Source organism: Antennarius striatus, chromosome 7, assembly GCF_040054535.1.
Source record: "Antennarius striatus isolate MH-2024 chromosome 7, ASM4005453v1, whole genome shotgun sequence".
Taxonomy (NCBI): Eukaryota; Metazoa; Chordata; class Actinopteri; order Lophiiformes; family Antennariidae; genus Antennarius; species Antennarius striatus.
Window position 1 is genome coordinate 8889841 of NC_090782.1, and position 72089 is coordinate 8961929.

The following is a 72089-nucleotide window of genomic DNA, read 5'->3' on the forward strand; positions in this document are numbered from 1 at the left end:
TCTCACAATATTCGTTTTTAATGTATTTTAGTCCATGTATTTAGTCTCAGGTTGGTTGAGAGTGCGATCAAATAAGTAATTATAATTCCTTATAATACCTTATAATACCTTAAACGAGACCAGATTCAGGATATTTCCCCATTCTGATCATTTGAATCATACTGCTGAAGAATAGATAGATAGATAGATAGATAGATAGATAGATAGATAGATAGATAGATAGATAGATAGATAGATAGATAGATAGATAGATAGATAGATAGATAGATAGATAGATAGATAGATAGATAGATAGATAGATAGATAGATTATATTAACAGCGTTTAACGCTGAAGCGAGTCGTATTTAAACTGCAGGAGAACTTCTGTATATGTATTTGCTTTTTAAATGTATATGTTTGGCTTTGTTGATGCAAGTGCATTTAATTTTCTTATAGCTGTGTAATTTGAAGAAGCATGAAATTACTTCAGCTTTTCGTTCTGCTTTAAAATTGTAATTTCTGTTTTTTACATTTCCCAACAGGTGGCGGTATTTTTCTTCGTTTGAAGGAAGTGTATCATAATGCACGTTGTAGTGCTATGTATTCGCTTATATTTAAATATATATTTTAAAATGTTCATAAGGTAAACAACATACAATTTAAAGGGCTATAGTAGCGTAAAAACGCTTATCTTTGATAGTGATTGTGATAAGTAATACCAGTGAAAGTAATTACTGCAGTAAAAGTAGCATGGCATACAGTACATTATGTTCTCTGGATACTTTAGGAAAGAGACAGGTTTTTTTTATATACACTGCTAATTCTTATCACACTCCAGCCTATGTTCATATGTCTGGCCTATGTTAAAATCATTGAATCCATTGATATTTGATAGCTACACTCTACACTGAATTTTGTTACATTTTATATCATCAAAAGAAATAAGTGTTATCCCCTATAAAAGCGGGTTCAGTACACAGCTTAAGAAGAGGATCATTATCCGTTTTACTGAGGCTTCAATCTGACAGAAAAATATTCAAAATTATGGTTGACATAGTTCTGAAATGATGACACATTTGAATTTTGAAACCTAGTTTATTGCAGTACAGTACTTGCGTAAACAAGACTACTATACTTCTTATTTCCAGTACCTTGTGCAGTACTGCGTACCGGATGTAACACACCTGACCGGTAATAACCTTTCCAAACTCTCGCGATACTTCCGGGCGGAAGACAGTCGCCGAATCTTCCGTGGTAGTCAACAGCAGCGGCTAATGTAGTCCAGCTAAAACGAGTTTGGGACGATAAGGGGAGTCGATCCACGACCAGAAGCTTTTTCTTCTTAATTTTCAAACAAACGGTCATTTATACAGGTCGCATGGAGGAATAAGTGATTTAATGTTCCGCTGTTGATATTGTTTGAGTGAAGACTACAAAACTGGTGAATCTCATCAGTTTGTCCAGGGGGTCATCGTCAGCGACGACACCCTCTGCTCCGTGAGCGGCAACTGCTCAGAAAATGACCGGAGAGAAGATCCGCTCCTTGCGCAAGAATCAAAGGCCAAGCAAGGACGAGGATTTACTCGAACCGGACGAAGAGGCGGCAACCGGGACTTTTACCGTCCTTAAGACGAACAAGAGCAGAGCGAGTAAAATTTTTAGCAATCATAAGTTAATCAAGTCTCCATCCACACAGCAGCAGAACCAGCAGTCTCACATCAATGCTAACACCAACACGCTGTCAACGTCGGATGTCATTGATGACAATAACAAAAATCCCATTATCCGAACGGGACAGGACTTTCCGATGCATGAATGTGTGTTTCAAGGGGATGTCAGACGCCTGTCATCGCTCATACGGACGCAAAACATCGCCCAGAAAGACATCCATGGTAAGTTTAACAGCTGCTATCTCCTAGTCCTGAGGGCAAAAGCTCAAAAATCCATCATCATCAGTTCTAAAGTCCAGCACAGCTCTTTTTTAAATCAGCCTACAGGCCACCAGTGTCCCGCTGCACTGGAAGTAGGCGAGGGTGAAGTGGTGGCTTTTAGTGTGGAATCAGGTACTACTGTAGGTGGGGCAAAGGTTGAAACCGCTGAATGGGGACTGTGGGCAGGAGCCTTTTTACACACCCTGTTAAATGTGAGACTACTGTGCCTTTACAGTCCCTGCTATTGAAAAGGTTATGAATGTGTAAAGTTTTGGGGGTCATTGTTGTTCAGCAGCAAATGCAGTAACAGTGGACTCAATGCCTGTATAGAATGGAGTTGCAGAGAGAGAACAATAGGTTCAGCCTACAATACACCACACTTAATGTAATTTGACCAGGCTAAACCAATGTCTCTCCTGCCTACCCTTCACTACCAAACCTGTAGGACGCTGATGCCGGAGCACAACCTTCCTAGATGAGGCCATCATTTCTAAAAAACAGCAAAAGACAGTTTTATTTGCTCCTACTGTCGTGTAGCGATGGGTAAAAGTGTTTGAGGTGGTTGTTGGTGCTTAGACGTGGTTTGACTTTAAGTAGAGCCTCTGAAATGGTGGAATGGAACAGGATGCCTGACGAGCTACTTTTAAGAACTTGAGTCTGTATTTTACAAAGGTTGTTTTCTTGCGTCTCTTGCTAAAGGTTGTCAATATGTGTGTGTTTACTAAAATAGTAGTTTAGCTTCAGTTTAGCTGAAGAAGGCAAATAAAATTCATTTGGCCCACGATTAACTACATGTATCTAATGTAGTTAGATTGCTATGTTAGTAGCTGCGTGGAACTATTTATTTTTGGCTGTTTTTGCTTGATTCTCTTCATAATATAATCAAGTGAAAGATTAAAAGATGACTCAAAGTACGCCATTACCCTTCCTGCATCGATTATTGCAACATCCAGCTTGTAATTCATCTCTGTCCAGAGGACAAGGTGGGCCCACTTTACTCTGGATGTGTGTGCACCTTTCTTTTCCCTGAATGGGAAGCCTGAAGGAACTGAGTGGACAGTTTGCCTTCCTCTTGAGGGATTTTTCAATGCTTATGAGGCACATTTCTGCACAACTGACCCAAATGCAGTTTTACCAGTCAGTGCTTATGTGTGTTGACAAGGTGGGGTCCAGTAGGTCACTAGACTATAATATTTCTTGTCATAATATATGAACACACAGTGTCATGCACTGCCTGTATCATTTAGGATTTAATGTATTCTGCTTCCCAGTTTGAGTGTGACAGGCCTTGCGCTCAAAGCTTGCGACACTCACATCTCTTACTGTGCTTAGTAAAGGCCATTGACAGATTGTTTTTTATTTGTCCTATAGGAAACACACCGCTGCATCTTGCTGTCATGATGGGGCACAAAGGTGAGTCATATTAAGAGACATATGTGTGTTTTTCCCATTTATATGTATGTTTTTCTGCTTACTCTTTCTGCAGTTTTGCACTTACTGTATTTGTGAATACAAGTCTCAGACAGGACGGTGCTATTCCATGAATAAAGAGGCTGACTGTGCATTTTTACATGGTAGAAAGCAGGACTGGGCAAGAAAACAGTGAAAATAATCTCCCTCGCTTGCAGGCATGTCTCCTCATTCATTTAATAGACAAAGGGAATGTTTGAACAATCCGTGGGGATTAAATAATGCTGATACTGCTAGAAATAGAATCTAAAAGTAATTCTTAAAATTTTTTCGGTGATATTTATTGCTGGTTGAATCTAAATTGCCCATAGTGAAATATTGCTAAGTAATGACATTTTCATGTTCCATATTCCTTTTTTTCCCCCATTTTTAAGTGCTATTTTTAGTTTTCTCTGGGTGTCTATTGTGCTTTTGATTAATTTATTATTATGTTTCCATTTTATTTAGAATCAGTAAGTAAAAGCAGTGTGGGAATACAGCTTACCATAAATATGTCAAGAATCCAGGCTTCATGCATATATTTACATGAGGCTGTTAGCGGAATGTCATGTCTCAACAGAAAGCATGTGTGTAAATATTAAAATACATTGTGAGTCCATGAGACTTCAGAATAAGGCTATTGAAAAATATCATCAACTGGAAGTATATATTCTACAGTTGGTTTTATGACTGTCTTTTAAAATTTGGTTTCAATTAAGTTTGAAAAATTCAATTTCCTGTCACTGTTTTGAAGGCCCTGCCACTCCCTATTGGTAGTTTAGATATTAGGGTGTGGAATTGTTGGGGCAAATGAGATGCTATGATTGATGCTGTGGGGTTGATTGTGTTAACAAGGTTGCATACATCTTGTCTGAGCTCCTTGCATGTCCTCCAGGGATCCTCAGGCCAGACAGGCATGAGATCATAGTTTGGGTGTGGCTGGTCTGTGAGGATGGAGAGGAAAGGCTTTGTGTATGACCAAATATTTATTCATTATTTTCCAGGCTAGTAAGTGATGCTTGTCTTTGGTCCTTTAGATGTGGGTGTAGAATATCTCAGAGAACAAGAAAGACCAAATAAGTTTGTATAATTTATGGTATAGGTATAGTGTGTGTGTGTGTGTGTGTGTGTGCGTGCGTGCGTGTGTGCGTGCGTGCGTGTGTGCAATGTAGAGCATACATTGCTCTATGCTGTTTATTTTTCCCTCTGTATTTCCTAAAGCTTTCATGGTGTTATGATTATCCGCATTGCAACCACAAACATGTTGTCGATCAGTTGTTAATCAATTACATTATTCTATATTATATATATTTTTCAAATAAAGCTATACAATGTTGATAAACACTACCCATTAGCTCCATCTGTGCACCATATATTTATTTCATGGTAAAAAATCAATTTGATATTTTTTCAATGAAGTGCTGAAGGGAAGCATTTTGCGATTTCTGAAATTTTTTTTGGGAAGGGGAAAATCTTTTTAAATTTTCTCTCTCCCCGTGTTTGCAGTGTAGACTCATGGTGTATCGTCATGATTAATATTGATTTTTGGCATATTCTGTCAGTGTCCTGGGACATTGTGCTTGCTAGTTCAACAATGAAAATCAAATAAAAGAGTTCACAAACATCTGCTGCCTACCTTGGCAGGATAGAGTCTAAACATGTAATTTGCATGACCATGAAACCAACAGAGAGCCGACTGCATGTAAATTATGTATTTGTTGTGGTGTCTTGTTTGCAACAGTACGTCAGTTTTGTAAATGTGGCCCAAAGCCCATTCATGTAAACTAGCTGTTAAAAGAAAGTTGCCTGGACCATTGGATCTCAGAATATCCAGGTTTCATTGTTGTTTGCACTGGGGATTCAGGATGTTCTTGTGCTCATGTCGGAAAAGGGTCAAAGTGTTTGATTTGGTGAACAGTGGTGATGGAGTGAGTGAAACATTGTATAGATGCACTCAGACAGAATTTGGATAAATCTGTGTGTGGTAATTGTTGTGGTTTTAACAACCCATAGAGCCTCTTAACAAGTGTCTCATTTGTAGCCAGTGCACATACTGAAGCATTAGAGTACCACTTTTCTCCATCCCACCCTGCCAATCTCATTCCACTGTTAGATTTGTGACCTGAGCAGGACCTGTGCAGCTGCTGTGCATGCATGCAGTCAAGTCACAAATCCACTCGGAGACTTCTTTGTGTCATCGCTTTTTTGCTGCATTGGGGATTAAGTTGGAGTCAGATGGCACCCCAGATGACCCCTTTTAAATTCAAATTGACCTGTAGTTGTAGGATTATAGTAATTCATATTTTCCTATGAGGAAAAAAGACCAACTAAAAAGAAGAATATTGGATTATGTCACAATTATCCTCTGCTGTAGGCAGGTTAGATAGATGACTAGATAGACGACATCCTACAAAACAGACAAAAACTACGACCTAAAGTAAGATACCTTGATGCCACTTCAGACTTAAATTACTGGTATTCTCCACTCTTGACACCACTTCTGCAAAATTAAGCCATGAAAACAGGCCTCTGGTCTAGTTGTATTCTTTGTGTCAGTTGGACAAAGCGTCAAGCAAATTAAGTGACATGTTCAAGAATAGGTTAGTGACAGGCTCTTCAAGTTATTTTGATATATTTTGGCAGTCATCAGACAACACTGAAAGCCATATGTGAAGGTGATTGAAGTGATTAACTACATTTGTCAGTATTGGTCATTCATCACAGACATTAAGTTCGCTCAATGTACCTGAAGTTAGTCCAGAAGCTAGCAGATTTATTGTTGATATCACATGGCTGGGTTATTTTTTTTCCACGGTTATGTAATGTATAGCCTCTAAATGGTGTCATTATTATTACACAATCATTGGATTTGGATATATAGGTCAGACCCCATTGGGGATGGGAGGCTTACATCAGAATGCAAGCACTCCAGCACTCTGCTTCATGTGCTTTCTCAACATCATCCTCCACTATCAGCTGTTCCATCCAGAGTCCAGGTGCTGATTGGTGTTGTGTTTTTCTCCTTATGCAAGACTCGGTGTGAGGCACACTGCAGTTACATCTGCCCATTCTAGTGCTAACGCAGCTGTATTTATTTTAATTTACTTTATTTTACTGTACCAAATAAATGAAACATGTGTTATTTGCAAGGGCAATTTATCCACCTGAAAGGAATTTCATCAAAATTGATTATTAATTGGATTAGGGTTTAATATTTGACAGTAGGGCCATGTTGGCGATACACTTTTTACCAAGTGCCCTTTTAAGCTTTTTTAAAAAAATAAGAATAATGCTTCAGGGCTGGCACCGCTGGCTCTAACCCTGCTGCATCTTTTTAGTTGGTTATGGATTATATCTTTATGAGAAGGAGTTTCACATTTGATTCTTCTATATTTTTTAGAAATGAAAATGAGATGACTTTGACCTTGAGAAAACCAATTTGGTACCCTGACCTACCCTGGAAGTAGGTCAGGGTACATTGCGGGTTGTTGCAGTCTCTGACTGCCTTGTTGTTATTGTTTTTGGAATATAGTCAGAGGTCAAAACAGTTTAAACATTTTTTTCTGAGAATCCTGTCTTGTTTTGTTGCCTAATAAACTCTTAAGTAAGGTCTTGTGAAACTCCAGAGCTCATATGTTTCCTTGGATGCCATCTTCCCAATCTTGCACAATCTGTCATATATTCAGAATGATAACTTTGTTTCAGGAAGTATTTTTCCTGTAACAAAGTAAGCAAGCTTTCCTGAGTCATGTCCACATTTATGCAAGTCTGTCTCTATTTCCTCAACAGTCATGTTTGTGTTCTTGCTTTTTTCTTTCTTTCTGTAATTACCAGTTGAATAAAGTTGTAATTTGATTACATTACCATCCTCACTCTCCCTGTCTTCCTGTTTATCTTGAAGAGTGTGCCCACCTGTTGCTGGCCCACAATGCACCAGTCAAGGTGAAGAATGCTCAGGGATGGAGTCCCCTTGCTGAGGCTATTAGCTATGGAGACCGGCAAATGAGTAAGTATGACTGCGTGTAACTGCTACTAGTGTTAGCAATCTGCAGGTGTTCATTCATTCATTCTTTCAATTTCATTTTATAACAATTCGGTCAAGTAAAATTTAGTTGTTTTGCCTCTAAATTAGCTTCATAAAGTTTTCATTTACATGGTAGCGATGAGGTGCTGGCGACTGAGACAGGTAGGGAAGCCTCAATCAAAACCACTAAAAAAGGGTACAACTGGTCGTGCTTAAGGTTGGTTGAAGATGTTTCACTTCTCATCCAAAAGGATTCAGTAGGTTTTCAGTTTGACAAAAAACTGTCTTCTTTAACTTCTTCTTTAACTACTCTCTCAACCAATGGTTTTTGATAGAGTAGTTCCATCACCACCATACCTGAGTGCAGCTCACCATAACAAGTCAAAACTTACTGTGTTGATTGTTTCAGTTGTTTGTTTTTCTACTTCAACAGTAGTATAAGTTTCTGGACTCTACCAGTCAATCAAAACCCAAGAAGCTTCTGGGATGAGAAGTGAAAACATCTTCACTCAACCTAATACGAGTCCCATTGATTCTTTTTGGGGTTTTTTGCTCTTCCTCAATTACCTTGACCTGGATGATTGAGAACTTACACAAACACAGACTGCCCATACACTCTGCGATTTGCATACTGTGTAGCTAAAGGTGCTTATTAATTTTGGTTGTGCAAATATCCAAATACAAAACTGAGTGTTAAAACTCTTGCAAATAACCATGAACTTTTTCTTAAATGTGCTATGGACCTCAGTTATGCTGTTATTTTGATGTTTCACAGACTTTTGTCACACAATAGAGTCACATTATCTAGTGCCCATTATCTATTTAAAGCTCTCAATACGCTGGTCATGACAACAGAGGACGGCGAGTTTTGTTCTGTGTGGGTCTGCATTAGCACTTGGAAGAATTTTACATAAAGGTAGGTGGGGATGGAATGTTGCTTTAAGATGGCATGTAAACAGAAATCAAGAAAAGACGAAACAGTACAGACACAAACAATGGCAAGTGTCAGTCTATCAGAATGAAAAATTGAAACTATCTATTTGGCACAAACACTGAGCAAGATACAAGGAAGCAGCTTCAAATGTTTTTTGTTTTTTATTCATTGTATCCTGAATACTGCTTACGGTACTGGTAGTCTTCATTGACTAAAGCATCTATTGAACTTTAAACTGTTGAAGGGTCCTTCGCAAGTCAAGCTTGTGCAAACCACCGTGTCATGTTGTGTTATGTGTAAGGAACTACATGCCTTTGCTCCCATACATAAGGTCTAGCCAGTTTTATACTCAGTGTGCAATTATTGTTAAAATATGTTCTGGAAATCAGTAACTAACATTATGTTCAGGGGAAAGCCATTGGCTTGTCCTGCTGGCAGATGGGTGGATTAGGTCAGTAGCAAAAGAGGAGACTGCCGCTCCTTTTAATATAAAAACTGTAGCTGTTGTTGTTTGACAGTACATTTTTTTAATGTAGTTTTTAATGTAAGTGCAGGATACAGCCTCTGACACAACTTTTTCTTACACACCTGGCTTTCCAACGTACATATTTTCTAGGCTGACACAAAAGCTTGAAAAGACAATGCTAATGAAGGAAACTGACTGTTTACCCATTGCAATTCAATAAACGCTGACTCAGCTGTAGCCCTGTCTAACCTGTCCAGCAGTTAGTCACAAAGAAGTGCGTCAGTGTGTCTAACAGCAGTCTGGGGCAGAAACAGACAATTGGCTCCAAGTTCTGTTTGTTTTAATTTACAGTTGCATAAATGTTATAGTCTGCTAAAGGCTGGCTCCGTATTATCACATGAACCTGTCTGTTCTCAACAAATGTTTTCCACCAGTGAAAAATGGCCAACTCAAACACTTTAAATATTATTTTTAGATGATGTTTGTGATTAATTTCCATTCCTGTTAGCTCACAGTCCTTCTGGCTTTGATGGACTTGTCACATGAATTCTGTTTGAACAATGATGAAAATTGTAGCTCAGAAATAGATTCTGTCATGTGTTTTGTTCAGTAGAGCTATTTCTGTACAGTTCCTTTCGAATCCCATAACTGTACAGCTTCAGGAGCTTGTTGAAAGTTTGACGCATTCACCTTGGTGTTCAGATGATGGGATTAGGGTTTCTCTTCCATTTCCTTTTTACTTATTTTCATTTTAAGAAATATGAGACATCCTGAGAACATCAAACTTTACCATACTATTTTATTACCTGTTATTTTATTATTGTTATTGTTGTTATTTTATGTGTAGTTCTTTTTATATGTCATGAAATAAACTGACAGCGGCTCAGTAATGTCTGAAAGTACAGTAGTTTCAGATCGGCTGCTCTGTCACACATTTGCTCCATTTTTGAGCTTTGTCAATATTGATTGTTCTCTGGTTTTTGGAGCAACATCTGTCCAGTTAGACCTGAAGGCTAATTTTAATGATGTCAAGGCAAAGTTTTCCTGACTTTGCAATTAATGCAAAGAGATGTCACTTAATTTCAAAGTACACTTTTAAAGTACAAAATACACTGGCCTGTGTTGGCTGATTTGGTAGATATATAAGACTGTAGTGTTCTCCTCGTCCAGCTGAGAGACGACGACGATCATCCAAAGTTTGTCCCCTATTATTCAGCAGTAAGGGCAGAAAAAAGCTCTCAGTCAGTATTAGTGTTTGTGTCAGTAGGCATATGTATTTGAGGCGGCAGTTGCAAAGTCAAGACTAGGTCATGGCTAGGGGTCTGGAGGGTCGCCGGTGCAAGACCAGCGTGGACCAAAAGTATTGAGTTTGAACTGGTGCCGCTTGAGCATGTTTCCTTGAGGAAGGCACTGAACCCCACAAGCTGCTCACAGTGACCACCTCCATGTCACCAATTTGCATGCTTACAGGCCCCGTGGGGTGTGTGTGTGTGTGTGTGTGTGTGTGTGTGTGTGTGTGTGTGTGTGTGTGTGTGTGTGTGTGTGTGTGTGTGTGTGTGTGTGTGTGTGTGTGTGTGTGTGTGTGTGTGTGTGTGTGTGTGTGTGTGTGTGTGTGTGTTCTGGCCTGTCTATGAGTGGAATATACTGTATGTAAAAGAGTAATTATTTACCTTTGTCTTAAAACCAAACCCGTTTTACTTTCTCTAGTACTGCTTTGGTTTGTTAAGGGACAGCTTGTTTCCATTTAATCCCCTTCTTGCTTCAGTTAAGCATTTGAATTGTCATGGAGCAACTGATGCTGCTACTCATGTAATGGACGTCATTGGGTGTGGGACCTATGTTTTATTGTTTTGCCTGTTCCTTTACAAAAATAACCCTCTTGCAGCCAGTGAAGTAAAGGGCTGGATAGCAGATAATCTGACTCGACATGGTTGTTAATCCCATGTGAGTATGTGGCTTGCTCAGGTCATTAAGGAGCTTAAATGCACATCTCATTAGCAGACAGCTTCGTATGTGCCAGATCATTCCCTTTGAACTTCCTGGAGACTTTTGATTGCTGTAGGCTACACATAGAGATCATCAGTGTTTTCCCCCCCGGATATGTCCTATGCAGCCCCAGGAAATAGCATATCTTACCTAATGTTAAATGAAATATGATCTTCGGCATGCCTCATTGTAGACATGATTTGCATGGTGACTGTGTGCCTAAGGCAGTGGTGGTGACTTGCAGGGATGAGGAATCAGTCACTTCCTTGTGCATTTCTATTAAAGATGCTTTATGTTTGAAGTGGGCCGCAGCCTAATTCGTACCCCAGACAAGTAGGGGGCAAGCATATCACCGGAGAACCCAACAACTGTACCTGTTGCGAGCAAGACTTCAGAGGTAGCTATGCCAGAATTTACACCAGGCCTGGAACTGGGTGAACAGCGTTAGTAGTGAAGTGAACCCAAATGCTGCCTCAGAGACTGGCAGGGATTAGTTTGAAGACAGTAAATACAGATACCCAGGAGTCTTCAGGTAAATAGAGATGCAGAATGGTTCATGTTAAGCATTATTCAGTATCTACCTCAGGAGTCCTACGTTGGGTGTAAAGCCAGACCAGACTCTGGGTGCTAAGAGCCAAATCTGTTAAGAGACCAACAACGTTGTTAGGCTGAGTGCAAACTGGATTCTACAGTTAACTGCTATGTCTTCTTCAGACACAAAGTGTATTATGGGACAGGATGTTCTGGATCAGAGTGGATATCATGTTAACCAATACATATGCAGCATAGCCAAAATTACATCATAACTTGTCAGCAAGTTTTTTACTGGGTGATTGATAATACAGCCGCGTTACATGTCAAATCTGTTACTTTTTTTTACATTTAAAAAAGTGTTACTCAGAGGTCTCACCTCAGAGGCTCTTTATAGAAGAGAGTAGTTCTTTAAAAGTGAGAAAGGTACACTATACCGCAAAAGCAGTCTTTCTATTTTAAGTCACAGATGCCTAGAACAGGAAGCTGGAGGCCGCGTTCCAGCAGAACAAGGTGAGGGACTTGTGTACTGTCATGAAACAAATCACAGGTCTTAAGTTGAGAGACAGCCAACCAGCAGGCAGTCTCAAGAGAACCAGTTAGCTAAACTGTGTCTTTAACAGGTTTAGTGCTCAAGCCAATGCCCTTACCTATCCCCATACCACTCACCACCATTACCTACTGCCAAAGCGTTCACCCCCCCCCAGCCCATAGTCCAAATGGTGATTCTCAATCTACCCACGTTCTGCCTCCCCCACAACTAGCACCCTCCCCCTTTTGACTGCTGGCAAAGTGGAGAAACAGCTGGAGGGACTGCAGTGTAAGGCCCCATCCACACAATGATGGATTTTTTTGAAAACGCAACTTTTTAAAAACGCATCGAAAACGATTCGCGTCCACACAACAGCGTTTTCAAAAAAATCTCCATCCACATGTAAACGCACCAGTGCGTTTTCGAAGACTGCTATAAGCATGCCAAACCATGTGGTGGCAGTATTGAGTCAAATTTTATCCAATAGGAATCCTCCGTGTTTTGTTGTCACAACACACGGGCCCATAAATATGACGTCACAGAGGTTTTTGTCGCAGGCAAGACGTCAGCTTTTTTAAAAAGTTGCACATACACCGTCCACACGACAACGCAGACCCAGCATTTTAAAAAAAATCCACCTAGGTCAGCATTTTCAAAAAGTTGCATTTTCGTTCCGGATATCTGCATTGTCGTGTGGACAGAAGGCGTAAACGCAACAAAAAGTTTTCAAAAAGTTCCGGCATCGTGTGGATGCTGGCCCTAATGGAATAAGACCCAGTCTTATGGACTTATGTCAGCCAACTGTCTGTGATCCTGGAACACTTCCTCAACCTGACCTTGAGCCTTGGGAAGATGCTGGCACTCATCCTGCATGGCTTTTATGCCGAAGAGGAAGTTACCATCTGTCCTTAAAGACTTACCAACCTGTCTCACTCACAACTCATGTGATAAAGGCAGTGGAGAGGCTGGTGCTGACATGCCTCAATCCACAAGTGAAAACGTCACTGAATCGTCTGCAGTTTGCCTACCTAGCTCATCCGGGTGTAGACGACACACTCACCTACCTCCTGCAGTGGTATCTCTTTCACCTGGATGGAAGGGGCTGCACTGTGAGGACATCTCCATTCCACAGAACACCAATTGGCTGGGTATGAAACTGATGTGTGATGGTGGCCGACATCTACCACCTACTGGATTACTGACTACCTGACCTACAGACCACATTTTTTTTAGACACAACAGTCACTGCAGTGGACTGTTGTGTCACATGTCATCTTCAATGTTTACACCTGTAATTTCCGGTACAACAGAACACGGGCAGGTACAGGAAATCATTTCTACTCAACTTAACAACAATTCACTGTATTGCAATAAATAACCATGACATCAATGCTTGAGCCTATCCCAGCTGACTATGGGCAAGAGGCAGGGAACAAGTTGCCAGTTCATTGCTGGGTTAAACAGAAAGACAGACAGATTCACTCACGCTCACACATAGAGATAATTTTCGAGTGACCAAATCAACTAAGCTGCTAGTGGGAGGAGTCCGGAGAACCTAGGGAGAACCCGTGCAGACACTAGGAGATCATGTAAACAGTGCAAAGAAAGGCCGCAGGTGGAATGAAACCAAAGACCTTCTTGCTTTGAGGTAACAACGCTGTGCTGTTCTATTATCCCATATCAATCAGTCATTTAGATTAATCTGGCTTTAATGCCAAACAAAGATTTGCCAAAATAAAGAAATTTTAGGTACAGTGAATAAATCTGAATGTGACTGGTTGGATTCAGCCATATTTATGCGCAGAGCATGTGATGCTATTGATGTTTTTGGCCTCACTCATTCATCTCTTTCTTGCTCTCTTTCTGTGTATTTCAGTCACAGCGCTGCTGAGGAAACTGAAGCAACAGTCCAGGGAGAGTGTAGAGGACAAGAGACCCAAGTTATTAAAAGCTCTAAAAGAAGTAAGTGTTTAGCCACGTAAGCTCCCTCACTACTCATGGGTTCCTTGGTGATCACAACATCTGTTGGCAGTAAAGCGAGCTGAAACATAAGCTTTTCAGCTTTGTCATTCTAGTCTCAGGCCAACAGACTCCTGTTCAGATTCAACACACTGCAACAAGAGAAAGATTTCAACAAAAACACCTCCCCCGATCCCTGTTTCCCTGGCCCCTATCCTCAAACTGCCCCACTTTCTGTTTCCTCGCTGAGCTCTAACCAAACCCCTACTACCCCGCCCCCTTATACTTGTTTCCCTTCATTCCTCTTCATCGTGTGAAGCAAGGCACGTAAACACAGTTTTAGACATGCAAAACCCACACTCTCAAAGTTTAGACGTCAGCTGACTTTGTCACCAAAACAACACCAGGATGGACACACACACATTTGAGACACCGTGTCTAAGACTAGATGATGTCTGGTTGTGTGCTCGTGGCTGCTTGGTGTGACATTATATTTATTTAAACATACTTTAAATATCTAAGTGGAGCAGAATATGCTGAGAAATACAACTTCGCTTCAAGGTTTGTTCTAGCTGTTTCACGTGATGTCTCTTACACATACACCATTCAGTCAAACAAAGAATTATTAAATGCTTTTTAGAGCAACACAGGCAACAGTTACACCTGGTGAAAATGTAATAAAAATACTTTAATAAAGTACTGAAACATTGTCCGGAAAGAAAAATAGCATATTGATACAGGGTGTACATGCACTGTCATCAGAAAGTGAACCCATCATCTGATGGGCTCAGGTTCAGACCTTAGGTGCATGTGCATTTTTATTCTCTGCTGTGAAATGCATTATTGAACAGAACTGTGTGGATCTTGAAAGGAATACAGGTGTGAAATCAATAGCATGCAGTCAGAAATAAGTGTATGTGATGGTGTGTGCCGTGCTCCACCGCTCTGCTGTTAATAAGGCTGATACCGTAAAGCACCAGAGAAAAGTAGTGCAAACGAAGGAAAAAGTTTGTGTGTTGGAAAAACACATGGAAAAAGTTCCCACTGAATTTATTGCATGAAGCTAATAGTTAACATTTTTGTGTCTGTAGAGATTCCCCTAACTCAACATCTCAAAAACTCATCAAAGAATGGATTTGTTGAGCCTGAACTGATTTGCCACCACTATGTAACTCATTCATGTTCTACTCTGGAAGGCAGAGATTCAGGCCCAATGAGGACAAGCAGAAATGATTTAATTACCAGGTTTAAATGCAGAAACAAGGCTGGATTGTTTAGTATTAGTAATTGCGACTTTTTTTATTTATTTTAATCTGCAGCTTGGAGACTTTTATTTGGAGCTTCACTGGGACTTCCAAAGTTGGGGTGAGTCAACTACCATCCTTTACTGTCTAGTGGTAGTATGTTAGAGTGAAAGAACTCCCATCATTTTGCAGCTTACACTCTACCCATGTGTCCTCAGCAAGCGAACAGGAAAATAAAATGGTCTGTCTCAGTGTGTGGGACTGATCATTGAAAGTTTATGTACAGATTGAAAATGGCTCCTTATGCTGGACATGAACCAACTCCATTCTGCCATGTTAGTGTCCCTCCCTATGTGATGTCACGGATTCTGATTTTGTTTCTAATTTTACACATTATTCCACCCTGTAAGCTGCTGTAGAATACAGACGAAATGCGCTCTACCTGAATATGCTATACTTAGTCTGGCTCCAGGGTGTGAGCGAGAAGTACCTTCTGTGTTCTCGCTGTGTTATTAACCCTTTGGCTGCCAGGGAGGGTAAGATTATCACGTGAAATCATAGTATTTTATGCTTCAAACAGTCTCATAAATCTGAGACTATTTGAGGGATTTCAAAATCTGTGCCCTTCAGACTTATTTGGTCTGAATGTGCTTTGAATTCAAGGAGCTTCTTCAGTTCTTAATTTTTTTTAAATGTAGTCTTCCTCTCAACCATTGTTGATTACTGTAAAACAATTCTGGTTCTGGTATTTTGTGCAAAGAAACAGGGAAGAAAGTCTCTTGCATTGAGTTACTTAACCGTGTGAGGACTGAGTTATTAAATATTTAGCTTCTGAACTACGCATTATGCAGTCCTCTACTTTACAATGCTATATGTTATTTAAGAAGGTTTTAGTCTTCATCATTGAGCGAGCCTTTCTAAATTTAGACATGACTTCACATGTTGTTGCTGTATCTCTTCATGTTGCAGTGCCTTTGCTATCCAGAATCCTGCCTTCAGATGCCTGTAAGATCTACAAGCAGGGCCTCAACATCAGGTGGGTCCCGTAAACAAATGGAATACATTTCAATCAAATATGTTGTGTGAAATGTGGAACTAATAACATACATTGTACATTGTCATACTAATTTGCAGAGCATCACAAAAAAAAACTTTTAAAGCTCATTCATTTGTCTGTCATCCCTTTCTGAGCATGACTTCTTGTCTTTTTCTCCCCTATCAATACCTTCCATCGTCTCCTGTCAACCTCTTTCAGGTAACTAGAGCATGAAATCATTGCCTGATGGGGAAGCAGAACAGTTGTGCTTCTGTGTGCATATTGTTCACTTCTGTTTGAGGTTCAATTGAAGCTTCAGAGAAATAGTTACAGTGCAGTGGAACATCCTGCCTTCAGCCCACTTGCAGAGGGTGTCAGCAGAAATTGTCTCACTCTGAAGCGTGCTGATGCATTCACACTGACAAATGCACAGCGAGAATCAATATCACATCGTCTCAAGGACCTGTGGACTAAAAGCTGCGTAGCCTCTGCCTCTCGCTGCAAAGACACATGCCAAGGCATGGCTCCATACCCAGTTGTGGCACTGGGTCTCATGTTAAACCCACTAGGACAACCGTTTAGCATCAAACAGTTGCTCCTGCATCTGGCTGTCATATGTTATGATAGATCCATCTGAAGAATGTTGGTGTGTTTGTCTCTGTATGCTGTTCCTGCGTGATAGATCCTTGATGTGGAGCTTATCATTATTCAGTGAAACTGCTCCTAGCTGTCTCATTTGGTATTCAAAAGGCTCTCTTGGTATCCAAGAGTTGCAGCTAGAAAAGAGAGAGAGAGAAGAAAAAAAACTATCCCAGCAGGTTGATTTACATTCTATCGCTGCAGTGTGTTCGGCCTGTCACAGCTATGTATTGTACCTAACAGCTTGTGTATGGTCTTTACAGATGTGTCAGCGGTTCAGTCGTTCTCAAGCCTTATTTCACGTTTACCCACTCTCAGACAGTTACAGAAAAGATTCTTGAAATGAGATGCTGGTCACCATGGCAATGATTACCATGAAGACGTGCCCTCTATCAGTTTTCTTCTTGCTTACAGTCTGAACACTTTTTGCTCACAACTAAACTTTCAGCCTTCACTGTCATCTTCTGCTTTCATTTCTTCGTTCTAGCTGTCTCCTGCTTATCTCTGTTCCCACATAAAACCAACTCTCTACTTGCAGACTGGACACCACTCTGATAGACTTCACCGACATGAAGTGTCAGCGCGGCGACCTCAGTTTCGTTTTCAATGGAAATGCCATCCCCTCTGAGTCTTTTGTTGTACTGGACAATGAGCAGAAAGTCTACCAGCGAATACACCATGAGGTCTGTGAAACGCCCGCTGAGTAAAGACTAAGGAGACTAAACCCACATTGTTTTAGGTGGAAAATTAATTTTAAAATTGAAAATTTTCACTTTCACCTTTGTCTACCAACTGTTTCCATTTTTCAAACATTGAGTGAACTGTCACCAATCATAAAAAAAAGAGCGAACTATCACATCTGAGTTTTTATTTTTGCTTGAAAACAATACATAAGTGATCAAAATACAGTAGTTTACAAATATATAAACCAACTACAGTAATTCCACCATATTACTGAATATTTGGTTGAAAAGAACATTTCAGTTATTTTGCTGTTCCCACGTTTGGCACAGCGACCAAAAATAAGTTGTTGTTGTTTCTTAAGCACAAGTGAAGAATTTGACCTTGAGGTGAAACTAGACAAATGATCTGTCCCACAGTTTTTGAGTCATCTTACATGTGAACAGACTATTCGGGGAACAGATTTTAAGTGGTACTAACAGATGGTTGCTTCTCATCTTGATGGAAAAAAAAATCATCACACAAGTGCTTGTTTTTTGACTGACCTATGGATACTCAGTTTTCAACATGTACTCAACTAGAAAATAATAAGATGAACTGAACAATTGCGTTTTTCTCTGATCTACTTCCATAGTGTATGAGATGTTGGAACATCTTGGTGTCATTGTTAGCATTGTTGTTTCCATGTTTCTGTTGAAGATTCTGGTTTCCTGACCCTGTCCTGTATGTGCAGGAGACAGAGATGGAGACAGAGGAGGAAGTAGACATTCTGATGAGCAGTGACGTTTACTCGGCCACCCTCTCCACCAAGTCCATCACCTTCTCCAGGACCCAGACGGGTTGGCTGTTCAGAGAAGACAAGACAGTCAGTGCTGCAGCAGCAGATTTAATGTTGTTTGTTTGTTAAAAGTTGTAGGGGATCCAGATAAGAAGTTGGGACTTTGATGAATTTTTGAGGTAGACAGGAAATGGAAAGTACACGTAGACTAGGCTCAGCTCATGGATACACACATGGACTAAATTGTTGGTATCCCTCTGGTAGTGAAAGAAATCCCAGATTGGTCACTGAAATTACTTGAAACTGTACAAAAGTTTTACGACACTGAACATGTGTAAAGGAGAGCATTGTCTCAGGAGATTGGAAGGAAAACTGGGCAATTTTGTCCACGTGTGTATATCTGAATATACTTTAGATATAATATGGTATCTTACACACTTTATAGAGTTTTGGATATATGCTGAATCTCAATTTGACAAGAAAACATGACTCGGAAACAACACAGAGACAGATATCGATCGTTGTGTTTGTACTAAAGGTGTTGTAGATAAATCACTGACAACACGACATGTTTGTTTTTTCATTTCATTAATTTTCTTTCCATTTTTTGGACAAATCGATTTTTTTTTCTCCATTCTGGCTCTTTTTTTTGTCCACCTTGTAAGTAAACAGTACTTACTTCTCATTGGTGCAGACTATGTGTGAAAACCTAGGAATGAACCACAAGTGAAAAGGTCAAAGTAAAAAAACAAACATTTGTAGATAGGGGCCACGGAGAGGTGAAAGACTAACCTTAGTGTCAAGGTGTGTGAAAATGAGAGAAACTGGTGACCCACAAGCGAACTCCTATCTGTTTGTCCTCCCTCCAGGAGCGCGTGGGAAATTTCCTGGCAGATTTCTACTCTGTGAACGGCCTGGTGCTGGAGTCCAGGAAGAGACGAGAGCATCTGAGTGAGGAGGACATCCTGAGGAACAAAGCCATCATGGAGAGCTTGAGCAAAGGAGGAAACCTCATAGAACAGAACTTTGAGGTGAGCCTGACACTGAATACAACTGATTCCAGCTTCAACCGTCCTCTCCCAGGATGTATTTTTGGGGTCTTGGGGCCTCACTGAGGATCACATAGCAAACATGTCATAGATAGATTGGTGTTGATTGCAGCTCTCCCTCCTATCTCCACCTTTTTACTTTCTCGCAAAGAGATTTTTAGTGTAATTAATTTACAGAAGGAGTCAACAAGACCTCAAGCTGTACGATTTAAGTTGGCACCCCTCAGATAACATGTATCTTTGACCTTTCTCTTCAAATAAACATATTTTCTCAGACTACACGTAAAAATAAAGGCTAATTAATGGAGCCCAAGCGTACGCGGCAAAGATATACATTCAAAGGCACTTGGTGAACTTCTCTGTTGGAACAAGAACAAGATGAAACGAAGCTCAGTCCTTAAATATTACATTGACTTATAACTGCAGCATCACCACCATTCCAGTCCTGAAGCTCTCCTGTCTTTCCGGAAACTTGGGGACTTGACGCAAAGAAGAAGAAAAAAAAGCACCCTTTTCATCCTGACAAGAATAAATCCTGCGGAGGCTTCATATACTTCCTGCCAGATGGCTTTTTTGAAAAGTTCCCGTGTGACGAGTCACTTCTCTTATGTTTCTTTTGTTTTGGACATGCAAACAATATAAGCATCTGAGTCCCAGCATTGCCACTTAGTGGTGAAAACAGGAAAGCTGCTACGTATTCACAGGAACGGCTCCATTACCTCTTCACTGCAGTATGTTCTAGAGTTTGCTCAGTAAGCCTTTGTCTAGGTACGGAACATAAAGCCAGTCACACAGAGAAGACAAAGCTGCTCAATGCTCGATGGATGTCTTTTGACTGCCCAGTTGTGTTTCTGTCAGCCCCTTGTTGTGTGTGGGCTTTGTTCCTATTCTGTTCCTCTGTTGTGTATCAGGATATGTAAACTCATTTGAACCGGTGCCCACTCATCTTCAAAGTGAAAAGCTGGGTTTTATTGGAAGTAGTTACACCTTTCGCCCCCAGTGGAACACGATTCGTGAAAATATGCAGCCGCTGTGACGTAGCTGTGTTTACCCCATCGAGGGAGAGCTGGGTCAGTCTGTGCATGCGGGGAAGTGTGGACGGATTTCAAACAGGGCTCGATGCTATTGATCACATGGATGAAAGCTAAAACCCCTGGTGCCATGGAATGATGGCGGGGCGGAACCGACATACCAGCGGAAGGCCCTCTGTGTACTCTGTCATCATCACAACAACACAGAGCTGATACACCCAGTCTGAGAGGACAGGCCTTTAGCCCGTGCCAAGAGTTTTGTTTGTGATGTTGCTTACGCTGCTGATGGGTTGCGTATCATTGGTTAGTAGAAATGGTCAGAAAAGTCTTATTCGGCAGCACTTTAAGGGAGTCAAAGGTTTCCGCATCAGTTACTGTAAAGAGCAATTTATTACAGAGTACAGTCTTTTCTCACTGGGAGCTTCTCCCACATTAAGTTCAGTGAAACTGGTCGTGTTTTTATTTTTGATGATCCAGCAGTATTATACTGCCCATATCCCTGCAATTGTTTTGTTCCCTTCAACTCCTGCCTTCATTTTTAAGTATTGACTGTTTTTCTTTCATGTGGTCTGTTGTTGTATTTTTACTTCATAAGCTGCTGTTGTATAGGTAAAGACATTATTTACTATAATAGTCAAATTTATATTTGACTATTTCAGGTATTTTGTCTCTTTAGAACGTTTTTGCTGTATTACAGTAAATTATACTGTAGTAGTTCAGTTAGTTTGGGGATTATTGGCGCAGTAGTACCCTCTAGCGGCCAGAATTATACATTGGAGTCACTAGAACTGGAGTGGAAAACAAGTGTTTCTATCTCTTTCAACGGGTGTATTAATGGTTGTCTGCTGCCCTTTTTACGGTTTGCTGAAAATTAAGACAAAATTTTTTGTCAGCTTCAAACAAATTACGACGTGATTGTTGAAATACTTTGTTTTATCTGCCATCAGTTTCATGTTTCACTTTTCGGTGGTGTAACTAAGCGTGTAATTCTGCGGTGGTTTCGTCTGGGAACTGACAATAACCAGTTTGTTTGTTTTTCTTTCTCTGTTTTGCAGCCAGCGAGGAGGCAATCACTAACTCCACCTTCACCAAACACCATATCCTGGGAAGAATACATCACTGCTGACAATGGAAAGTAGGTGTCTCTAAAGCATGTATGTCAAGGCCCGCGGGCCAAATCTGGCCTACTTTTTTGCTGTTTGCCTGTTAAAAATGTTCCCCCTTGAAGTTACTGACAGAGCCGTAACAAAATATTGCTTTATTTATTTAATAACTGTGTTAGCTCTTGGTTCAATAGGCTATGTTCATTTCAATATGTTTTAATAAACATTGAATCAGTCCAGCTCTCGGCTTGTAGTACATTTTTTTTTGGCCTTTCATGTGTTTGACTTTGACACCCCTGCTCTAAGAGATGCTTTCAGACCTTTGAGGCGAAGTATGGACACTTCATTGATATGAAGTTGATTTTTGAAAGAACCAATATTTTAGTTTCCCTCTCAAAAAAGTGAAAATAAATATCGCATCAAAGCGAATGTCAGAATTCTCTGCAAAACCGGTTGGACCAACTGACTCATGAGGGTCAGACTCGGTTTGTGCACAGAAGAGAGGTCGTGAATGACAAATACAGTGAACATAATGGCACTGTAATAAGCTGTCAACATTCATCCAACATGCTGTCACTCCTTTCAGAGCACCTCATCTAGGACGAGAGCTCGTCTGCAAAGAGAGCAAGAAGAACTTCAAAGCCACGATAGCCATGAGTCAAGACTTCCCTCTGGGCATTGAATCGTGAGTTTTTATCCCGACAATGAGCTTCTGCTTCCTGCTCGTCCTCCTCGTCCTGTTAATCGGACAGTACTGATGAAAAGGAAGTCAATAGGTAGTGCAATGGCAGGAATATTTTCATTTCATCTTGTATTTTTTGAATTTAATTTCCTCATCCCTCTCTGGTTGTGTTTTCATGGGTTGCTTCTCTCTCTCTTGTAGGGGTAAAAATGGTTGATTTAACTGATTAAAAGAAAACTTGTGTTGCTTCTGCCTCTTTGGAGCAAACTGCTCATTCAATTTGTTTCCATTCCGTTCTCTATCAGCTGACAAAAAGCCGATGCTTTGTTAGGTTGGGGGTGGGGGTTACCTTGCTAATAATAACATTTATAATAAACGTTAAGATGCCGGCTGATATTATAGCACTAGTTTATAAAGCACGGACAGATTGATCACTGTCAGGCTGAACTGAAAGTCATTATTTTATTGAAGTTCTTTAAAACTTTTAAGAAATTGATTCATTTACTGTAATCTCTGGAGTAATGAGCCGTTCAAGGAAAAGGAGCTCTTTGTTTTATCATTCATTTAAGGACATTAAAGTAAACAGGAAATATCAACTACCTAAGAACAACACTAGATAAATGTTTTATTACTTTTAACACCTGCAGTTGTGGGGTGTGGGGCTTCCTGTGAGCAGCTACAGTGTGTTTAGTGACTTCCTTTCTTACTCACTGTCCCACATCAGTACTCCTGCTGCTTCTCCACTGTTGATGGTGTCACATGCTTGTGTTCTCCTTCAGGTTATTGAATGTTTTGGAGGTGATCGCCCCATTCAAGCACTTTAATAAACTCAGGGAGTTTGTTCAGATGAAGCTCCCCCCTGGCTTTCCTGTTAAGCTTGGTAAGCAAATCCGATTTACCCTGTTTAGCTGTTTTAAAGTGTGTAAATCAGTAGCTGTGGGCTCAGCTAAATGAATGATGCCTGTGTGTCAAAAGAGATTTTTCTCCTTCAACATTAAAGATCAGGAAAGAAATCTATAGCAGACATTGGAGCATGCTTTGACCAGAGACAATTTATAACTGTTCAAATCTCCCTGCAGACATCCCCGTCTTTCCTACAATCACAGCCACCGTGACGTTTCAGGAGTTTCGCTATGATGAGTTTGATGAGTCCATTTTCAGCGTTCCCAACGGCTATAAAGAAGACCCTAGCCGCTTCCCGGACCTTTAACCGCTGAAGATGGAGTCAAAAACAAGTGTGCAACAGGGCAACATAACACTTCAAAACAGATGTTTTTTATGAATACAAAAAGCAAATGTAGAGGGATAAAACCACCATGATGACTTCTTAACAGTTTGGGGATTCTGTCACTCATCCCAACCCCTGATGGCAACAAAGACAGAAATGTCTGTTTGAAAGTGTAGTGTTGAAGGTTCCTACACTCACCTTCAAGTTTATTCCAGCAGCAAATGCAAGTAATTTGGAGCTATCATCAGGTGGAGTCACAGCAGAGCTGATGAGTCCTAATATAAAGGACAATGATCATGAGGAGACGAGCCGTTCAGTTGATGCTATGAAATAATGTTTCTAAAAGGAAGTGTCTGAAAGGTTGTTCACTGAATTGAAGTAAAGCAATGATTACTGTCTGCAGGTTTCGGAGGAATTCCACCAAAACAAGACTTTTAGGTTGATTTTCCTGCTTTTGGAAGTGAATAAAACAAAAACTGTTCTTATTTAGGGATGGGTGCTCATAACTTCTAATAGATTGACATAACTCAAGTATCTTCAAGCTTCTGGTCCAACGGCAGAAGCTTGCAGATAATTATTTAATGGTAATTTATGCTAACAGCTACCATCTTGGTGCTATATTGAATTTGCGGGATTAATTGGTGCGGTCTGTGCTGTTCGAAGAAATTACACATTTCAAAAACTTCGTATCAATCCGTCCTCCATTCCAGTCATAATGGTAGATAGAACAAGTCACAACCGGACCAAAAGTTATACAAATGTAATACTGTACATGTAAAAAAAACTTGTGAGCAAAGAGTGGAACACCAGCAATACTGTGAGCAACTACAGTGTTTGATAAATCTAGATCTCATCAAAACTAAGTCAAGGTAACACACACAAGCTGAACATACACTCTAAATAAAACTGTGGTATTTAAATCTGCAAAATAACTCAGGATATAACATCAGTTTGTTAACCAGACGCTCTGCTAACCAAATAACGTGGCATAAGTCACTACATGCAAGGTGTCTTCCTCAGAGCCTTAACCACAGAAGGCTTAGCAAGCTATGCAAGTCAAGGTGAAGGGCTTGTTCACCCCATTGACCAGATCGTGTATTTTATAGTGCATGTGTTCCACGAGAGTACAGGATCCAGATACAGAGATACCTGTGAGTTCTCCTGAACAACTGAGGGAAGAGTCTAGGAGTGTGTTGAGTTATGGGAAATTATCTTAAAAAAACTAAAAGTCAGTTTTGGCAGAATTCCACTTCAACCTTTGTATGTGTGTGCGTGTGCGTGCACATGCGTGTGATTTCCATGGGCACGGAGTAGCATCACTGAACTCTCAGGCACCAGACAGCTCTGCTGCAGTCTTTCTACAATCAACTGATTTTATGCACCGAATTACAATAAGGTTCACTCTTGATCCTGCAGCTGAAATAAATGAAATTTTAATTTAGGCAACTATAGAAATGCTGCAGTTTTTATGGTACAACAGAGTCCGAATCAAAGTAAATGAAAGTTATGGTGTCTGAACGTGTTTCTTACTAAACCTTTGCTAAATATGTAACAAACTGTACAACCCTCCTAAACGGAGAAGACCGGGGATTGTCTATGGAAATTAGTGAATGCCGTTTTTAAATATGAAAAACAAGTTTGTCCCCTCCACAGTGTGTAAATACAGGTTTGTCTTTTATGTTTTATTTTTTTTGTGCTGATGAGTTTAAAATTTCCTCCACGAGAGGAAGATCTTTTTTTTTAATGTAACATGAGTTCATTTGGGAGATTTCCGGTTTGTAATATGGTGGCAGTTGTTTGTACATAATTGTAATGTTTTAAGAAGACAATAATCCCTTATTTCTCCTGTCAATATTTCTCTTTCCACTATTTGATAAACCTTCTGAACCTCCTCGTGATGTGTGGAACAATCAAACACTTCACTGTGTGAAAAGCACAAAGCACCAAGCTCCACTGGAAGTTTGAATTTCCAGATGTGTGTGGAGGCTGGAAAAGGTTTAATGCTAATGGATTTTAATCATGTCAGGATGAATAGGCGTTGCTTATTCCCGAAGTTTAAAATGGAAGTACGACAAGAAGTGGTGGTTCAAAGTGCATTTTCCTTTTTTACATCCCAGTTTAGTGTCGCTACAACCAAATACAGCACATTTCATTTTTACTTCCTTCTGTCTAGGTTCAGCTAACGGGTGCTAATGTGCCTCTGCAGCTACAAGCTTCACCTCGTATTGTTTAGCTAGGAAACTCATTATTCATCTGTATGTTTATTGTACAGCAAAAATATTCTATACATCTGCAACACTATTTTCATATAAAATGTACTAAAATAAAAATCACATCAGAGAGATTGGACTGTTTTGGTGTTTATTTTACATTGAACGGAGGTAATGTTGATCTTTTCTGAACTTGAAGACTCGGCTAGTGGCCTGGTAGCTGAACATCCCACAGAGACTAGAGAGAATGTTCTGTCCAAATGCAACAAAGATCCGTCAACCAGCACTCTTATAGGACAAAATTAACATGCATTGCTTTTTTGAAGCGGCATTAATACTCGAGTGGACAAAGTACATTTTACTACATTCCTTCTTTTTTGTCTTTTCCCTGCAGGGGTCACCAAAGCGAATCAATTGCCTCCTGTCTTCTGCATCCTCTTCTCACACCAACTACCTTCATGTCTTCCCTCATTACATCCATAAACCTCCTCTTTGGTCTTCCTCTAGGCCTCCTGCCAGTTCAAAACTCAGCATCCTTCTACAATATATTCACTATCTCTCCTCTGGACATGTCCAAACCATCTCAGTCTGGCCTCTCTGACTTTATCTCCAAAACCTCTAACATGTGCTGTCCCTCTGATGTACTCATTCCTGATCCTATCCATCCTGGTCACTCCCAAAGAGAACCTCAGCATCTTCATCTCTGCTACCTCCAGCTCTGTCTCCTGTCTTTTCCTCAGTGACACTGTCTCTAGACCAAACATCACTGGTCTCACCAGTTTTGCTAGCAAATATACAGTATGTTGGGTATTATTTGGTTCTGAGTCCTTTTAAGCAACCAGCAAAGACTGCAGGGTGACTCAAGGTAATTGTTAGTTACTACTCATAGGACTTACATTTCTCCCACCTATAGGACAAAAATTGAAAGTGCAGAGTATCCCCTCAGTTTTGAAGTTCAAAGTTTGCTGTCCTGTGTACATAATCGGGTTCATCTTAAAAAGTAATCCCCACTCAATGCCTACTTTGTATCTTAAGTGATTGTGCTCAGCTGTGCTACATTTTCAAATGCGACAATTTAGCTGTAATTTCGGTCCTCAAACCTTTTTGTTGAATAGATTTTTTCACATCATTCAATAATCTGACTCGTTTGCAGCCTTTTGGTGGTCAGACTACAGATATGTTTGTTTTGTCAGAGGTTCATCTTATTTAGTGGAACAGAAAATCTGGATGAGTTGTCCGGGGAGGGGGAATCACAGACATCCCTTCTCAGATCGTTGCCTTGACAACCCGGTTCTAGGTAAGCAGTCGAAGACAGATAAACGGCACTTCCAGAGGAACCACACAGATGTAAAGACCGTTTCATTATTTCCCTTCAGGTAACAATGGCAGAAGTGGAATAATTTGTTGGAAGAGTTCTAAAAACTTTCTAAAGGTAAAACTTCCGCATCAACATTTTCATTGAATTACACAAATTGACAGTCAAATTTTATTAGTTTCCATTGGAAAACTTACTGCAAACAAAGTATTTCATTGCAACACCACATTTCAATCTACACCGTACACTCACAAAGGGGGTCAGCTGAAACATGAATGGGTGCTTTACAGTTTACACAACAAAACATGACAAGAGAATCGATACCAACATGACATTGGTGCTTTGAGTTAAATGAATGACTGGATCCCGACAGGTAAAAATATTTCCATTGAAAACGTTTTTGGTGAAAAATGTACTTCTATTCTACAGTCAGAAGGTTTTAACACAAAGGCAATTAAAAAATGTTTTTAAAAAATACAGCAATGATAATTTAAAATGTCTCATGTTGGAATTTTAGGTTTTTTTTTGTCTTTACAGAAATCATTTTACCGTTTTTATTCTTCGCCCCCTCCACAATGTTTCTACGCTTAAGACAAATCTTATTTACGTTGATCAGGCACAGACATTTTGTGGCCTAAAGTAAGAATATAAAAGAGGACAATGGAAAGGTAACAGTCTGGTGCTGTAAGCTGCTAGTCACTCATTTCCATGTCTTCCTGATGGTGATCATCTCCATTCAGCTTAGACTTCTTGGGGATTTGGCCCACAGAGCTCTCCATATCCTCTTCCCCTTTGGGGGATGAGGCAGAGTCAGAGTCACTCTTCCTCTCCTCCTCCTCTCCCTTTTCACTGTCATAACCCTGCTCCTCTTCATCATAATCCCGGGTCACCTGCAAAAAGAATTTAGTAATCTGAACAAGTGCTTTTGAAAAAAGATGGAATATCCACAAGTTATTCAAAATACTGTTCTGTACAAACTGGCACGTTCTGAACAGTTGCTTTTGCATTTCTAACTAAATACAAAGGTTCAATGTTTGGAAAAACATCACATTCTGTTGATTTTTATTTTTGCCACTTCTTTTGTTGGTGCCAAGAAATGCAATGAGAAACTGGATGCTTGAATTATACCTTAACGTCGCCCTTCTCACTATCGGACTTGCGCTCCCGGTCTCGTTCTTTGTCTTTGCTTTTCTTGACACTTGGCCGTTCTCTTTCATCTCTGTTCCGGTCCCTGTCCTCCCTCCGGTCTCTATCTCGCTCCTTCTCACGTTCTTTGTCCTTCTTTTTCTCCTTCTTGTGACTGTGACCAAGACATAGTTGTCAGTTTTAATTGTTGTGATTATTACATAATTAAATTTAACATCCAAAAGACACCTCACCGTCTGGGTGACGGCGACCTGGACACCTTCCTCTTGGGGGACCGAGATGCACTGCGGCTTCGTCTGTGCCTCCTTCGAAGGATCAAGTCAGATAATGAGAGTCACGCCAAATGTTGGGCTTGTATAGCAGAGCTTCACATTAACTGAGAGGAAAAGAACCTTTTTTAAATTCACCATGTATTTCACCATTACATTACGCTCACTCACCGACTAATGCTACGAGACCTCCTGGCACTGCTGTAACTCTTGGGCGGTGTCTTTGACCTTTTCTTAGACTTCTCCTCCTTCCTCCTGTCCCTGTTCAAAACAAAAGCAACATCCAAAACATAAGAAAACAGCAGCACATTGCAAGAAATAGGAAGCTTTTTCTTTTGTCTCATAGGCCTGTGAAAAAGGGATTTAAGTTTTAAAAATTGGACCGGTTCATTGCCAACAATACAAAACTGACGCACAGTGGCCAACACAGTTCGTCAATAAAGGGGAAAGACAATTATTTCCCAACAACAATGGACTCACAGACCTTGATCTACTACGGCGGCTTCTATCCCGAGAGTGGGTCCTCCTCCTTCGAGGACTCTTGGACCTCCTCCTACTCCTTGAATGGGACCTGCGTCGAGACCTGCTCTTTGAACGCCTGCCATAAAAAAAGTGATTTTAAAGCCATATATTAAAGTCAGTCATTACAAACGTTATTTGTCTTGTAGTTCAGAGGCAACAGTTTTTTCATGTGGGTGGGGTGTCTTCACCTATGCCTTGAGCGAGATCTGGACCGCCTGCGGCGTGAGCGGGAACGTGAGCGGGAATGTTTACGCTTGTCATCTTTCTTACCTGGAAAAACAATTACAAAACTTACTGATGCAGCAAATATTCAATGGCTGATGTAATTAGACTACAAAACAACTGTACATCAGTATATTCACTCATTATCTGCTGACACAAAATGCAACACTCACTTCCTGGTTCAATGGCTGCAGAAATGAGGGACTGAGCCTCTCGTACTCTCTTCATGGCCTCTTCAATCTCCTTATTGGATGCATCGCTCTTTAGCCCTGGATTCAGGTTCAGTCCTGCTGCCAATGGATTCAATCTGCAAGAACAAACCATTATTTATCATTATCTAAACCATTATTGCCTGATTGAACTGCAGAGCGTGGATTGTTTCTTACTTGGGGTCCATGGATTGCATGAGCTTCAGGAAGTCTGCAGAAAGAGCCTAACAAGATACGAGCAGGAAATACCATCACAAGAGACGTTTAATGTGTGGCACTGTGAAAGCCATCAGACACTCACTTGAGGGTTCATGTTGGGTCCTGGAAGTCCCATGGCTGCCATTTGCTCCATGTTGGGAGCTCCAAGACCTCCGAATGGTGTCCCTCCCATCTGAAACAGAAATTATCTTCAGAAAACTTTTTTTTTTCCATTTACCATCAATCACAAAGAACCAGCATTGGTTACAGTATTTACAATAGGGGAACCATTCATTCATCTTCTATACCGCTTCATCCGCTGTGACGGGTCGCGGGAAGCTGGAGCCGACCCTGCTCCTTGTCAAGAGTCAGCCGTGGTGGTTCAGGTACCTGATTGAGATGCCTCTCTTTGGAGATTTTCTGGGCATATTCAAGTTGGAGGAGACCCCAGCATAAACTCGAAACATGTTGCGTGGATTAAACATCTTATCTACACTGGAAAAACCATTGGACCCCCAGGAGGAACTAGAAAATGTTACTGGTGAAAGTTTAGAATAACCTTTGTCTGTTGCCACCATGACCCAACCCCAGATTAAGTGGAAGAAAATGGATGAATGGGACTCCTAGAGATCAAATTTATACAATTACAAATATAATTTTAAAAAATGGTCTCAACTAATATGACATATTCAGAGCTGCCTGAGATCTCTCAGGTAATTCTAAAAATATCATCATGAGTACAGTTATATATCAGGAATGATGTGCCTGATGAAATATTTAATAAATGAACCACATGACATTTTTGATTACATTACATTAGACAGATTAGATGAAAACTCTTCAAAACTTACTGTTGCCAGAGGATTGGGTGTGGGAAGAAGGCCTCCGCCAGGCATCATTCCTGCCACAGCATTGGCTGGAGCCAGCAGCGACATAGCTTTAGATTCATCTGGAATGACTCCTGGAGAAAAACAAACGTATGTCAGCACACACTCCATGAAAAACATTGATACACACTCAGACAAGACTTGCAGACAAGCCACCTCATTCTAACTACTCTGTAGTAAAAAAGATAATAAAATAATCCACTTTTTGTCTTGTCTGTAAATCTTGATTCCTGACCTTTTTTTGTGAAAGTATGATTGTAGGATTAGCAGCTATGATTTTAAAAGTCACAATACACACTGTGGTCAACACTGCCAAGATTTTTTCACCTGTACTTGTTTTTTAAGTCATGAACCAAACGTAAGCAAGCACAGCCAGTTGTCCCGTGGGATGTGCTCTCAACTTTCATTAGATGTTTTAAGAACAAGCGACTCGCGCCGGCTGCTTCGCTATAAAGCACACAAAAACATTGAGATACAAAAAACAAAGTTCATGATTTGGTTGTAGACACAAAGATACATTTCAACATCACTTACCATTACCAATTATACAACAGAAAAGGTTCTGACATATTACCTTTTCTGAGTGTTTACTGGTGATTACTTTGTACAATCCCACCACAATCAAACTTACTTGGCAACCAGTAAAAGTACGACTAGGTGCTATCCAACAGTAGAACACTAAATAATGTCAAACATAAACTGAACTAAACATTTACAGGTTATTGCCAGAAAAGCTGTGACAAAAGCATGAAAACTCTGCCCAAAGCTGAAGAAAAAATCCAAACAGTAAAATGACGAGAAAATCTTATGAAGATGACCATCCATGGTCGTGCAATCTGAAAACAGTCTATGTTTTAAATATGGCAATTCACATTTTAAAGAGGGAGAGGGTAAGGGAGAGGGGAGGGGGAGGGGGAGAGAGAAAGAGAGAGAGTGGGAGAAAGAGACACGAGCACGCACTCATCCGCACGCACACAAACACACACAAACACAACAGAAAAGACACTTGAGAAACAGGATAAGGCTGCAGAAGACAAAACTGTTGGTGGCATTTTCAGCAGGGCCTGGTATATAGGGCTGGCTGAACCAGGAAAAAGAACTGTAAAACACAACAACAAAAGAAACACCACTGTTAAATGTGAGAGTCACTCAACTCTTTCAGAGTCATGTGTGGAGAGGGTCAATAAAGAGCAACATCACGCAGTTTAAAACTACTTCAATCTGTCAAATTTTAGCGACACTTTTGAAAAATATGCAGTGAGAATTAAAACAAATCTTTGGCACATTAACCAGATGCCAAAGATCTGTTGTGCGCTGACGAATAACCAGATTCAAGACATCTGCTAAATGTACATGTGTAGATGACAGCACAAGCTTTTAAAATCTATTCCAAAGGTGTCGTGATACCCTGAAAATTACCAAAACCTGCACAAATCACTGTAAAAATTACAATATACCACGTCTTGAGTCTATATTTTTTGTGAGGTAGCTGTGCAGTGTATACTTAGCCTTTTCAGGCCAGACTCACAGGCGCGCAGTGTGAACACAGAGCAGGTGTTTTCACTGATTCGATCTCAGTGGTGTGTTCACCTGTGGATTGCAGGAAGTACTTTGGTAAAGGACTGAAATATTTAGATGGACCAGAAAATATTTACGTTGAAATTTATAGCAGGTCTATTTGTAATTGATACGAAAGGGTGGGGACACAGGGCTAACTACCCAAACTTTAGCTTTCCTCATGCAGAATGTTAGTGATTCTGATTCACCAAACCTAAAGACATAATCACATTTGTCCTCAGCGATTGGTGATCAAATACAAACATCATTTACATTATTTTGACAGGGAATTTACTGTAATTTTAAAACAATTAACTTTGATGCGTTAATAACAATGTCAGTATGAGACTGTGCTACATCTGTAGGAACTAACATGAGTCTTAAGCCTTATGGATTTGAGCGTGATTGGCTATTGCTATAGCTCAATACCGGGGCATTGTTGGCAGAGCTGATCAAATAATTTGCATTTCTTTCAGCTCAAACTGGAATCCCAGAGTTTGTCACCATCTTGAATACAATCCAAGTCAATGCCAAACATAACCCAACCCAACTGGAACTTAAATATGTCAGATCAGCCAGTAACTGAAAACACACTGGATGTACAGTCTTTGATGGTTGTCTAAAGTTGCATTCAATATACATTCACTAGATGTAAGAGTATCACATTAGATTTGTTAAGCAGCCAAACAACTACAGTATACTATATAGCAATATAATCCAGTTCAAACTGAGTTATATTGTGTCGAACTGCTTGTTCTTTTAGTTGTGTACAATACCTTCCAATTGTTGCTGAAATAGAGACCTAAGGTGGTTTTCCTCTCTGATGCATGATGTTCAGTGCAGATGTCATCCTTAGAAACTCATCATTGATTCAAGTACAACGGTGTTCCCAGATTACACAAGATTAAAACATTAACACTGGATCAGAACTGGTTCAAAATTGAGGTCAATACCAATTATTTTAAAATAATACCAGTCAACAATAATCCAGCAGATCTGCCCATTGCATCCCAAATATTTTGCATGTCCACTATTGACGTTCAATTTATTTTGAAAAAATAAATAAATAAAAATTAGTACTGTAAATTTCCTAAAACAAAGAACTGAGACTGTACTGCTCCCTCTCCCCATACCCTTCATTGTGCAAAAGTGTTGTATGCCTTTTTCATAAAAAGAACAAATGCCTTGAACAGAGAAAAAATAAAGAGTTAATATTTTACTGCAGAACATTAGACAGTAGGGGGCTTGCGAGTTCGGTGCCCTTATATTTTTCTAATGTCCTGATGGCAGCAGAGGACCACTTTCAGTCAGCAAGGAATGGCTCTCTGCAAATGACTTGTCCACTATGAAAACCACAACACAAATAACAGAGAGAGAAGTTTACAGCTAGATTGTAAGACATGGACACAAATGAACATTTCCCTTTCACATTCCTAGAAATGCCAAGCACAGAAAGGCTTGGTTATTATGTTTGCGATAAGAACAAACACAGTGGTTCAAAAATATTTGAAATTCTATTAAAACAAGCTATATTTTGCAATTCATACTGATATGGCCATGTAAGTAAGAACCCACCTTCAGCAAAAGGGACCACAATCAAGGCTCTGTCCACAAAGACCGTATTCGTCAGGTGTTGGGAAACTCCCACCGACTCAGGCTCAAGGAACTTTACAAAACAGACACGTGAAGTCACAGGCAAGGGAGAGTCACTGGAAAAAAATAAAACATGTTGTGCAAAGAATACAAACAGGGATACCCAACATGTCTTCTTCAAACTGACATATGGTCTTTGAATCACCAGGGATAATCATAGATGAACATGGTTGGCTGGACAATCTTGTACACTTTGATCAGTCAAGTATCTCATAATTACTACTTCATAATTACTTTTCATCGAATGCTACATGTAGAAATCCGTTCCAAATTAATTATCAATACAAGTGCTGATCATTTGAACAATTACCTTTGTAAAAGTACTTGCCTCTGAGGGGAAATTATGACTGCGTGTTTTTAAAGTCCTTGACATGTCCTACCTTCTGACAAGCCCGGTGTAATTCAACAGATGAAAATATAAAGCACAAAACAATTATTTTACTACAGTCAATATTAAATACTGTAGACTCTGCATCGTGGAGGACGTGAGGAAACCTACTCATGTGGCTCAGGGATTGCTTCTAGTACAAACTGTACCGTGTTTAGGGACATTTTATAAAGAATCTTTCACTATTAAGTAGAGAAAGCGGGCCAACTGTGGGGACGTGTGTTGTTTTGAAGATTCGAAGGCTAAACAAACATTTAGAAACAACTCACGGTGGGAGGAAAAAAAAAGCCAACGCCGATTAGACCGGAGAAATTTCATGCAAATTGTTAATACAGACACTAGTCAGAAGGAAAAAGGCGTCATCACTCTTGCGTTAAGGATTTACATTAACTAGTACTGCATCCGCCAACAGCGCTAGCTGCTGCTAGCATGAACATGGCGAACAGCGAGGCCTACTTGCCCCAGCAGGCCTCCCACCAGCCTTGCGTTAATGCGTGAACTACACAAGTAGCGTTTAGAATTTGGTAATACTCACTCAGGTGGAAAAAGCTTGAGCTCTTCTATGTTTCCGAGGAATCCAAACAGAGTCCTCATTTGTTCGGATGTTGTGCTCGGGGAGACATTTGTCACCTGAATTACGTGCGTGGTGGGATTCATTTCCCGCGAGTACGATGCAGCTAGCTAGCTAGCTACGTGCCTTTACACCAAAATTAGATGAATTAGACGAGATAGATTGTGTTTACGAAGAAAATACATCAGACGATAACAAAGACGCCTTCACACAGAAGATGGATATCATTTGATGTGAACAAGAACACAACGGCGGCAAATGCAGGGCAACAATACCGTTGTCGAAAATGTCGTGACGCTGAGTGCTGCGTTCACTGTAATTGGAAACTCGAGAAGCTTTGGCGCTCGAGTTGACTGTGACGTTGAGGGTGTAAAATAACGCGTCCGTTTTCGATTGACATGTTGTGTCACTGAAAGTAATTACAAGTGCAGTTGTTTTTAGGTAATACACTGAACAAATTTAGTATGTTAAAAGATTGCACATTATTACTCTTAAGCATAATATAAGTAAAACTAATAAAATAACAGCGTTTGAAAGAACTTTTCGAGGTTAACAATGTAAACTTAGTTATCTGGCAAATAAACCCCGTTTTAGTGGTACTGTTTGTTAACTACTTTAGTCTTTCTTGCACTGAATACACACAGTTTCTTGCTGCACATTAGTAGACATACTGTACACCAAAGTGGTGGAGTATTTCGATTTCATTGGTTTATTATTAAATAACATGGTTAATTTTAGTCATACGTTGATCTTGGAAATAACCCGTAATTAAACCCGTCAAAAACATGTGAGGTTTTTAAACAGTGTTGAAAACCATTAGCTTGTGAAATTCAATGAATTGTAAATGAACGCGTAAACCAAATTAATTCAATTTACTTTCCCAGTTACAGCAAAGGCACCACGACTCGGAATACGGCTCGTGTCAAAGTAGGTGTGGTTATGATCAAAGATTGTCTACAATGAAGACACCACAACCTGACCTCATGGAATGAATTCGTATACACTTCCTGTTTCCAAAGTAGGGATGCTTTCCCGGTCATCCAAAGTGGACGTTCTTAATACATTAAGAACATTACTGAGTAAAGACAAAACAACGTAAAACTGGCGGATACTATCGACAATTTAATGTGTCTGATTTTGACCCTCATTTTATAGATCGGTGAACACGCCAATGTCCAAATCTCGCGAGAATGTCCATGTGTCCCGCTATATTTCGAATACTGTTTCGATTTTTCCGTTTGTAAATTTTGTAATAGTGTCAGGATGTTCAGGAGAGACTTTATTTGTGAAAACTTGTATTTGCCGGGATAAGTCATCGTTGACGGGCGCGCCTCACTTGTTTTCTGCTCGTCTCCTTTAGGGGCAGGGCAGCGCACGCTCCAACGTGATCTAAGAAGTAGAAATGAGTCTTGAGTGAGCCGTCTTGGCTTCAAAAACATCTCTGTAAGGTGCCAGGCGAACAGGATTTGCTGTTTTCGTTTTCAAAATTACTAGCCAATGCAACATTTTAAATGTTCATTACCCCAAAAATGAATGCAAAATGCATGGTTAACTAATCAAACAGTGGTGCGTTTGTGTTTGTGTTTAACAATCGACGTCGGAGTGGAACTCAAGGATCTACATCTAGGCGCAAAAGTCGTTGCTTGCTAACTTAGCATCGCCGTTTCCAGTAGACTTGTCAACAGGTTGCTGCGGTATTTTTTTTGATGAATATATTTTAATCACAAGTAAATCTATGATTTTTACCATAAGGTATTCCAAGAGCGTAAATGTTGAATTTCAGAGTGACGTTATCGATTCTGTGTCAACCCCACGCAGCATAATCCTCGAACAGGATGGAGCTGCAGAGATCAACGATGTGAGGAAGGTGAATAATTGATTGAGAGTCATTTTGTTTGTGCGCATGATTCTACAGGCATTTCAAAGCTGAAAGTAAATTGATTAAAGTGGGAACACAATATTTCATTTGCATCTTGTCAATTTCCAGATTTAGTAGCAGGATTTTATGGAACAGTGGACTCAAGAATTTTTCGTGACGTTTTTTTTTATTTTGAATTTCCGGATAATGACATCCCGCTTCAAAGCGGTGATGTAATTGTCAGTGTTTGTCCGTCCCTTCGTTAGTTCACCAAATATCTTCGCAACTAGCTTTGATCTATGATCAAAACTAGCTTTGATCTATGATCAAAACTAGCTTTGATCTATGATCAAAACTAGCTTTGATCTATGATCAAAACTAGCCTTGAGCTATGATCAAAACTAGCCTTGAGCTATGGTCAAAGCTAATGCATAGCTTTTGACCTACCCTGAAAGGTCAAAGCTATGCACTTGTCAGGTACTACTTTCAGGGTACCCTGACCTAAGTCCGCGGGATGTTGCGGTCTCTGTGACTGGCTTGGTTCTTGTTCTTAATTTGAGAATGGACCAAGCTTCAAAGAGATCCTGGAAATAAAATCAAATTTCTAGTTTTGGAAAGATTTGAAAAGATTTTCTGAAAAGAGTTAGGAATATTTCCAACGCTCCAACCATTTTTACTGAACTGAATAAATGCATAAATACATGGCATGAATGATCATAAGTGGATTTTCACAAGGAATAATATCTGTGCACTGAGAGTTTCACATTATTATTAACAGCGTGTTTTCTCTTTCAGGAAAATGCTTTGAGGACACAAAAACAGGATGATATAGAAAGTTAAGAACATAAAATGACAAATGTTTTTCTTTATCCGACCTCATTCTCATGACATCCGTAAGGAGACATGGGCATCCGGAGACTGGTGGCCAGAATCATGAGTAGGATCAGTACTTTCAGGTCCTATCAGTTTGTGCTTCTCTTAGCTGCTGCACTTGCTGTTGTAGCCTTTTATTACTTTGGCTCAGAGAAAGAGAACTTCTCCAGCACCACAAAGAGGATAAAGGAGACCCAGGCTAGCCTCAACACCAACAGGAACGATGCAGACCTAACTGTGGATACCGGGGTCTCGCATCCAGCTGGATCTGAAGAGAAAAGAGGGGAAGAGCAAGATGAAGATGAAGAGGGGGAGAGATTTCACTCCAGGACGGCATACAGTGGCACCGGTGACCGTCGCTACAACATACTGATGATGTTCACTAAAGTGGACAAGAGCCGGAGCTTGCAAGACAAGTTCAGAGTGGCCATGTTGTCTATGGTGAAGCATGGACGCTTCATGGAAGGAGAAGTTTTAGTTCTGCATTTTGTGAGTGATCAGGCCAGCAAAGAACTGGGAGAGAGGATGCTGCAGGAATTTCTCTTTAATGCAACATTCAAATATGAGGTAGGCAGTCTAAACACTTTGTGCTGTAGTGAAATACTGTCATCCATTGGGTTTAAGATGAGAAGAGCTCTCTTGATGCACATTTAAACAACCTGCAGACAAGCAATAACAAGCAAACAATCACATACCCTTCAACTCTTATTGGACTTGAAGGATGAAACAAACCATTTATCTGTGAAAAGTTCCGCAACTTTATTTTTTATTTTTTTGGTATTTCTCGTCTAAACCAGTGGAATCAAAAACTCCTTTCTAACAGTAATAAGTTCTCAACATTTAAGACCATATCACATTGTGTTTGTAAGACTTTCAGTGAACTAACAGAAAGAATTGGCACGTTTCTATGTTTCTGTCTGACGCATCCGTAGCAGATTCACTGATTTTCAGAGAACTCGATCGTCATTAGTTCAGTGTTAAGTCAGATAAAAGAGAACTCATATGATGACGTCTGACACGCAAACACACACACTGTAATTTTGACAAACTGTCTTTTCCATGGACATTGATTAAGTGTTTCCTGAATGTAAATTTGTGTTTGTTGTTTTTGTATTTTTCTTTTTTTTATAAGTGTTGTGATTCCAACAGCTTTTATCAAGTTTGACTTGGTCCTCGGTTTGATATGAATGTGTTGTGTTTTACTGCTGAGAGATACAAGATAGTTTTATGTGGGGGGTCATGTAGGTGAATTCAGATTTAAAACAACAACAAAAATCTAAGTCAAAGAAAACTTGTATGGCAGTCATCTGACCAGTGGGGTGGATTTCAGATGCAGCTCAACCCTTTGACCAGCGTTTCTTTTGCTCTGCCCCAACCTCCCCTTTGAGGCCTCCTTTTGAGAGAAGTGTTTGAGGTTGAGACACAGGGGGGCAGTGTTCGCCTTCAGAACTGATCTACTGATGTGGACACCCCACCACCACCACCACCACTGGTGTGTCCTCCCTTCCAGGACAGAGGATTATGTCTCCTTTCTTTTGCATTAAGCACCCTGCCCCAGTTCTCCTGGTTTTTTTCCTCCCATAGCAAAAGTTTATGGATTTTTTTTAAACAAATGAGTCGTCCCTTCACCCCCCCCCCACACACACACACACACACTCTCACACCACCACCACCACCACCAACAGCTTGACCTATCAAAACCTGGTGTCCGTGCTAAAGCATTTCATCAGATTAATTATGATCTCAGGCCAGCCTTGAAGTGGCTGTAGAGGTTTGCTTATCTTGGCGGGTATGTTAAGCTCTCTTTCTTTCTTTGTTTTTTTTTGTTTTTTTTACTTTAACCAAGCGTTAAATACTTGTGTGTGAGTCTCGCTGTTCAGGCACACTGCTTTCATTAGAACATTATTAATAAATGAGGCAGATCGGCCAGTATCCGTGTGCCTGTCAGCCGATAAGGGAACAGCCTTCTCACAGTCTGTCTGCACGCTTCGCTTCAGTTGGATTCATATACTTAATGGAGTACTCCATAATTAGGTCCATGCAGTCTGATTAGTATAGATCATTATCAATCTTTAGGGCAGCTACAATCATCTGCTCGGGGGGGGGGGGGGGGGGGGGTCTAGATGCCCTGGTGCTGAACAGTTCCCAGACGTCACATGACCTGACGAGCAGATCTGGGAACCTAACGGCAGAGCGATGAAGCTATGCTGAGTGGGCGAATGACGTCACACGATTCTATGGGTGACATTTGTAAGAGCTGTTTTCGATAGTCAATAAGTAGCTTGGCTCAAAGCAGTGTTGTGTTTAAATGGTGGAAATAGTCAAATTCAGACGCTAATTTAGATTTATTCTATAAAGAATTTCAAATTTAGAAAATGTCTCAGATCCCTAACCCCAGTGTGTAATCTCAAATGCTATCTGACTGAATTCAGAACTGGTGAAATGTTTCATTGTAATTAATGCCTGCTTATTTACATGAAGTCAAATGACACTTTTATGCTTATTCTTGCCTCCATGCAGATACTAAAATATTTTTACCTAAAAACCTAACCGCACAAATTAAGATATACTGGTGTTTAACGGTATGTAGTCTTGAGGTTTGTTAGCTTTCGGTGTTGAAGTGCATACAGTCTTAAGTCTTGAGGTCGTCTCATCTTCAGGTCAGTAGAAAAGCAAATCTTGCCGCACAATCAACGAAGGAAACTTTGCTCAGTGGCGTCTTTTCAAAAAACAGAATCTCTGCCAGACGTATTCCGCCACTGCTGGTTTCGTTTGTGAACAAATAATATAACTTTGCCAAATCAAATAAGTGCCAAAAATATCACAAGTATAAAAACCGTAACAGGACAGATTTGACAAGTATTGTTCAGCTACTTTGAACAAAGCCTTTAAGATGGGAAACACACATTTAACTAATATTATAAGAACCCTAGCTGTTGTATGTTTCCTCACTCAAGTAGAGACCTTCATCTCTCTCATGATGTCATCGTGTTGATCTGCTGGACAGGTGGTGTTCCATGATGTGCTGGCATTCGCACAGAAGTTGTTCCCTATTGTGGAGGCAATGCAGAAGCACTTCAGCTCGGGCTCTGGGGCCTACTACAGCGACGCCATCTTCTTCCTGTCTGTTGCCATGCATCACATCATGCCTGAAAGTAAGGAAAGCACTTTCTCTGTATCCTTGTGTTGACTTTCTTCTTCCGCAGCAGTAGTTTTTTTTACAAAGTCACAAAAACACAACTTTGAGATTCCGCTTTCATCACAGCAGGTGGATATGATGTGAGGGAGGCTTTTTGTTAAAGACATAGCCTAGGGATCGGCAATTAACCCAAAAAAAAGAACATCTCTTCCGCATAATCTGACTCTTGTTGGTAAATGTGATGAGCTTTCCCCAGTGCGATTCACATCCATCCAATCCAGGGAGAGGAATGTGTGTCTGATGTTTGAACACATTTAGGCAATGGGTGTTTTTAAATTCATCTTCAATCAAAAAGGGCAGATATTATTAAGCTTCAACAGAAATAATGCAAAAATTTTATTTGATTAATGTCTTGTGTGTATTGCTTTTACATATTGATGTCGATCCTGTCAGTCGACAAAAAAAGATTTCAGTTTTTTAATATTTGGTTTTGATTCCCTTCATTTTTTTTAAATGAATACTTTGATTTCAGTGCAACAATCTGCATTACCTTGATATTTTTTTTAACTGTGTTGTGTTGTCCTTTCTGCTACTTTTCGGGGTGTTTGACTCGACTCAGATGTTCTTTTGGCCAGAGGAGGTGTGTCTCTAACCGACACGTGGGATCATGCAGAGGCCCTGGGGAGTCAGAAAGGAACGATCTATTCTGTGGCTGCTGCCCACATTAGTGCCCCCTGTGTCATTTCTGACCTGTTGCGATGATCTCCTCCTGTGTGCCCTGTTGAAGTTCACTTTAGTGGTAGTGTAGCATGGGGTGTTACTCCACAAACATTGCTCTTGGGGACTGAATAAATAGTCACCAGAGGCACATGTAGGAAACATGACGTGTCCATCTCGCAGAAACCAGAGTCCCATCCACGTGAGACGTTTAGAAATTCCTTAATAATACACCACAGCCGTGAATAAACATTTTGGACTGTTATGTTATTGCTGTTGGTTTTGTGCCATTTTAAAGAAACTTCAAATTTTATTAGCTAAAGAGGGTTTTTGTTTTTTGTTTTTTTTGTATGAGCAGAAAGCCTCGTGGCTTCATTTATCAGCTTCTCTACATAAAGGTGCTGATCTTTGGGCAAAATCCGGCTTTCCTTAAGCTTTTTTGAGGTCATTAAAGTTTGTTGTTCACATTTCTAAGCAAAGAACATCAGACATTAAGCAGAAGTGGAAAATTGTCAGGAAAACAAGGAGATCTGCAAGGTGAAACCGGATGATAAATAGATTGTTTTTGTGGGCAAGGCGTCTGAATGTGTGGTAGTCACTCAGTAGTTAGCTTTGAAAAGTCATTTCTGCTGGGCAAAACGCTGTCCTGACTTGATTTTCAGGACTTTGCAGGTGTGACACTAGCTTTTTTCCCCCTTGATTTTTATTTTTTTTCCCTTCCCAGGAAGGAGAGGGGTCTGATGGGTCTCACGTTGTGCGTTTATTGATCAGGCACATGTGCCATTCGTCTGCTCTGAGCATCCCAGTCATCACACATTTCTATTTAAAGAAAGCTTTTATCTAGAAAGGGCATAATGTGCCCATCCGAAAAGAAGGAGTGGAGTTCCTGTGCCTCTTTGATTTAACACTTTCCCAAAACTCTTATAGGATACAAAGGGCACCATTTATGGTCAATTACCCAGGACAACGATTTTGGGTTCACTGGTAATCCGGTTACCCAGCCTGAATAGGAAAGTTCTTGCTCAATATAAATGTGAAGTGAAACTGTTTTTGCAAAAAGGGTTTTGTTGTTTCTGAGTCTGTTGACTTCCAATATTTTTTTCATTCAGGGTACCCTTTTAAAAGATGAATAATAGTCATTAAATCTCTCCTAGAGGACTGAGATGCTGAGAAATAACGTCAGAAGATGTGCTGGTGTTTGAATGTTAACTGCTCAATGAAAACATGTCAAACCTGCTCGGTCCACAGAGGACCAATGAAAGAACCTCGATATGATGAGAATTTTTCTGAGTTTTCAAATATCAAGAAGTTCTGCTTGAAGTTCTGAATTCTGCTAACTGGTTTTGATGGCTGCATCTTTTACAAAAACGTCTACTTCTCTGTCCAGTACATTGTAAAAATCCTTCAGGAGCAGCTGCTGTTGCTCCTAAAACATCGTGTCTGACTAAATGTGGAGATATCAGTATCATTATGCAGTCATATGCTGACATGCACCACAGGCCGTCAGTTAGACTAACCAGGTTTGAAGATGATTTATCAAGATGATATGGAAAATCTTACCAAGCAAAGATAAGAAACTTATTTTCATCTTGATTTTCACCATGAACTCAGTGTGACGTCACTGAATTAGATAAGAACATAATTAGGAAGAAAATATAATTGTCTATCTCCTTCCCGTGAGCGTTGACAGAGGCTGAAAACAGTGATCCTGTAATAATGGTTAAGAGAACACACATGAAGACGGATACTAAGGCTTAATGAGGTTGACCCAGTTTCTTCTTGGAAATTTCGCGTTCGATATGAGGGTCTGTTGTTGCTCTGGATGCGTTGAGTCTTGCCTGATTTGACCAGACCCTTAGGCAGACTCTAAACCACATTATTCCTGCAATAAATGCCACCCAAAGGGTTAAGATTGAATGATTTACCAATTATCCAGATAGTTTTTGGGAGGAGCATACCTGATGTTGACTTAAACACTGTTTACTCTAAGGTAGTGTGTGTAATGCATACTTTATTTAATATTGCTTGTGTTCATAATCTTTTTTTAAAGGGAAAATGTGTTTAAACAAATCAGACTTCTCTGTATTTAACCTCTGTATTCACTGGTAATTATATTTGTATGCACTATAATTTGGCTCTTTTTTTTTTTTAAAGTTTATTACGGTAGCTGTCAACAGTAAAATATTGCAGCACAAAGTGCGCTCTTAAACTCAGTGGTCTGGATTGATGGGTGATCCGGCTATTCACCAGTCCACTGTGACATGAAAGGTGCTTTGTCCACAGTTTGGACATTAGTGTCAACAAGTCAGGCTTCCTTCTTGTCATCTGCAGTTTATGCAGGCAGACAAGTGTTGCCAGAGGTGGCATTAGAACCAAAGTCATGTCAAAACAACAGTCAGGAGGAATGTGCTGTAAAAACCTCCATGCATGCATATCTGCTTCAGTCACTGTATGTCATGAGTGGTGACTATGACTGGACATCCATGGAAGACTTGCTGCCTTTTCATATTAGTGAGAGAAACAATGGTAAAGCAGCGTTGAAGGCACAGAATCTAGCTGTTGAAAGTGAAGCACGTATCAACAGAAGCCCCTTTTACAAGATGGCATTGTTTTTTGCTTTGCTTCTGATTTAACAGCGTTAGAGTCAATGACAACACCGCATTGAGGTCTGTACAAACAAAGAAAGGTGGTGGGACAGGATGGGAATGTGACGTTTGGACAACATGTTATGTGTGTGATTCATGTAGCGGCAGTTGGCAGAGAAGGAGAACATCAACTAAAAAAATTCTAGAGAGGTTCCGAATCTCTGAGAATTTCAGCTATTATTGAACAGGGAAAGTAAATGATACAGTAGTTTTTATTTTATGCCTCCTTGTTTTGCAGACTTCCAGAGTAGAGTCTGAAGTCACACCAGCATGGTGTTGCGCAGCTGTTGGTTGATTGACTATATATAAACCAAGATGGTGTACAAAAAAATCCTAATTGTTGTTCTGTGATTAAAAAGGTCTGGTGGTGTTTGCATCATTTATTTGCCATCCAAAGTACAATACCACAATGAAAGTTAAAGCCTGGTCCATGAAGACCTTCTTTTTTCTTTCTCAGGACTTTGTGTTGAGTCATTGATCTGTAACAATTTAAGGCCCTCTTCCTGTCGTACTCCCACCAGCAAAGCCCTGGCAGTACAAACAGCTCCATCCACTAGGGGATTATTCGTCCGACCCCCTCTCTGTTAGCACAGGACATAAAGGCATGTTGATGACACCTTCCTCCTCGACCAGAATAAAAAACTGTTTGCTGCTATACTCCTCTTGTTTTTGTCTTTTGTTTTGCAGTTGTAGTTGAGCTTAACTTTTTCACATTTCAGTAATCTTTGCTGAGACAAACATTCTTTTTAGGGTTAGTAATTTGGATTTTACCCAAATAAAATTGCGGCCAACTGAATGGACCTCGACAGCTCTTTACAGATGTGGAGAAGAACATGTGACCCAGTAATCAGTTCCTGCCAGTAGATCATCCTAAATCCTCCACATGGGACTGTTAAGATGACAAGTGTTCTCATCGGTTTACTAATTATGTTGTGTCCCTGGTGTACCATTCTGGAGTGTACCCCATCCTGTCATCACCATGCCAACAAACAAAAATAGGAAGCTGAAACAATGAACAGATGAAGTCCTGAATATCCTGGATACTGCTGTTACATGTAACATACAGTCACAAGCACACTTGCCTGTAACCACAATTATTTTAATCTACATTTCTACCATGCAGTTTTAAGTATTTTCTCATTTCCTATAACTATACATCAAGAGTCAGACCTTTCCTTCAGTAGGCTTCACATGTTGTGGGTCTTGGTGGTTTTTCTTAAGTTTTATCACATCCTCCTACAGTGTTGTGTTTTTCTTTCAGGTCTGAGTCACATAGTGCAGCTTGATCTGGACCTGAAATTCAGGACCAACATCAGGGACCTTTTCCAACAGTTTGCCCAGTTTCCTCCAGGAGCAATAATAGGTATCACCAGAGAGATGCAGCCAGTCTACAGGTAAGTAATGTGTAACATATTAATGAGGCGAGTTTATCAGAGCTTTGCAAACGTCCGTGGATACTGGCTGTGAATACACTGTTGGAGAATCTCTGACTGTAATGCAGTGTGATAAATACTGTATCAACTTTACTAGACAGTGGTAAACTGTAATCTGTATACGCAAAGCAAATGGGGAGCGCGTTGGTGTGTGTCAGATAAGTGTTGTGGTAGTTTTCCTGTCAGGCCCCAGCACCTCCTGACAGATCTGTATGTGAGAAACCCCTGCTACTGTTATTCCTGTTGGCCCGGATGCACTCGTGTAAACCCATGGAAACAAAGCAGGAGGCAGCCTCAGCGGAGATGGGGCTTCACAAGCTTCACACAAACTATCACAACTTGTCTCTCCATTAGTTTTTCTATGACCTTCTGTGAGTCCAGAGCTTACAGCGTCATGAAGGACAACGTGATCCCTTCATTTGTTTGAGTTTTATGATCCAGAGTTTTTAAATACATCTGAGCACTAACAATATTTTTTTCCTTCTTTTCTCTAAAGAAAATGTTAAAAGTATTGGCAGCATTTGGGGCTCGATATTGGCTCAAATTGTAAAAATTATTGTGGTAATTTAATGAATTGATTACCATTTTATTCACTTAAATTGCAAACAGTACAAATACCGTATATCTACATTGTACCAACATTGATTTCTTTAAAATTACTCGTGTTATTTATCTGCCAGCCAAACGCACCTGCTTGGATCACTCTACAGGTTGACAATCTAAGATTGGGATCTTGTATCCCCATGGGACCTTCCTGGCTAAAGAAAGGATAAATAAATAGAGGTTCAGTATTTTGTGTATTTGTTGGCAAATATTCCAAAATTGGAAGATTTCACCATCTATATAAATCTCCATATGAACGAGGCAAGAATTAAAAAGACATTGAATTAATCTCGCCTTCGACTCCTCAAGCTGTACTGCATTAAAATCCAACACATTACTACATGGACTCTGCAGCTCATTGCTGCACTTTAAATGTAAACAAAGACAATATGAAGCCCAAACCCTATATCAAACATCCTGAAATGCCGCCAGCTTCTCTAGATGTGAGCTCATTTGTGGGAGATTGACTCCTGGACTTGGGCTAAAGAGGAAAACAACCAACCAGATTCTTAACGGCACAAAATTCCAATGTAAGGGTCTGTGATGGTATCTGGGTTCATGTCTGTGAGGGAACCATTGATGGTGAAAGGCACAAGTATTGGTTCTTCTTATGCTGCCATTGCCACAACAGCATTTTCAGGGACGTTCCTGTTGTTTATTCCAGCAAGACAACAACAAACATATGTATTTATCTGTTGTTGTGTTATATTTGATAACTAGTTAATTACATACAAAGAAAACAAATTCTTGAGAGGCAAAAAGGAAGACCAGACAAGTACTGTACCTTCAACACCGACAGGTCTCCTGTAGCTTGTTTGCCAAGCTAGCTAGGTGGTTATTGTCACTCAGTGGTCATTGCACTCTACTGTATTTTAATGTTGGATCTTATTATTATCGATTCATTGTGTTTAATCCTCTTCATTGGAGTGTTTTCCTGTGTTGAGTAGAGAAGACTCTCGGCTCCCACTTCGTTTTGGTGCTAATGGACAGAGCATTATGCAGGAAATCACATCCTTGGCCATCTGCATTCAGAGCACATCCTGCCGCTGAAAAGTTCATGATTGGAATAAAAGCTCTGCGTCTTTTCCCTGTAGTCTCATTTGTCATGTTTTTTTAAACCAAGTCCCACTTATGTAAGAGTCAGCAATTTAGAAATAAAAAAAATCTATGTCTTAATTGTGTTGAATTCGTTTCAATGTAAATTTCAGTTTATATTGACATTTGTTGTTGTTCAAAGGCATCTTTTTCCCATCAGTGCTGGTATTTTTCCTTCAATGCACCCGGTTTGTGCTTTCCAGCTTAAATAATGAAAAGGACTTGACTTTTCTTTCGTGTCCCATCTGTCAGGGAGAGTGTTCTGGATGAGGTTCCAAGAGAGCAGGCAGTTTCTTGTTCTGAACAAATTGTAGGACACATTTGGGTCGTAAAGCAGGACAGAATGTCCCTGTCACCTGCTAATGCATTTCATTCTTTCGCAACTAAGAGTGAGAGATGCTTCACTTGAAAGGCTTGTCGGAGAAAATGGATAGAAGATGATCAAGCTGTGAACTGGCAAAGCAAGAGAAGTAGCAATGATCAAACATGGAGCAGAAAAGACGGAAGTCATCTGGACAGAGGGCAGAGCAGCATTCTGTCCGATTCTGTATGATCACAACGTTTCAAGAGCCAGAGAAGCTTCATCCAAAAACTAGAAGAAGAAATGGACTTTAATAAATAATCCCCTTGAGGAATTTATTTGTCCACTCACAGTCTTTAAATTGTTTACGTGTGTGTATGTACAGGTCCTGTAAGAGATCTTAGATTTTTTAAAAGACATTATGTCCTTTGTGCCAGCTTGAAATTTATGTTGAAACTGTCACAATTTTTAAATATCAATAAATTATGTGTAGTATTTTGAATTTGAGTAGATTTATTAAAAGTCTTGACACCCGATTGAAGTGATTCTGTACAAAGCCATTGGATAAATGACAATGGGCTCCCATTGTTTTATGCAGGTGTCATTTAAAAAGTCATCTGTCGATCAGTAAAGAGTAAATCAGTAACATAGTGCTTTTCACTTATTTGCAGCATACAAGGGTTCTGTCTCAAAAAATGATTGTTGAAGTGATACATCACGTAAATCAAAAGTGTAAATGAAGAGTTCTGAGGTCACGCAAAGGCTGAAATAGTTATTTATTTTTATTTTTATCATCCAATTCTTGGATGGTCCTGATCTTGCTTCCAGTGCTGTCTTTATGTGATTAGCAGAAGAATATCATCTTTCAGCTTCGTGCTGAGAGTGAAAAGTCACAAGAACACCATAATCTCATTCTATGTCAGCGGCTTTACCAAAATTACCAGAACATGTGCTAGAAAGAAGAGAGATGGTGCTGTAGACTGTGATGAACAACAACAGGACACTGGTGCTGTTAAGACTGCCTCATAATCTGTTTGTCATCATTTTTATCTCATTAGAATAACTGTATAAAAATAGAATTAAGTGAAACATTTTGTGGTTTAACAGCATGATGTATTCCAATAACAGCTAAATCAGCATGTTGATAAGTGGGCGCAGTTACCCTTTTACAGGTCAGAGAAAACCGCTGCATACTTGTCAATGAGGTCACACTGTGGTTTTCTCTGTGTCTGATACCCTTTTCCATTACAGTCCAAATTTATGAGTCCTCAAAGTCAGTATTATCTTAAATAAGTCAGTTGCTACTGGCATGTGCATTAAATACAATATGTTGTTTAAATACTAAAACCTAAACTTTTCAAACCAAAGAAAGATTTATCTTTATCTCTAAAGAGAAATCTTTCTTTGGTTTGTTTCTGACAAATATTAAATTTTTGTCAGATATGTTGCATCACTCCTCTACCCAAAATAAACCAACTCATTAGTAACCCAGTTTAGTAAAAGCTTAGCTGCTTCACTGTTTGTCAAAGTTCTTGGGGGGTACAACTGTGTAATTCAGTTGTGTGTCATCCCTTGATTCAACCTGTCTCTTGTCTCTGTTAAAACAAACTAATATCTGTCCTGTTTAGCAGCCAGAGTGTTCTCATTCTTATATGTTTACCATCAGGACACTTGACAATAGGCAGCATGTTTCCTATTATACAATCTTATGTCCAAACAGCATAAGACAGTGGAAAACTCCACAGAGGCTACGAGTCCTCAGCTACTAAAGCTACAGACTGTATTTAACTGCGTGGAGCAGCTAAACCTATTGAATGTAGGTCAGTAATAATATCAAAGCATGACTCAGAGAATGCTGCTGCTCCCACTAGATCCAATTGCGCTGTAACAAGTAACTGCTACCACAGGAAGTCAGAATATTCTGCATAAATCGGACATATTTTATCCACCAGACACGTGACGAGCTGGAGGTCAGTTTCATGGATTCATGAATGAATTGGCAACTAAAGGGGTATTTAGTTATTTATTTATTTAGACTAAAGGGGGCTATAATATATCCTGCCTTCTGTTATTGTGGGTCCATTATAATTTAATTTACGGTAGGTTTCCACAGGCTTGACCCACACATCCGGGGGTCATTCCTGTTCATCCTCATGTTGGCTGGAGTTGAGCACCCAAAATAAAAAGCTTTGCACATTTTGGAAGCAAACACTTAACTGTAGCTTGGTGCTCTTTGATCATCTGGCCCAGGAATAATTTACACTATAATCCTTCCACGTATTCCCTTAATGCTACTGCATCTGCTTTTTGCATTAATAATTTTTAATGCAGGCAGCTTGTTGCGAGAATGTTTTTCTCATTTTAGTTTTAAAATTAGAGTAAAACTGTTCTTACCAACGTAAACTTTGGACACAGGAATAATGAATCCCACTAACAGTCTTGGTCTTGTGCATACAAATCATTGCTGGGTGAAGCTTTGTGTGTCGTTTAGCAGCTTGAGAGATGGTGTGTTGGCAGGACAGGGTGCTGAGCTGGCGTCAGCCTCTGACACTCCTGGACCGGTTTTCTTCCTGTTTTTGGCCACAGAGCTGTTTGTTCAGCAAACGAACACCGAAACTGAGTTGACCCTCTCTTTTTGTTAGAGTTCCAGCTCCACAAACTTACACGAGGGAGAGATTTCACCATCGTTGTACGAGTCCAGACTGCAGAGCGATGAGCTCATATTTAATTTCCAAAACAACAAGTGATTATTTTACAAGCCGATGTTTCACAGGTGTTCTTGATTTTCCTTCACCTGCATGTTGCAGTTGTCCTTTATCTATGAAGTTTTAATTAATAAAAATTTAATTCCATGCGCTGCGTTGCGAGGCCCACTGTCATACTAACCTGATTCCTTCTTTCTCCAGACACACCTTCTGGCAGTATCGGAAGGAGAACCCTCAGACCAAAGTAGGTGAGCCTCCTCCTGACGGACTGCCAGGCTTCAACAGTGGAGTCATGCTTTTAGACCTTCATGCGATGAGAGCATCGGCTCTCTACAACCAGCTGCTGGACCCTAGCAATGTGGCTAAGCTAGCAGACCAGTATCGCTTTCGGGGCCACCTGGGTGACCAGGATTTCTTCACCATGATTGGCATGGAGCATCCAGAGCTGTTTTATTCCCTGGCCTGTGGTTGGAACCGGCAGCTGTGCACCTGGTGGAGGGACCATGGATACGGGCACATATTTCAGTTGTATTATCACTGTCATGGACCGGTCTACATCTACCATGGAAACTGTAACTCTCCTATACCAGACGATTGATATGCTTGAATGTGAAACAGTCTGTGGCATCTTCAGTATGGATAAAGGGAAATATCTGTCCTACTTTTTGCGAGGACAAGACTTGTACAACAGTTTCCTTCTTAACCACTGAATTGTAGACTCGACACCCTGCTGGTTGACGGGCTAGTGAAGGGCCATCTTATTCAAAGACGCTCCAAATTTGTGTCATTTGAACAGAATTTTGTTGTTGGCGGCAGTAAACAGTATTTCCTTACAGCATTGCTTGTAGCTGTAACAGTGTGGTTTTGTTTCTTCAAGGACCTTGACGTTAAAAAGAAGCACATTCGATATGAAGTTCATGTGAATGACAGATCCATTATTTTGAAGTCTTTAACAAGAGAAACGCTCTCTTCATGACGCACAGTAATGCCATTATTCAATTGGCTACATTCACAGAATGACGTTTCATCAGCCATCGCGTGTGTTTTTGCATTTGCGATCTGTGGTAAATACTGCATAATCAATCACACATTTCCAGGTTTAATTTTTCTGTAGCCATTTGGTCTTGAAGAGAATCTAAAATCAAAGACAGTCCATTAGTCAATCTGATGAAAGTGATTGTATTTTTTTTAGTTGAGAACTCAAATATATCACTAATTTTATCTGCTGTGAATATAAGTTCTGTAAATGTTCATTGCATATAATACTAACATCTACTTGCTCCCCTTTGCTCACTGTGATTCTCTGCAGCTGAACATTTCTGTCAGTGCCTCTAGCTGCCCCCGGCAGCACCTCTCCATGTGAGGGCAAACCTCGTTCTATTTATTCCACCTGTGATTCATATTGGAACGGTTTAACAACAGTAAACTCTGATGTGTCTTTACTGCACGCAGCCAGACAGGAAAAAAAACAAACAAAAACAAGTCAGTAATCATGGAACTGATGAATGTTGCGCTTACATCGCCTTGGCTTTTGAGCTGAGGTCAAACATACATTTCAAAAGGGGGAAACGGTGGAGAACGTGACAGCAGATGCTGACCCACTTTTCAGTTTTCTTGCTGGGCTTTCTGAAATGTCAAAGAAGAAATGTCAGCACTCAGTTGTCATCCACCAAGAAATTGTCTGAGGTGATTGACATGTTCAACACACTTTTTACACACAATGAGAAATTGCAACTGGCTGCTCTGCACCATCAATGGAGTAAAAAAAAATTACAGTCACAATCATTTTCAGCCAAATCGCTAAACCTATGATATAATTCTGATGCTGATCATTGTTATGGGCAGGAGGGCAGACCTGGTCTCAACCCATTAACCTTCTGATAAGTAGACAATATTCTTAACGCTTGAACAACAGCCACCCTGTTTTAACTGTGCATAATAATAGGAGCCTGCTGTTTTTTATGACTGCACAATATTTTTACCTTTGATCAACTACTCCTTAGGCAGCTATCGGTTTCCATTTCTTTGCATCCAATTGGTATTCAATCACAGTGAGTACTTCTTTCTTTTCATTTCATTTTCGGTGCAGAATTATGTAGTGTTGTAGCATCAAGTGGAACATGTCAGAATTCTTCATGATGAGGCATTTAAGGACACTTCACTCACCTGTAGGATGATGATTATCTTCCGAGAAACATGCTCAGAATCAACAATATGTGGACACTGAATGTTGTGAAAAGTACAAGTAAGAATAAAGCTTATAAGTTGTTCAAATTACCTATAAGATTTTTTTTTTTTTAAAGTTTCTTGCTACATCACCAATTTCAGCCAATCCTGGTGGAAGGATGAGGTGTGGGCCAGAATCCGTTCTTTTTTTAGTGGTTCTGGGATTTTATATCTTCAGTTCACCTCTTATGCACTAAAATACTCTGTTGACTGTTAATGAATATTGTCTCTGTTTTCTTTGTAATTAATTTTCAAATTTTCAAAATATCATTCTTCCCAGGAATCTGCTTTAATGTCACAGTTCTCTTCCTCTTATTTTATTTCACCGCTTTCAAAGAGCTGGTGGTTACAGAATTAAAGCCTAAAACATTATTATAGCAATATAAAAAGATTGATCTGGTTTAAATGGGATACAGTTTGGAACTCGTCTTCACTTACCAACTGCATACACTTAGTATATTTATTTAGGCTTACAGAGAAAAATAGCAGATCTCCAATAGTCTCTATGAAGGCTAACATGTTTCCGTGTCACTCAGAAGCACTGCCACAGCCAAACGCTGCTGTGCTTTGTGAGACTTTTCTTTCAATATCATGATCAAAACAGATGTGGAAGCAACTCAATATGAAGTCAAACTTTTTAAATGGTCTTTCAGATATCTTTTGAAGACAAGAGCTGCTTGGCACTGAAAAGATATTACTGTGCTTATGTAAAATAATTCTTGTGCTGCTTTATTTGTTGAACTAGCTCACACAATGCTTTCAAACTCATGAACACAGGGATGCTTTCATAATCGTCACTGCATGGAATTCTTTGTCATCTCATCATCCCATATATCTGACAGACTCAACTGTGAAGTACCAGACTGGTTTTGTATTTAAGCTTCCAAACTGATGAAATGACATCAGGGTGGGCATTAAAATCCTGGGCCATGTAGCCCCCAAGAGTGGGCAGTGGTTTCAAAAATCCTGCAGCCTGAATTCACTGGAAAACACTGTGAATACACTTCTCTCAGAGTGAACAACAAAAACAGCAGGCTGGTATAGATTTGATGCAGGAGCAGCATTGATGTTTCAGGAACACAAACAGTTCAATCTAAAGTTGAGTGAGACTCTTTTCTAGATGCTTCTTTCTTCTTCCAGACTGACAGCGGGGTGGAAACAAATGTTCTGCAGGAGCTGGTACCGCTGGAGCAGTTAAATCATAGTGTCTCACCGAATCTGCAGAACAACAGGGAGCTCCTGCTTCTGACATAATGATGTACCAAAGCACTTACAGCTTATTTCCTTCACTCAGTGAATACGTCAACAGTTTCTTATTAAAAAATACATTGAGACGTGTAAGTGCCGCTTTAGGGTTAGGGTTTAGGGTTTTTAGGGTTTATCCCACTCCCCCACATGGTTGACAGTCTGGCCAATCCAAGGTTGAACTATGACAGGCCTTCTTTTAATTCACTTCTATGAGTTGGTTTTTGTCCTTGCACTCTTCAGGAATGTGTTATTTAGCTCTGCATAACAGGAAGCTATTGATTCACCTTACCCATCTGAAGACTAACAGCAAAGCAGTCAGAGAAACGCTTGTAAATAAGAAACGTGACATGCTTTGTTTACCGTATAGCTGGTTCTTCCAACTTATTTCTTTATAATTGAACGTCATTATTTAAAATGAAGTAATTTTTATTTCAGTTTGCTCATGTTTGGGGGTAAAAGTTTTTCCTTTGCTGTGATGTCTAAAAAAAATTAGCTTTCCCTTTTACTTTGTAATCAAGGCTAGAATTTGGAAGTAACATGACATATGCCTCACAAACTGAATCTGCTGATTCAGTTTGCTGATTATATATTTTTTTCATGTCTATATATATATATATATATATATAAAATTAATTTTTAAAAAAATTTGTGAATACTGTCCAGTCAACTAACCAGTTGCAAGTATGTCAGTGAGCCTCAGTAACATGCTTTGATTCTGTTTCTACAATTGCTCAATTACTTTTTAGGCTTTTTTTTGAAAGATTTTTTGTATTTTCTTGTCTTAAAAAAAAGCTTCGGGATTCCAGACAGTGTGCATTTTTAAAAATGACTGATTTTGATGCATGATTTCAATAGATTTTTAAAATATTTAATATGCTGTGTATCAGTGCTTCACCATCTCCTCAGTGAAAATGCATGACAGTGCTTTTCTACTGCTACGTGGTGTGCAGCTCAATTTTTACTATTTCCTGACAATTAAATGTCATGCCAGTGGGGAAAAATTAATGCTGTCTTCATTCAGAGAAATCATGTTCCTGATGACAAATCCTGAGGACTCATAGTAAAAAAATGCCAAATAGGAGCTCCTGAGAGAAGATTACCGGAGACCATATCTAAGGAATGTATACTATCAGTGATCAGTGACTGTAATGTGATAGGCGAGAGCGTCGCCAAACAACATAGGATGGTGGTGTGGAGGATGACTCTGGTGGTGAGGAAGATGAAGAGGGCAGAGCAGAAGACAAAATGGTGGGAGATGAAAAAGGCAGAATGTTGCATGACTTAGGAAGGAGTTAAGACAAGCTCTGGTTGGTCTGGAGGTGCTTCAAGATAACAGGACAACTACAGCTAATGTGATCAGGTAGGAGAGTACTTGGTGCGTCATCTGGAGCAAAAGTAGATAAGGAGACTTGGTTGTGGAATGAGGAGGTACAGGAGTGTATACAGAGACAGAGGTTAGCTAAGAACAATTGGGACACTGAGAGGACTGAGGAGAGTAGACAGGAGTACAGAGAGATGCCACGTAAGGTGAAAGTAGAGGTAGCAAAGGCCAAACAAGGGGCTTATGATGACTTGTATGCTAGGTTGGACAATAAAGAGGGAAAGACTGATCTATACAGGTTGACAAGACAGAGAGACAGAGATGGGAAGGACGGGCAGCAGGTTAGGGTAATTAAGGATAGGGATGTAAGTATTGACAGGTGCCAGTAATGTGATGGGAAGATGGAAAGAGTACTTTGAAGAGCTGATGAATGAGGAAAATGAAAGAGAACAAAGACTAGAAGAGGTGGCTGTTGTGGACCAGGAAATAGCAAAGATTAGTCAGGATGAAGTGAGGAGGGCACTGAAAAGGATGAAGAGTCCTGAGGATATACCTTTGGAGGTATGGAAGTGTCTAGGAGAGGTGGCACTAGAGTTTCTGACTGGGTTGTTCAACCGGATCTTAGATAGTGAGAAGATGCCTGAGGAATGGAGGAGAAGTGTGCTGGTGCCCATTTTTAAGAACAAGGGAGAAGTGCAGAGTTATGGCAACTACAGAGGAATAAAGCTGATGAATAAAGCTGATGAACCATACAATGAAGTTATGGGAAAGCTAGACAAAGGGCAAAAGTTAACATTTGTGAGCAGCAGTATGGTTTCATGCCAAAAATGAGTACTACAGATACAGTATTTGCTTTGAGGATGATCTGGAGAAAGCTTATGACAGGGTGCCCAGAGAGGAACTGTGGTATTGTATGAGGAAGTCTGGAGTGGCAGAGAAGTATGTTAGAGCTGTGCAGGACATATATGAGGACTGTAAGACAGTGGTGAGGTGTGCTGTAGGTGTGACAGAGGAGTTCAAGGTGGAGGTGGGACTGCATCAGGGATCAGCTCTGAGCCCCTTCTTGTTTGCTATGGTGATGGACAGGCTGACAGACGAGGTTAGACAGGAATCTCCATGGACTATGATGTTTAAAGATGACATTGTGATCTGCAGTGAGAGCAGGGAACAGGTGGAGGAGAAGCTCGATAGGTGGAGGTTTGTCCTGGAAAGGAGAGGAATGAAGGTTAGCCGCAGTAAGACAGAGTACATGTGTGTGAATGAGAGGGACCCAAGTGGAAGAGTGAGGTTACAGGGAGAAGAGATCGAGAAGGTGGAGGATTTTAAGTACTTTGGGTCTACAATTCAGAGTAATGGAGAGTGTGGAAAAGAGGTGAAGAAGCATGTACAGGCAGGATGGAACGGGTGGAGGAAAGTGTCAGGTGTGATAGAAGAGTTTCAGCTAAAATGAAGGGAAAGGTGTACATAACTGTGGTGAGACCAGCGATGTTGTTTGGTCTAGAGAGTGTGTCAATGAGGAAAAGACAGGAGACAGAGCTGGAGGTAGCAGAGATGAAGATGCTGAGGTTCTCTTTGCGAGTGAGCAGGACGGATAGGATCAGAAATGAGTACATCAGAGGGACAGCACATGTTAGAGGTTTTAGAGATAAAGTCAGAGAGGCCAGACTGAGATGGTTCGGACATGTCCAGAGGAGAGATAGTGAATATATTGGTAGAAGGATGCTGAGTTTTGAACTGCCAGGCAGGAGGCCTAGAGGAAGACCAAAGAGGAGGTTTATGGATGTAGTGAAAGAGGACATGAAGGTAGTTGGTGTGAGAGAAGGGGATGCAGAAGACAGGGTTAGATGGAGGAAACTGATTCGCTGTGGCAACCACTGAAGGGAAAAAGCCGAAAGGAGAATAAGATATCAATGCATACTATAATATTAATCTAATTCAACTTTATACAACCCAAAAAAAGTTTAGATCAAAGGAAATATACTGTAATAAGCAAAATGGCACAACTGCTAAAATCATTGTACACACACTCCTGTTTTTCCTCGTGATCCATCGTCACCACAAAAGTTTTGCATATGCAAGGCTAGTCACAAATTAACTTGTGTTCACCCAAACATCACCATCTGGTGTCTGCAGAGATTGCACTGTTTTCCACATCTCCAAATCAGAACAGCTGTAACACATAAACAAGAGGGAAGATTTTGATGACAGCAGAGAGTCCTTTTGTAAATCAACAACAGATAAAAAAAATCAGCCAAAATGTCCCAGCTTGAAACTGGGCCATTGACCATCAATGTTCTGTTTCACTAGTTTAAGTAGCTTAAATATAATAGCTGCTGAATCATTGGCATCATTTTAAATAATAATCAACAGAAAATGAAGCCCTAAAATATTGCATTTTCCAAAAGCCTCATTGGTGCAGCTTTCAGGTACAGTTGATATAAGGCAACAAATCCCTCCATCTCCATTGAGATGATACCTTGACAATCATCTTGTGTCACGGAGTAAACCATTCCAGATCAAGTGAATACATGAAATGGATTTGTGTGGTACGTCATCAGCCACAGGGAAAAAGATGCCTCACAGAGAGCAAACAGTCAGATATAAGAACAGACTGTCTCAAGTGCTACACCCGGACACAATACCATCATTTGTTCCCAAGATATGGACTCACAAGGGAAAATGCAAACTGACCAGGAAGCCGACCCACATAATATATTGCTCTGTCTGGCAAAAATGAGGTCTGTGTGTCGCCCTACTTCAAAGTCTGAGGGGAGACATGTCCATGTTCACATCCAATCTTGGATTTAGCTGCTAAATCTGATTTAACCTGAGGTTGTGAGCCATCCTGAAGGTAGTGTTAGTTTGATTAAACTAGACCAACAGCAGTGAATTTTGATCAGTTTATTTTTATTAATCTGTCTGTAGTGATTTCCAGTAACAAGACATCCATTGTATGAATTGTTATAAGGGAATATCTTTATTAAATTTAACTATTGTTTTAACTTTTAAACACAATTCCTGGTGTCCCTAAAAGAAGATAAAACCTACATTTTTCAGAAGAATAAGATTTTCTGTGTAAAGTTAAAAGAAGCTTCCCTCTGTGGTTTTGCAGTGATACATATCTCTGTATGTCTTCTCACTCTTCATCAGACATAAATGCTTGATTTCAACCAATCTTAAATTGACCACTGTCTACGGTAGTTGACCTACTTCTTCCACCTTTGCTCAACCCTGTGAAGCACTCAGTGAAGTCAGTGGACCAGAATGAGCAGAGAATGAACCCTTCGATTGTGAATATTTGAGGCTGATGAAGTAAAGAGTAAATTACTGAAGAATCGATTGGGATTGCAGCAGTCAACCTGACCTATCTCCCGTCCTGGAAAGTCAATATATGTGATTTAAACCCTGCAGGAATGCTATGCTTGCTGGGAAAGATACCTGGTCTGGCAAATGGATTAAAAAAAACAAGACTGAAGTAAACTGGTTTGGTCTAGAATAATCTTGGCTGGCTTGACCTTTCCAGCTCTTATGGATCATCAAGGTGTGAATGGCCCAGATGCTAAAACGTGTTAAAATGTCTTTAAACAGCAAGTCGAGGCCCCTTCAAAGAGACCTGTCCCAGATAATTCTGTCATGGTTATATATCAAGTTAACCTGAAGAGTACGTGCTGAGATATGACAGATGTGATATTTCATTTTGCCTTATGACGGTTACAGTCTTAGGTTCTTGATGTGCCAGTTACCTGATGTGACATAAATGCTGACCGCTTGGGAGTATTTGTTAGCAATTTGACCTTCGATGCACGCTGAGGACCCACATATCACTTCTGGCAAGATCATAAAATGGGAATTCACAGGAACAGGTGTCTACCGTGTGTGTGTGTGTGTGTGTGTGTGTGTGTGTGTGTGTGTGTGTGTGTGTGCTTAAGTGTTTGGAGTTTCAGTGTGGAACAAAACAAAGCAGCTCTCCAAATTATCTGTTATAATTAGAGCATTCTCTGACTAAATATCTCTCTAATTGATATATAAGAGCTGTTGCATTTACACAAACACAATCAGCATATATAATACACACATGCTCACATGTTGTCTTCTCACTACGACAAATTGATCAGTGGTTATACCCTGGAGTCTAAACATGATGAGAAGCTATTGATAGAGCACTGATTTGTGGGCTGCTCTGCCGCCTGCATCAGGAAAATATAAGACACTAAACAGACCACATAAGTAGGTCAGTGTGCTACCGCCCTGTAATACAGCAGGCCAGCAGCAGAGGAGTTCCAGTGGTTATTAACAGCCACACAGGGCAGCATGCTGATACACTATATAACAGCTTCCAAGGTTACAGTTAAGCCAGGCTCAGACAGAAGTTTAGTCTAATTTAATATTAGGAAGAGAAAGCTGGTCTGGGACATTGGTTGTTCCTGATGGCTGGTATAGATTATTTGGTGATGTGATGTCTAAAAGCAACCAACCTGCTCACTATCTCAACTCTATGAAACATGATTGAGTTTTAGGCTTTAATAGCTGTATGTTTAGACCTGTACTGTCCAAATGGGAACATATTAGCCAATGACAGATACAAGCGGACTGTCAGAAAATAATCTTTCTGAATGTGCTGAATCTCACATTCAGTTGCTGTTGATCAAAAAGAAAAAAAACCCTGAAAGAAGCCTATCTATTCTCTCGTCCAGACTTGTTTGGCCTTCTGGTTTTATATTTTCTCACTGTAGCTGTCAGAAGTAGAGCAGTATTTCAGCAGTGCTTCAGTTCGTTCATCAAAGCATCCTCGAGCAGGATGGTGAATCTCAGTTTGCTGCCTGGGGTTACTGGTCTTAAATCCTTAGGTCTTTAGTTCTATTTCACCTCGGACTTTTCCCTGTAAAAACTTGCATCTTGTCCAGGGTGTACACTACTTCTCTCCCGTAGCCAGCTGGAATAACTCAGTGAACCGGATTCAGATAAGAAAAAACCATTATGATTGTCTCATCTCATCTCATCAATAAAATTAAAAAAACATATTTAAATGCAGCTGAGAAGACTTTAATAGGTCTTTAACCTAGAGTGTTTCAGCTGACCTGAGACTTTCTAGGAGTTTTTCTTCAAGACATGTGGACCATAAAAGCATCTTCTCCACATTTGGTTCTGACTCCGGGAACTGATAAAAGACTGGATCCAGATGATCTTGAGGGGTCTGGTGGGTTCATACTGGGTCAGGATGTCACTGATGTATTTTGGGCCTCAATGATTCAGAGCTTTATAGACCGGTAACAAATCTCTATCAGAACAGAACAGAAGTCAATCCTCCTCCTGATAGGCTGCCAATGTAAGGACCTCAGAACTGGACTGATGTGGTCCAACTTGAGCAGCAGAGTTCTGAATGAGCTCCAGGACTCTAATTTTTTAAATATATAATATAATTTAATGTAATATAATATAATATAATATAATATAATATAATCCCCACCTATATATTTGAATAAGCTCACTTGAAAGGTCTTACCCTTTCACCAACTCCACCCACTACCTGTCAATCAAGTGCCCAAACAATCACAGCGCATCTGCCAGAACGAATCATGTGAATAATATTGCGTATTGTTAGGAGAAGAAATAACTATACATGTCTTCCCAGTTAACATAATTTTAGAGTGTCAGAATTGTTCCAACAATTTTCGTGTTTTTTAGCAGAGTCCAAACAGCAGGAACGACACAGAAAACGGCAACGATTTCTGAGTGAAACCAGCTGGCTCGCACGATCAGTCTGTCCAGCTATGGTTTCCGTTTGGAATGGGACAATCGATGTAGTATCCAAAATGCTCCTCAGGCATCTGACGAAAACGGTCTTTAAGTAATTACATACAGTTCTGTTCATGTAGTCAGCTAACAGAACTATCACTTTTCTAAAATTTCTTTACCAACTGCTCTTTGACAGGTGCCTTTCCTTTAACGTCAGCTCCTTTCCCAGTCTCACGATTAGTTAGCTTTCTTTCTCCAGTTAGCCTGCTAACATTCCTCTACGGCTTCACAATGCCCGCCCAGTGCAATCCATGATTTGCCAACACAGTCGTTACGTCACCAAGTTGATTTTGGACTATGGTGGTGCGCTTGGTTTATAATACCAATATATTTTTTATCAAATGTTTGGTATGAAATCTGATATAACTGTTTCATCGTGGAATTTCCATGGGTTCCCATTATAATATATAATATAATATAACATAATATAATATAATATAATATAATATAATATAATATAATATAATATAAGAAGTTGAAAAGGTAATGTCACATGCTAATGGTAGTACACGCAAGTGCTAAATGTGATATCAGCTAACAGCTGAGACCTGACGACATGTCCAAACTGTCTGCCTGATGATTCCCTTTTCCGTTTTATTTAGAGATCTTTCCAATTTTTTGTTTTTGAAATGTTGCTTCTCCAAACATGATAAAATTATGCTGTTTTGTGTTTTACAAATAGTGAATATCAATTAATCAATTGTCCAGTCCACGGATGGATGGTTGGTACCAACACCCAGCATTACCATGGTCACAAGCATCATAGAAATTACTTTCAAATGGCCACATGCCCTGCTGACAGTCTGTGTATCCAAGGCTCTGTTCTAAAGCCGTGGCCCAGATGGTTAGCAGTCATGCAAACCTGAGTGAGTCTGTACTTAAAATAGACAATTAAAAATCTTATACAACCATGCATGTTTATTTCAACCCAGCCCTGTATTTCTAGGTGAATCAAATGCTTTTATGCATTGCATTAATTATATTAATGCAAGTGCTCTACAAAATAAGAAATAATTTAACAAACTACAGAAATTATATAACACCATACACTGTAAAGTCATGTACAGTACATGGAATAGCACAACTACATAAGAACTACCTAATGCTTTACGTCAGTAAGGGAGGTTAAAATGTAAAACAATAAATTTATTACTGAGTCAATTCGAAAGTCTTCAAGCTATAACCACTTCCTTCAAATTTCTGTTTATAAGCCATATAAGCCTTTAGTTGGAAATGTGAAAGGAATGAAAAACAATGAAGGTTGGCAGTATATTTTCAGGCATTCAAGGCTTTAATTGTTGGGACAGCTAAGGACAGGAAATGTCTGTAGTAGACGTGGCTGAGGGTTACGGGCAGATTCCCATGTCAACCACTGGAAGAATGTAGCCTCGATATATGAGGCACAAACTCCACAGATTGGGCGAAAGGAACCCCAGGAAACTGGTATTATAGATTCACAGGCTATTCTTTGGCGACATTTGGATAGCAGAACCTACTATTATAATGTTGTTATACCAAACCTGTTGCAAAACAATTACCACATTTGGTAAAAAGATTAGTATTCATTTGAGTTGGATTCTCTGGCCATCTGGAAAATCTTTACAAAATATTCACTCTCTCATTTGATCTGTTTTAGTTTTCATTTACTGCTAAGGCAAATGGGAACTCTATGTAAAAATGGTTTTTCTAAATATTTATGTCTGTTGTGTGGTACAGGATTTATTGAGTTATTCATTGAATTTTTGCTAAAACCAGATGCTTGCTGTAGCTGGATGAGAGAAAACAAAATTATAAGATAAAAGATGATGAAAGGACCCATTGAGCTGAGGGGCATGATAGTTTTGTAATTATTACATCCTGCTTCAAAGCAGTGATGTATTGTAATTGTCAGTGTTTGTGTGTTTTCCGTTAGCCCGTTCGTCCATCTGTCCGTTATTCCAACAAATGTCTTCGCAACCGTTGCAGATTTAAATATAAATCAAACAACACATTACTCGGACGGCAAAAGGGATGAAAATGAGATGATGCCCTTGACCTTGAGAAAACTAGGTCAAGGTCAAATTTTAACCTTTGTACACTCAGGAACCGGATAAGATGCAAAGACAAGGGAGAAAGCCAGAGTGAGTAAGTCGTAGATAAAAAGCCAGTGCTTTTATGAAAGTAGGTCAGAGCACTAGCTTTGATGACTCCCTATTGAGGATATACAGTATGTATATATATATATATATATATATATATATATATATATATATATATATATATATATATATATATATATAAAAATATATATACACACACACACACACACACACGTATACTGTAGTTGTCAAATGAATAAATAAATATCCCCTCCTACATACACTGCGCTTTTATGATGGGCATAAAAAAGAAAAAACAACCACCTGATCAAAACACCAAATCTATTGCCTGTAATTTACTCTGGAAAACAAAAATCTTCCAGGGCTGTTTTATCTCTTCTTCTTTTTTTTTTCAGAGCGAACATTTGCCTCATTAAAGTATCTCAATTTCAAATACTAGATTTGGAAACTAATCATTTATTGAAATTTATTGAATCATGTATTGAATCTTGGGAAGCACAGTGGAGTTACACAATAATGTAGGCCAAACTAGTCAGAGGACTGTTGCCCTTTATAAAGACAGAACCTTTCTGAATACTGGCTATGGGAGAGAAAGGCCATAAATGACATCAAAGCTCTCAATGACGCATAGAGAAGAAAAAATGGAGGAAGCAGATATGTGCAGGTGATCCGCTGACTGAAGGCAAACATGTACTTAAGTACAATACTTCAGTAAATTTACTCTGTTACTGTCCACCCCTGTGTGTGTGTGTGTGTGTGTGTGTGTGTGTGTGTGTGTGTGTGTGTGTGTGTGTGTGTGTGTGTGTGTGTGTGTGTGTGTGTGCGTGTGCGTGTGCGTGTGCGTGTGTGTGGATACACGCAGCTCTCCGATCATTTAGAAGAGGTAACGCTGCTTTCATTCACCAAAAAACAGACAATTGTTCTGAATTAGTAATTAATGTGTGACTGGTTATGTGTTCGCTGTGATGCTGGGGATAGCCTCAGGTGGAGACACACACACACACACACACACACACACACACACCTGACTGAAGCAGCGCTAACTAGTTAGTCAAATGCTAGCTGATTTCAACAGGTAGGGACAGTGAGGAACTTTCAGGTCGTTATCACACATTGGTACCGTAGCCTGATCACGAACCACACACATGCGCACACACACAAACACACACACACATGACTGGAGCGGGGCTAACTAGTTAGCCAAATGCTAGCTGGTTTCAACAGTTCTGACCTAGGACATTATTGCACAATGCTACCGTAGCCTGAACGAACTCCCTCTCAGGGATGACCACGCCCATGTCCGAGTGGTCATTCAAAACTCAGGATAGGTCAATTTACTCTATCAATCACCCCGGAGATGACGTAAGGTTTATGAATCTAATGGTTTTTGATCTGTCCAGCCATGAAGAAAGATTCCAAATATCTATTGATCCAGGAAGCGTTTGTTTTCCAGATTCTAGGTTTTGGTCAGTTGGACCACTATGTATATGTAGAGACCTGAAAAATTTGTTTTTCATAATAGGACCCCTTTAAGTCTGGGGGGTTCTTTTTTGATGTTTTTGTCCTCCATAGTCCCGTGACCCATATTTAGTATTCACACAGGTGTTCCTACTGAGAGACTGGGTCAGTTTTTTTTCTGTTACAGAAAAAAATAGGAATGGCTAATTATTACTATGAGCTTTTCCAGACGTAACCTCCAGAAAAGCACTCTTCTCTTCAGATGACACAGATTGCTTCTGGTCAATTGCATCTGACACAGCTTCAAACACGTCTTTACCCATTGTTGTGCCCATTAGACTCCTGAGATCAAGTTCCTCCTCCATAATGCAAAATCTTTTTCAACACCCCACAGAAATATTAACAGCTGTGCGTCTGTCTGTTCTTGTCAAATGCGATCAAATCAAAAACAAAAGCTTTACATCACATTGGTGTCCTTCATTCGTGCACAACTGTGTTTCTGGACATACTCACCTTGCTGCGCTGTTGCCCAATGAGATGAAACTATTCAGACTTGAGGACTAAGCAAGAAATCCCAACATGTGAAAAATAAGCACCACAAACTTTGACTGCATTCTCTTCAAACTGAATTTCCCAAATCCTGCCATCTGCCAGATTTGAGTCATTAAGAAACGATAAGCCATGAATGCACAATAGTCACAAACATGGCTGTTTTTTTGTGGTTATTGTTGCTTTGATTTTTTAAATCTTTACACATGTATAAAAAGAAGTTTGATTTAGACTATAGTGAGGGCAAATTTTATCCCTCTAACATGTAAATTAATTCCCTCTCAGTATTGTTAGCTGCTGTAGTTTGCTAGATTAGGTTTTTAAATGATGGACGGACAGACGTTTGTTCAGTATTTTATTTATCTCTCACGTTCTGGTCTTCGTTCCTGAAAGAGTGGCATACATTTCTGAATTGATGACCTACATTCAAGACTCTGTTTCCAACGCTTACTGTAAAAAACCCCTCCTCTTCCTTTCATCTACACTCTGGCTGTCGCATTCAGTAATCCATTAGTTTTCATTCGCTAGGGTTCCATAATATTTATATGAAACCTTCTGTCATGCATGCTCAAACTCTCATTGTCTGGGGCTCTAGATTAAAGTATTATCTATCATCATCTGCTGGTCAGAATAATATATATATAACCTTTTTTTCTAAACTGTCTTACGTTACTATTCTCTCTGTACCTCTAGTTGTTTCATGTTGCCATTATGTCCCACTCTCCCACTCCCACTGAAAAAACACTGCAGAGGTGTTAACGGTGGTTCAGTCTTTGAACATACAATGTGGAGGGAGGGGTCCAGCAAGTCATTTCACTACCTATTGAAACGGATGGATGGATGGATGGATGGATGGATGGATGGATGGATGGATATTTAAGACCAACACCGACCAGTCTTCATCCTCATCACTTCAAAACCCTTGTCTGTCTCATCCATCTCTGCAGACCCATCAGCCACCACCACCAATATCTGGAATCTATGGAGGATCTAGCTATTGCTGCTCAGAATGTATGCCTTTCATCACTTTTTTCCTGAAGACTTTCTGAGAGACTAACACACACCATCTGCTGTAATAAACAATCACCTTTAGTTAATTCACCTGTCTTGCTTGAATTTTTGTTTTAAAATTCTTGTGCTGTTTTAACAAGTCTTACACATACATCTCTTGTTCTAAGGATAAAAATGATCAGTTATTGATTAGCCCCTAAACTGTACCATTTAAATGAAAACTAACAGCCCAGATCTATTTTACATGAAGAACCAAACTGTCATACAAACTAAATTTTTGCTTTTCCCTCTTAAGAGTGCAGGGCATTTATTAAGGCAAACGTAATTAAATACTTCTTATACCATTTTTTGTGCTAAATAAGAGTTTTTAGCAATTATTAGCAGTGGCTGTGAATAAGAGTGAGATAATTGAAAGAAAGATTAGAAGCACAAATCCATCAATGCTACTCAATACATGCAGGACGATTGTTCTAACCTGTGTGCAAATTGTTCACAGATGGAGATAAGCAAATTACAGAATCCATTATATAGCACAATCTCATACAAGATCATTGCGGGGTTCACACTGATGTTAAACATTATGGCACATACAAAAAAGAGCTAAGATCCTTATGTACAACTACAAGAGTATTCTACATTGTGAAATATAGGTAAACTACACAGTAGGTCACAAAAAACAAGCATCAGTGCAGAAAATTTGATAGAATTGGACCAGTCTGCTGTTTAGTTGTTTGTCCAATGACAACCTTTTTAAAAATGTAAACAGTGAAAGTCTAAATTTGGTTTATTTGTGAACGACTCCAATTAGCCATAACATTTTGACCACTGACAGGTGAAGTGAAATCATTGTCTCTTCCTAGCACCAAAGTGGGATGAACGACGACCACGTCAGAGCATCTCCATCTCGCCTGACTAGTGTGGTCTGATCCAAAATACGGGCTACTGCAAATTGCAAATCAGTTTTCTGCCTCTTCACATTGTTCACAAACAAACATCTAGGTTGTTATTTGCGTACATAAAGGGATGTCAGCCTGTGAACGAGTGTGTCTCACTACTTCCTGCTCAGCACATGCTGGGATTCCTCTCTCCTGGTGAAAAGCATACTAGTAATTGCAGAAAAAAAAAGTTTCATTACTCAGCTCCTTTTTTGTCATTCATTCCTCATTCACAACAATGGCCACCAGCTTGACTGACATCACCTTTGAGCAAACTGCTCTGTGATCAACAGAGAAAACGGGACTCCGTGGTCACGTGTTGTGCACACATGCACAGGACATGACGAGAAAAACAACCTGCACGATCCTCCTAACTGCAGCTTCTTTTTAGAGTTCATCATCATGGAGGAAGTCCTCTGCAGTCAATTTCCATTTATTGTGAATGCAGAGGTTTTTAATCTCCTGCCTTTTCATCCCTTTCATTTTTTATCCTCTTTTTTTTGTTTAGCTCTTCCTCATGTCCTCATGTCCTTGCTTTGACCTTCTGTCTCCATCCCCATCTATATTTCATTTTTTCCCTTCCTTTTGTTATCTGCTTCCTTGGTGGACACGGAATGACTTTCCGACTGATTTTGTGCAGCAGGTGATCGATCAGCCTATTTCCCCCCCACCACCAGCAGCCAGAGTACCACAGCAGGTGTCTGTGGCACGTGCTCATGCCTTATCCCACAAAGGCATGTGCTCATGTAAAAACCCTGACGCTTTGTTTGAGTTATACGTGTGTCTTTTGTTACTGTGTCTTTGAATAATTTGTGATTTAAAATCTCTCACACTATTATGTATCACTCGTGCAGGACAATTTCTGTGCAATTACTTACCAGCACAGGAGATTACTTATGGTTTTAGTAACCCCTTTTTACAGCGCACTTGACCAATGTCATACCCTTTTTGACACCATTACGTTTGCTGAAGATGAACTCCCAAGAGGAAGGTAATGATTCAGATAACACCATGTTTCATTTGATGTAACAGTTTCATCCCCTGATTGAATTTTTATGAGGGCCATCGATGTTAAGGCATTAATGATCATGATTAATCTGGAAAAGTTAGTGTGCAATTGCTTTTTCCAGTGCAAATTAATGAAATTACTGACTTTGACCCCATTTTCATGCCACAATTTCATGCAGTAATTTCCTTGTGAATGACTGCTGAGATAGGGTATTTTAATAAAACCAAAGCCGTTTGCTTTCAATAACTACAGTATGCAATTTCCTCCGGGATTAATAAAGTATCTATCTATCTATCTATCTATCTATCTATCTATCTATCTATCTATCTATCTATCTATCTATCTATCTATCTATCTATCTATCTATCTATCTATCTATCTATCTATCTATCTATCATCATCTTTGACAATGCTCACAATGTGATTTTGGCACCATGGTGTCTACCATTTGAGCATCTGCCCCCTGAAGTACACTTCGGAGAGACGGTAATTACAGTGGCACTCCATGACACCAACTTTGCGGATTTTTTGGCCATGTGCAGTTGGAGATTGCTCCTGCTAACACAGCCGTCCTTATCAGATCAGCGAGCCTCTTGTGGTCAGGAAGACGAGTCCCTCAAATGTACCTTCACGTCGGAATTTAACTCTTGACGTGTCATTTACAATACTGACACATCAGAAGCACAACTCAGTTTGGTAGCCTCAGCTTAATATGACAAGGCTAAAAACACTGCTGGAGCCATGCAGGTATAGTGATATTGTCATCCTCAGATAAATAAAAATAATCAGTCACTTTTTGATTTTCCATGAAATTTTTATTGAGACATTTTTACATCTAACCAAGGAATAATTCAATCTAAGCTGACAATTTTAAATTTTATTAGTATGTTATTAATACTGTAAATGTTTTAAATGTTAAAAACATGCATTTTTAAAATGATGGTTTAATATGTAGAATTCTAAACTTGTATTTTATCAGCATTATCCTGCTTACCTAAATCATTAATATTTCAAATGAACTGACATGAACAAAGATTAACAAAGTGGACAGGAACATTCTGGTGTCACATCTGTCCTTCATGATTGAGTTTCTTGCAAATGTTTTATAGGGTTATGTCTTTTAAGTGTGTCGTCTTGTAATACCTGTTTGTGCATTTCAATGTATTAATGTCTAAATAGTTTCATTCTATGAATTAACGTTCCATTTATGTTAAAATTCTTCTTGTTGTTGGGAAAGCAAGAAATGACGCAAGTTAAAATAATTTTTTGAAGAAAAAATTCTAGTCCCATGTCTTTTTAAAATAAATTTCACACAGCTGTTAGACGAACAACTACTGTACACTGTATTTGAAGTACAGAGTATATTGTCCCAAACTGATCTGTGGTTCTGAATTTCAGCTGTCTAAAAGTCACTCAAATGAGTTCTAATTAGAACAAGCTGTCTCTGGCCTGCACCATTAAATCCTAATAAGATCTGTCTGTACATGGAGAAGATGTGGCTAATGGTAGCATGGGCTAATGTTTACGGTGGATGTTATCATTATGGTTTGTTATGACCCCAGGGACACACTGGACGTCTGCACACGCACATACAAGCATAGGCAGGCTACACATAAATGCACACAGACACACAGCTGTCTGTCTGTCAACCCCCACTTTATTAACGTGAAACTTGCTTCAAACGCCGTTGCACAGCAGACTGAAGCAGAGCTAATTAGTTAGACAAGTACAAGCTGACTTCATCATACTCATAGACAACTGTAAAGTAAATGAGATAAAAACATGGCAATACTTACCTGTGGGCTGGGTACAGCCTGGGTTCAGTATGGCTGGGAGTGATACTTTTATGTGGGTCAGGCTCGAGGCAAAACCACTTGTTCTGATGCTTCTTGCTGTAGCAAGCCGGAGTGAAATTGTTTGCACACAAACAAACTTACAAGCAACATGCCTCCCTAACCCTACCAACTCCTCATTCTACAGTATTAGTTGGTAGTTAGGGAGGGCCATTATACTGTGCTGTGTATATGTAGAGACCAGAAAAAAAGTGTCTCATAACATGAACCCTTTACAGCTTTTCAAAATAAGACATACTCAATATTATATGCATACCATAACTGTAAAGATCACTATGGGAAACATTAGTACTTCACAACTTCATACAAATTTATACACATATAAATATTATTTGTATTTTCTAAAGAAATTTTTCCTTTCACAGGGGCATAACATGAACTTAACTGCCAGGCCAGACTCCTCACACCTCTTGGGTACAATCAGTGCTATGTTCACACAATCAGAGAATGTGTAGCTGCCGGTGAGAAACTGAAAGACTGCTAATTAGGAAGCCTATCCACTAACAGAGAAAATATGATCAATAAAAAGTATGAAGGTGGAATAAATTCCTCTGAGGTCTTGTGTTGTGATTTTTAGTACAGAAAATTTTCAACCAGTAGCAGCTGCTCATCTTTGAAAGAGGGGAAGCTCATTGTCGGCCTTTAATCATAAAATCTCTCAACCTATATATCCCTAAATTCTGCCTTCTGTTTCTTATCAAGGAAATGCTCTGTGCCTAATGCTAACAGGCACCTTTTCCAGGGATTTGACTAGTGTTCTTACAATGGCCAGTAGAGCAGGTTTGATAAACAGCCTTGGCCCATGGTGTTGCGAGTGTAAGACTAATGTCTTTTTAAAAAGCAGAAGCCCCTTTCTACACCCGCAGATGTAGCTCCAGCTGCCAGCACTAATAATATCAGTTTGTACGCTGGGACATTGCACTGTCCAACTCATTGTCCCTGAGAAAAACCAAGAAAACAGACCGCTTTACCCTGTTACCCTGCAATTCCTGATTTAAATACAGGAATTGAAGTTCAGACCTTACAGGAATAGGTCTTAGTGCCCACAGTAGCTCAATCCACTACGTTTTGGACTGGGGACTGGTAGTCGCCGGTTCAAGACCTGGTGAACCAAAGAATTTGGAGAGTGAGCTGACAGTGGGAGGTGTCAGCTCACCTCCTGAACACTGCCAAGGTGCCCCTGTGCAAGGCACCCCCCACAAGCTGCTCATGTGGGGCATACCAAAGAAGAAGCTGCCCATGATCTGCCTCCCATTCTTCATTGCTACAGGCCTCTTGTGTGTATGTGGTTGTTTCAGGGGCCTGTACACATGTACAGTATATGCCTGTCTCAATATACTAACTAAAAACCCTGTGAATGAAAAAATAATTTCCTATGGGATCAATTAAACGATTTCTTTCTTCTTAAAGCAACATTATCATTATTATTATTATTATATTATTGGCCGTAATTTCCTGGACAGTCTGGAATGCTTCCTCTGGATTGACTAATTCTAAGAAGCACAAACTTTCTAAAGTTGGAAGGAATCTTCAAGATTTTCAAGGATGGCCATGTACAGATTTTTGGAGCACTCCTGGGGATCCTGGAATGAGAGCAACGGCACTTTCTCATGGGCTCATTTGGTGGGTTGTATGTGAGACCTGCTGCTTTGGCATAAACAGCTTGGAAAACCCCATCTGATCTTTTCTCTTTGACACAAGAATGAAGAGCCTGCCTTCAATTGATTTACAAATGTAGTTGATAGCTCTGGGCGGGCGGCGGAGGGGTGTATTCAGGCTTGTGTATTCTGTCTGCAGCGACGTGCTGTGAGAGTCACGGCGGTGAGCCACCGACGTTAAAGTCAGTTCTAGGAGTAAAACAGCGTCACATTTGACAGTAACTTATCAGCCTGACATTAAAAACTAGTTAAAAAATTGTTTAGGAAACACAGTAGCAAAGAGCTGCACCTCACCTCCGACTGGACTACCGATCGATCGAAACAATATTTCACTAATAAACGAAGACGAACGTCGGAGCTTAAATATTTGCTTCGAACTTCAGATCAGGAAGTAATCCTCTCTGTTCACACTGACTGCACTCGTAATGAATTTAACCAGTTTTTAATGTCAGGTTTTTTAATATGCGTGTTGACTTCTTTCTAAGATGGCAAAGTGATCAAGTGATCAGGTTTCCTTGATGAGGCTCAGAATGGCTTATTGACATAACAATAGGGGCCATTCAAAGGTAGTCAGGAAGTCATGAATGCAATCATGACTGCCTGAGCAGCGCGGCTCTATCTAGTGGACAGATTGCGCAACTACAGCCGCTGCAGTTTATCAAATAAATTTTATTTATTTTTTATTGTGTGCGCCTTATAATCCGGTGCGCCTTATATATGAAATAAATTATAAAACAAAAAAAATTATTGAGAGTGCGCCTTATAGTCCAGTGCGCCTTATAGTGCGGAAAATACTGTAACATAAATAACCATTTTAACAAATGCCAAATAAATGTACTGTTCTTTCAAAATGAATTTGTTTTTAGAAGGAGCTTCATTCCAATTAGAGCTTATTCCAAACATTTTACTATAAACTCCACACAAGATTTGATGATGGCCTCAACTTTTCTGCTCATGTCTGCTATCATTGCCAACTATTGTCATATTAAATCCCACATTGCCATCTGTCCCATCTCCTCAGGTTTGTACAAAAATCCACACCATCTTTGTCTTTTCTTTCTGTTCAGTAACTGGATGTCTTGGCTGAATGCCAGTTCCATTTTGCACATCAAATGGTCCTTGACCATCCATCAGGATATCTTTTTTT

The 72089-nt window shown here is 39.9% G+C and overlaps 3 protein-coding genes across 3 annotated transcripts; 2 read left to right on the forward strand and 1 right to left on the reverse strand.

Annotated features, from left to right (window-relative positions):
• The first annotated feature begins 1076 nt into the window (after positions 1-1076).
• On the forward strand, positions 1077-25607 carry LOC137599297 (ankyrin repeat domain-containing protein 13C). The gene is made up of 13 exons (XM_068320150.1): positions 1077-1872; positions 3283-3324; positions 7262-7366; positions 13710-13795; positions 15112-15157; positions 16006-16072; positions 17250-17394; positions 18126-18257; positions 19040-19201; positions 21306-21385; positions 21940-22038; positions 22815-22915; positions 23115-25607. Exons 1-13 carry the CDS (start codon positions 1500-1502, stop codon positions 23243-23245), a joined length of 1569 nt encoding a protein of 522 aa, XP_068176251.1. The 5' UTR covers positions 1077-1499; the 3' UTR covers positions 23246-25607.
• Positions 25608-26945: 1338 nt separating this feature from the next.
• Positions 26946-34710, reverse strand: LOC137598542 (serine/arginine-rich splicing factor 11-like). The gene is made up of 12 exons (XM_068318795.1): positions 34375-34710; positions 33374-33507; positions 30206-30315; positions 29458-29547; positions 29334-29380; positions 29121-29254; positions 28914-28995; positions 28688-28801; positions 28375-28464; positions 28168-28239; positions 27917-28088; positions 26946-27678 (listed from the first exon to the last, which is right to left on the reverse strand). Exons 1-12 carry the CDS (start codon positions 34494-34496, stop codon positions 27481-27483), a joined length of 1365 nt encoding a protein of 454 aa, XP_068174896.1. The 5' UTR covers positions 34497-34710; the 3' UTR covers positions 26946-27480.
• A 1154-nt stretch (positions 34711-35864) lies between these two features.
• Positions 35865-52056, forward strand: xxylt1 (xyloside xylosyltransferase 1). The gene is made up of 5 exons (XM_068318796.1): positions 35865-36277; positions 37064-37708; positions 40149-40296; positions 44904-45036; positions 49981-52056. Exons 2-5 carry the CDS (start codon positions 37172-37174, stop codon positions 50375-50377), a joined length of 1215 nt encoding a protein of 404 aa, XP_068174897.1. The 5' UTR covers positions 35865-36277; positions 37064-37171; the 3' UTR covers positions 50378-52056.
• The last annotated feature ends 20033 nt before the right edge of the window (positions 52057-72089 follow it).

Bases quoted from the DNA above. Each gene is read 5' to 3' on its own strand.
- LOC137599297 (XM_068320150.1), top strand. From the start codon at position 1,500: ATGACCGGAGAGAAGATCCGCTCCTTGCGCAAGAATCAAAGGCCAAGC. The intron at 1,873-3,282 runs GTAAGTTTAACA...TTTGTCCTATAG, and splicing joins CGCCCAGAAAGACATCCATG to GAAACACACCGCTGCATCTT. The intron at 13,796-15,111 runs GTAAGTGTTTAG...TTTAATCTGCAG, and splicing joins TATTAAAAGCTCTAAAAGAA to CTTGGAGACTTTTATTTGGA.
- LOC137598542 (XM_068318795.1), bottom strand. From the start codon at position 34,496: ATGAATCCCACCACGCACGTAATTCAGGTGACAAATGTCTCCCCGAGC. The intron at 29,548-30,205 runs GTAAGTTTTGAA...TTTCTGTTTCAG, and splicing joins CACCCAATCCTCTGGCAACA to ATGGGAGGGACACCATTCGG. The intron at 28,802-28,913 runs GTGAAGACACCC...TTTTTATGGCAG, and splicing joins AGATCTCGCTCAAGGCATAG to GCGTTCAAAGAGCAGGTCTC.
- xxylt1 (XM_068318796.1), top strand. From the start codon at position 37,172: ATGGGCATCCGGAGACTGGTGGCCAGAATCATGAGTAGGATCAGTACT. The intron at 40,297-44,903 runs GTAAGGAAAGCA...TTTTTCTTTCAG, and splicing joins GCATCACATCATGCCTGAAA to GTCTGAGTCACATAGTGCAG. The intron at 45,037-49,980 runs GTAAGTAATGTG...TTCTTTCTCCAG, and splicing joins GAGATGCAGCCAGTCTACAG to ACACACCTTCTGGCAGTATC.